Here is a 72,089-nt window from a genome sequence, read left to right as displayed (position 1 = left end):
ACGCCCATTTCTGTCACTGACCTGAAGGAGGCTGAAAGCACAAAAAATCGTAAAAATGGGGTATGTCCCAGTAAAATGCCAAATTTGTTTTGAAAAATTGGGTTTTCTGATTCAAGTCTGCCTGTTCCTGAAAGCTGGGAAGCTGGTGATTTTAGCACCACAAACCCTTTGTTGATGCCATTTTCAGGGAAAAAACACAAGCCTTCTTCTACAGCCACTTTTTCCCATTTTCTTTTGAAAAAAACGAAATTTTCACTGTTTTTTGGCTAATTTCTTGGCCTCCTTCAGGGTAACCCACAAAGTCTGGGTACCTCTAGAATCCCCAGGATGGTGGAAAAAAAGGACTCAAATTTGGCTTGGCCAGCTTATGTGGACAAAATGTTATGAGGGCCTAAGCGTGAACTGCCCCAAATAGCCAAAAAAAGGCCTGGCACAGGAGGGGGAAAAGGCCTGGCAGCGAAGGGGTTAAAGAGGCTGACACACAAGGATGTGTCTGATCTGGTACCATTGGATGACAACTGCAAACATGCATTCACAGAACTGAAAGAAAATCTCTGTCATGCCCCTGCTCTGGGAATGCCTGACTACAATAAATATTTTACTTTGTATTGCTGTGAGAGGGAGGGATGTGCTCTCTCAGTTTTGACTCAGTTGCATGGAAGTGCCAAAAGACCAGTGGCATATTTTAATGACACTCTTGATCCTGTGGCTACAGATTTATCTGGCTGTCTTAAAGCAATTGCTGCAGTGAACATTAGCACAGAATAGTGCAGAACTATTGTTATGGACCACCCTTTGAATGTTTTTGTTCCTCACTTCATTGAGATTTTGCTAACCCGCACCAAAACTCAGCATCTTACTAGTGCACGTCTTACCCACTATGAACAAGCAATCTTGGCCACTCAGAATGTCAATGCAATATTTTAAATGCAACTACTCATTTGACAGTTTCTGTGAATCATAAAGATGTAAATGATGATGGTACTGATAAAGTTGAGATGTTATTGAACTATGCACCAAGCCAAGACCTTACATTCAAGGCATTGTCCTACCTTAAAATGATTATGTAATGTTTGTTGATGGCTCCTGTTTGTTGATGGCTCCTGTTTGTTGATGGCTCCTGTTTGTTGATGGTACCATGAGAGCTGGTTATCCATTCAGGTCAGTCTCGGATGTAGTTGAAGCCTCCTGGCTTCAAGGAGCTTTTTACGCCCAAGTAACTGAATTAGTTAATCTTACAAGAGAATGCAATGTTTCTGAACAGCTGAAGGTGACTATTTTCACTGATACAATGGCTTTCATGTCGTTCATAACTTTGTGTAGTTGTGATCCCGGAGAGGCTTTATGACCTCTTCTGGCTCACCAATTCCCAATGGAGACAAGGGATATAATCTTCTGAATGCATTCCAGTTGCCTGCCCAAATTGTGATTGTAAGGTGCTCTGCACATCGCAAAGCCTCTGTGTATGCAACTCTTGGCAACAACTACACCAATGAGGTAGAAAGACCCTGTGCCTTGAATTGTACTGCCTTTAATGGAGAGTTCGCCAATGAGTCAAATTATGAGACATGACACAATCTTCTGTTAACTGCTACAGATACATGGAAGGGGTTTCAGGAAGAAGTGTCAGAGGAAGAACAGCAAGGTTGGTTTAAAGCTGGTTGTGTCAAAAGAGATGAAAAAGATGTTTGGGTTTCAAGTGATCTAAGAATTGTGATGTCTAATAGTTTGTTACCACCTATGACTAGGCATTACCATTGTCTGGCTCAGGTTGGTTGTGATGCCATGGTTAGGTCATTAAGACTGACTTGGTTTGACCCCAGATTCAGACTGATGGCAGGGGCCCTATGTCACAGATGTGTCACATGTCAGCAGATGAATGTCGGTAAATGTACAGTCACATAGGCATATCAGGAGGACCTTTCAACAGGGTGCAGCTTTAGTTTATTGAGCTTCCTTTGTACAATGGACTGAGTACTGAAATTATTATGTGCGGCATTACAAGTTGAGCAAAGACTACACTGCAGTTACAGACTTGAGGCTACTAGATTGGTGGAGCAAGTTAATAGCATTTCAAGTCCAAATTGGCGAAAGTATGTGCTTCAACCTCTCTGAAATGGCCTGATGCATTGCCTCTTGTTTTGGTGCGTTTGTGCTGTACTCCCGACAGAAAGACTGACCTGTACCCACCTGACATTATTATGAGGCATGCTATGAGATTGCCAGTTGTACCTGCATATTCGCTAGTGAACATCACAGATGACTGGGTACTGGATTATTACAAAGGACTAGCTGATGTGTTTCGTTCTGTCTCATTAGGTTGGAGATGCTACTTTCCAGCCACAGTAGGACTTCTGCCATGAGCTGTGCCCAAGTGGCTGGAAAATAGTCATAAAGCATGTGAAGAAGTGCTGTTTAGAACCATGTTGGAAGGGGTCACACCAGGTCGTACTTGTGACTACAACGACTGTGAAATGTGCTGGTCTCTCTAACTGGGTTCATGCGAGCCACACTCACAAATTTGCAGTCCCTTTGATGATACAGCACCTGTCGCTGGAGGGTCAGTTACATGAGTCGAAGGGATTAGGTTAGTCAAGCTGTTGGTGATATGCAGGTGGCTAATACAACACAAGTGTGGTCTGAGGGGGTTCTCAGTGAGTCAACAGCAGTGGTTGGTACAGAACAGGGGTGTGGAATTTAATAAAATATCAGCTTGTCCCTGGGGCAGGTTGCTTCTTAAATCTACTTGTCCTGTAAAAACTGTACTTGTCCCTTTGGTGCCATGTAGTGCGGCGACAAATTATGACAGCAATCCCATTATAAAAGCACTCTGATAATATTCTCTCTGATTATGCCAGGGCTCCTACTATAGCAGGGTTGAATACTTGCAGTTTCAATCCCTACTATAGCAATGTCCTTATTTTGCCACCTTTCTGCAGATCTACATACTAGGGCTGGAGGAAGCAGCAATAGTTCAGGGCTGGGACGCCTTTGAGTCTGCAAACCTACCAACTTGCATGTTTTAAGGATTTTCACCAGCTCTTCTATAATCTTTTCCCATAATGAGAAAGGTTGGACGTTTACTCCTGACAATGGCAGAAGTAGAGGTTCTTCTAGGGTTGGGAAAAAAAGTGGTTGGAGGGAAAGTGAACTTGTAAATGCTGAATATATTTTCACATGAGCAAATGTACACAAGCATATTTGCTTGTGCAAAAATCCAGTTAACAAATATTTTCTAGGAGTACGATTACTGGTCTACTTCTATAAGTTCTTGTGCATTCATGAACACCACTAATTCAAAGACCTATACCATGGGTGCACTTTTGTGACTTTTTTAAAGAACTGGGTCCCTAATTAGGTCTGACGTTAACAAATACATAGGCGGTCATTACAACATTGGCAGTAAAAGCCACTTACCGCCGTGCAGAAGACCGCCAACACACCGCCGCGGCCGCGGAAAACCGCCACAGCTATTATGACCCACATTTCGCAATCCGCCAAAATTCAGACACCCACACAAGTCCGCCACACCAAAAGTCAGTGATAAACTGGCGAAAATAAAACCTCCACCGTCACGCCAACAGAAATACGGCCACACTATCACGACCCACTAATCCACGCGGCGGTTTTTCAACCGCGGTATTCGATTGGCGGTACACACCGCCGCGCTCAAAATACACACACACATACAAAACACTACCACATTGGACAATTCAAAATACACAAACCTGAGACACATACACACACCACTCCTCCCACACACCCATTACAATATAAAATACACATCCACATCACCCACAAACCCCTACGACAAAAAATCCAGAAAGAAGGCCAGAGAGAGAGATACCACCAGCAAGAACAACAGCATCCACAGGCACACAATACCATCACCCACACAACTTCCACGCACCTCACACAACACACCACTACATATCAGCACACTGATCACCACACACACCACCCCACACATCACCTACACCACCCCATGGCACAGCAAATACACCCCAGGTTCTTGGAGGAGGAGCTCCGGGTCATGGTGGAGGAAATCGTCCGGGTAGAGCCACAGCTATTCGGAGCACAGTTGCAGCACACCTCAATTGCAAGGAAGATGGAGCTATGGCGAAGAATAGTGGACAGGGTCAACACAGTGGGACAGCACCCAAGAAATAGGGATGACATCAGGAAGAGGTGGAACGACCTACGGGGGAAGGTGCGTTCCGTGATCTCAAGACACCACTAGGCGGTTCAGCGGACTGGCGGCGGACCCCCACCTCCTCACCCACAACTAACAACATGGGAGGAGCAGGTCTTGGCGATTCTGCGTCCTGAGGGCCTCGCAGGAGTAGGTGGAGGAATGGACTCTGGTAAGTCTAATCTTAACTATTACATCCCCCACCCTACCTGCATGCTATCACATACCCCCACCCTCACCCCCAGCACCCCAACTCCTCACATATGTCCCAACATCACAAACCATCCATCCCAACACCAAGCCCTGCATGCAACAACAGAGCATGGGCACCCATCACTAAAGCATGCCCACTGCACATACCCATACAACCCCCTAAACCACCATCACACAAGCTCCCACACAGGAATGCAAGCACTGGGGTACACGCTCACCCACCCATTGCACACCATGACACATACAGATGTAATAACCATCCTTTTATACCCCTGCAGGACCCCTACCCAACGTCACCGGACAGGAGGGTCCACACATGTCCACACCACCAACAGAAGAGGCCCACAGTGATGACAGCACCTCTGTCCAACTGGATCTAGATGACCAGCTCGGCCCGTCGGGGACCTCTGGACAGTCGGTTCCCCTCACACTGGCACCGGCCACCACAGACCTTCCCCCCTCTGGAAACACCAGCACAGCACCCACCCAGCGGGCCCATAACTCCGTCCCCAGGACACATCAATCAGCAGTGTGTCCACCACTACAGGGAACCCAGGATAACCCACCACCCTAACAACAACAGGGACCTGGGGGCAGTGGTAGTGGGCACACGGTCCAGGGGACGGAGGCCCAGGAACACAGGGGAACTGGGAGGGCTGCTGTGTGACAGGGGGCGGACATGCCAAGGGAACCCACTCTCCACGAGGCCCTCTCCTCCATCATGGGAGCCTACCACCACTCCCAGGAGACGATGGCAACGGTACTGGCCAAGTTTCAGGAGACCCAGCGCCTGCAGGAGGAACAGTATATGGGCTTCAGGGAGGAACTCAGAACCATCAGCTCCACCCTGGGCACCATCGTAGGGGTGCTGAAGGAACTACTCAACACCAGGAGGGAAACTGTGGCACTACAAGGGGCCCCTGATACTAGCATGGACGATGAACTGCCCACCACCTCCGCCGGCGCTAGTGGACAGGACGCCCCGCTACAGGACCACCATACCAGCACCCCACCCCCTGCAGAGGGAAAACCACCCCGCAAACGGTCCCTGAGATCCAGGACAAAGACAGAGCATGATGCCAAGACCCCCGCAAAGAAATGAGACCACCCTGATTGTCATCCTACTGTCCCACTTTGTCACCCTGTCCATACTTAAACTGCCCCAGCTCCACTTCCTATGCCCATTTGGGCAATGCACCTGTGAGACTAATAGAATGGACTCTGCCATGGACATTCCTCCGCCATCACCCCTCACCATTTCACTACCCCCTCCAATATTGAGCACTTAAATAAATACACTTAAAACACAAAACAATCTGCAGTCTGTCTGTGATTTTGAAATAGTGTATTAGCAATTACAGTGACAAAATGCTCTTTCAATTGTAATGTCAACATACCTATGTCACACAGCTCAAGTCCATAAGGAATCAAAGCAGATGTCACACAGTGGGACCCACTTCTGTGAAATCGTAAGGGAAAGTGACAACTCAGTGACCATACACTGGGTGAAAACGACAGACAGTAGAGAGGTAGTAGTGTCTAAGTACGTGTAGTAGGCAGGTCTGTACTCTTACCTGTGTCTCACTGGAAATATTGCTGGATCACTGAGTCCCTGTTGTTCATGTCTTCTTCCTCTGCTTCCTCGTCTTCACTATCCACAGGCTCCACAGCTGCAACAACACCGCCATCTGGACCATCCTCCTGCAGAAAAGGCACCTGTCGTCGCAATGCCAAGTTATGAAGCATACAGCAGGCCACGATGATCTGGCACACCTTCTTTGGTGAGTAGAAGAGGGATCCACCTGTCATATGGAGGCACCGGAACCTGGCCTTCAGGAGGCCGAAGGTCCGCTCGATCACCCTCCTAAGTCCGCCCATGGGCCTCATTGTAGCGTTCCTTCGCCCTTGTCCTGGGATTCCTCACTGGGGTCAGTAGCCATGACAGGTTGGGGTAACCAGAGTCACCTGCAAATGGCGAGGGACAAGTATTAGACACACACTAACCTGTAGGGTAACCCCAGACCCAGACAACCATTCCCACTGTCTTGCTTCCAGGTGCTCACCTAATAGCTACACACGGTGCCTCTGGAGTTGACCCATCACATAAGGGAGGCTGCTATTCCGCAGGATGTAGGCGTCATGCACTGAGCCAGGGAACTTGGCATTCACATGGGAGATGTACTGGTCTGCCAAACATACCATCTGTACATTCATAGAATGATAACTCTTCCGGTTTCTGTACACCTGTTCACTCCTGCAGGGGGGGACCAAAGCCACATGGGTCCAATCAATGGCACCTATGATGTTGGGGATATGTCCCAGGGCATAGAAATCACCTTTCACTGTAGGTAAATCCTCCACCTGAGGGAAAACGATGTAGCTCCGCATGTGTTTCAGAAGGGCAGACAACACTCTGGACAATACGTTGGAAAACATAGGCTGGGACATCCCTGATGCTATGGCCACTGTTGTTTGAAACGACCCACTTGCTAGGAAATGGAGCACTGACTGCACCTGCACTTGAAGGGGGATTCTTGTGGGATGGCGGATTGCTGACATCAGGTCTGGCTCCAACTGGGTACACAGTTCCTGGATTGTGGCACGGTCAAGCCTGTATGTGATTATGACAGGTCGCTCCTCCATTGTCGACAGGTCCACCAACGGTCGGTACACCGGAGGATGCCGCCATCTCCTCATATGTCCCAGCGGACGGTGCCTATGAAGGACAACATTGAGCACAGAGTCAATCAAGTCAGAGGTACGTACCCACAGTTTACACAGAACACCAATCATACACAAAAGGTGGCCTGTATGTGTGTTGAGTCTAGGCCTAGGTATGTGTGACGCAGTTGGAAATGAAGCCATGTGGGCCCCTGAAATGACAGCTGCCTGACCTCTAAAGTGGGACAATGGGATGTGAGGTAACTGCGCTGGCGTTGTACACCGTCGCGGTAGGCGGTCGAATACTGCGGCGCAATGCTGCATTGGTTAACATTGGACCCTATGGGTCCCAGGAGCCAATGTCGATGTGCGCCGGCGGTGACGGTACGCACCGCCGCGGACGTGACCGCCATTTTCTATCTGTTCAATCACTCGATACCTGATCTTCGACAGGAGAGGACCTACACTGCAAGTGTTGCTGTGACCTTGGTCTGGAAGAGACAATGGCTCGAGTGTCTGGGGAAAGGGCCCCTGCCTTCACATCGGAGGAGTTGGAGAAGGTCGTGGATGGGGTCCTCCCCCAGTACACGCTACTCTACGGTCCTCCAGACAAACAGGTAAATACACTGTGAGCATGCTGTATGGGCTATGAGTGTGTGGAGTGGGGTGGATGAAAGATGGGGGGGGAGATTGAGGCGTGCATGAAACGACAGTGAGTGCATGTGCATCATGGCAAGGGTAGGGATGGGGGCCAATTACTTTGACGGCGCAGTTGGTAAGAACTACACTTTTTCCCCTGTAGATTTCATGTAGGTCAGCGCCCACCAGAAAATAGATATTTGACGTGCCATCGCCAAGGACGTACGGACCCTGGGGGTCTACCACAGACGGAGCACCCACTGCCGGAAAAGATGGGAGGACATTCGCTGCTGGAGCAAGAAGACAGCGGAGGCTCAGCTGGGGATGGCCTCCCAACGTGGGAGGGGTGCCCGTCGCACCATGACCCCCCTGATGTTCCGGATCCTGGCGGTGGCATACCCGGAGTTGGATGGGCGCTTGAGGGCATCACAGCAGACACAAGGGGGTGAGTACACCTTTCATTCTGCTGACTTTGCGCGCAGTGGAGGTGTCTGGGTGGGGGAGGTGGGCTGTGGGTTTCCCTAGGTCAGGGCGAGTTCAGTAGGCAAGGCCCCTCTGTAAGGCAGGCCATGTGGCACCCCAGCCCACCTCTGTAGAGTGCCAAGTACACCTAGTCATGCCCCTGTGTCATCTATGTGTGCGGATGTCATCCATAGCCTTGTAGGCCATTTCCCAGGAATTGAACAGTGGAGCCCAAGAGCGCGGCATAGTGCAGGGGGCTTCTGTGTCTGTCGTGTCCGCCAACGGTAGCGGTAATGCATGCACTCAACATGTCTCTATTCTGTCTCCCCCCCTTTGTGTGGTCTCCCTGTTCTTGTGTGCATTAGCATCATCAGTCGGAGGAGCAGTGGCACCAGAGCATGAGGGAGCTGCATCCCACATGGCCTTGGAGGGCAACACTACGGAGTCTGAATTCACCAGTGGGACGGAGGGCGAGGGGAGCTCCACAGCGGGGACAGGAGCTGAGACCAGCGACACGAACTCGTCCTCTGATGGGAGCTCCCTTGTGGTGGCGGCAACATCTGTGCCCCCCGCATCTACAGGTACAGCCGCCACACCCCCTACCAGCACCGCCCTCCCAGCAGCCCCTCAGCCTTTGCCCCGTGCCCGCTCACCCAGGAGGGTGGGCATCACCTTCGCCCCAGGCACCTCAGGCCCTGCCCCAGTCACCCCTGCTGTCCTCAGTGAGGAGGCCATTGACCTCCTCAGGTCCCTCACTGTTGGGCAGTCTACCATTTTGAATGCCATCCAGGGTGTAGAGAGGCAGTTGCAACAAACAAATGCATTCCTGGAGGGCATTCATTCTGGTCAGGCGGCCCTTCACTGAGCTTTTCAGACTCTGGCCTCAGCACTGATGGCAGCCATTGTCCCCGTCTCTAGCCTCCCCCCTTCAACTTCCTCCACCCCAACCCAATCCTCTGTACCTCAGCCTATCCCAAGCACACCTACAGACCAACATGCACACACGTCAACACCCAAGGGTAGCTCAGGCAAACATAAGCACCACACATCCCACAGGCATTCACACAAGCATCACACACATGCAGACACATCAACATCCACTGCCTCCACTGTGTCCCCCTCCTGCTCGTCTCCCTCCTCCCTCCCAGTGACGTCTACACTCACACCTGCATGCACTACCTCTACCGCCACTACGTGCCTCTCCAGCACACCCACCACCACACCCCGCTCACGTGCAGTCACCACCCCCACTACCATTCACACGTCCCCTGTGTCCTCTCCCAGTGTGTCTGTGACACCCCCTCCCAAGATACACAAACGCAGGCACACACCCACCCAACAGCCATCCACCTCACGGCAGCCTCCAGCGCATGCACCTTCACCCAAAGTCACCAAACGTACACCTCCTACAACCACCACCTCTTCCTCCACTCCCAAACCCCCTCCAGCTACACGTCCCAGTGTGTCCAAAAAACTTTTCCTTTCCACCCTTGACCTCTTTCCCACACCTCCCCTACCCCGTCCTTCTCATAGGTCCCGAACTAGCACCTCAGCTACACCATCTCCGGGACCAGTGGTGCCTGTAGTCATCGGAATCTGGAGTGCACCGGCCAACAGGGCAGCCAGTGTGGCACGGAGCCACAGCACAGACAGTCCCCCACCTGGGAAGCATCAGAAGTTGGCCAGTGCCCGGCGGGAGAGGGGGAAGACTCCAGCCACCAAAGCCGCTCCCAGGGGTCCCGGTGCGAGTGTGGAGTCAGCTGTGACACCTTCCAAGGTGGGGAAGGGCCACAAGAAACCCGGCAAGTCTGGGAAGAGCAGCATGGCGGAGAAGACCGCCATTATTCCCGCTGCCCAGGAGGCCACCGCCAGCACCAGCCCAGCTGCCCAGGAGGCCACTGCCAGCACCAGCCCAGCAGCCCAGGAGGCCAGCACCAGCCCAGCTGCCCAGGAGGCCACCGCCAGCAAAATCCCCGTTGAGCCATGAAGGACCGCCAGCAAATGCCCCGTTGGGCCATGAAGGACTGCCAGCAAAAGCCCCGTTGGGCCATGAAGGACCGCCAGCAAAAGCCCCGTTGGACCATGAAGGACCGCCAGCAAATGCCCTGTTGGGCCATGAAGGAGCGCCAGCAAAAGCCCCGTTGGGCAATGAAGGACCGCCAGCAAATGCCCCGTTGGGCCATGAAGAACCGCCAGCAAAAGCCCCGTTGGGCCATGAAGGACCGCCAGCAAATGCCCCGTTGGGCCATGAAGGACCGCCAGCAAAAGCCCCATTGGGCCATGAAGGACCACCAGTAGCTGAGGCCCTGCAGTGGAGACCGCCATCTCAAGCACCGCTGCACAGGGCACCGCCATCTCAAGCACCGCTGAACAGAGCACCGCCATCTCAGGCACCGCTGAACAGGGCACCGCCATCTCAAACACCGCTGCACAGGGCACCGCCATCTCAAGCACCGCTGGCCCATGAGTGGCAAGGGCACTGACGCAACTGAGTCCATCACGGGGTGAATGTAGCACTCTGGGCACAAAGCCCCCTCCAGAACCAGTGGAGAGATGCATCCACTCCCTCTGTCCTTAGCAGGATGAAGTACTCTGGGCACAATGCCCCCTCCAGAACCAGTGGAGAGATGCATCCACTCCCTCTGTCCTTAGCAGGATGAAGCACTCTGGGCACAAAGCCCCCTCCAGAACCAGTGGAGAAGGCATCCACTTGAGAGACTGTGGCTTTGCACTCCCCAGGATGTAACAGTGGGCAAACCACCCACTGTAGAGACTTGAGAGACTGTGGCTTTGCACTCCCCAGGATTGAACAGTGGGCAAACCACCCACTGTAGAGACTTGAGAGACTGTGGCTTTGCACTCCCCAGGATTGAACAGTGGGCAAACCACCCACTGTAGAGACTTGGGAGACTGTGGCTTTGTACTCCCCAGGATTGAACAGTGGGCAAACCACTCACTGTAGAGACTTGAGAGACTGTGGCTTTGCACTCCCCAGGATGTAACAGTGGGCAAGCCACCCACTATATAGACTTGAGAGACTGTGGCTTTGCACTCCCCAGGATGGAACAGTGGGCATGTGGCCCCCTCGTGGATTTGGTGTCGTGCACTCAAGCGGCTGAGGTGCCCCCCTTTCCCTCCCCCTGAGGTGCCTGTTTAGTTGCTGTCTGATGCCCCTGCAGTGTTCTCTCCGTCATGGTCGGGGATCTTGTGTGGGCCTCGCCCATACCGTGTGGTCCCAGTGTTCCACGGACTTTTTTTAGAACACTACCTGGACTACTATGCTTGGTATATATTATGTACATGGTGTATATATCTATTTCTGCCTACTTGCTTTTAATATATTACAATGGTTACACTCATTTTCTATTGTCTTTGCATTCTTCCGGGGGGTTTGGGGGGTGTAACTGTGATGTATTGATACGCATTAGTGTGTGTGTTGTAGTGGGTGAGGGTGTTGGTGGGGGTGTTGCGTGTGTGTGTCTCTGTTTTTTGCCTCCCCCCTCCCCTGTGTCGTAGGTGCAGTACTCACCGTGGTCTTCGCCGCCGGCGTTCCTGCTCCTGGTAGAGGAGCAAGAAGATGAGGGCTGGAAAAATGTGAAGCTCTGGTTCCATGGCGTCCTCGTTCCTCGTGGAGTGTGTAGAGGTGAGCGTTTTCCCTTTGGGATTCCTGTTTCCACCGTGTTTTTATCCGCGGTGAATCCGCCCCGGAAAAGGTGGCGGATTGGCCTATCATAATACTGTGGGGGGTACATTGTCTCCCGCCTGTCTGTTGGCGGTGACCCCCGAGCTGTTTGTTTGTACTACCGTCGGAGTGTTAATGTGGCTGTCTTTGTTGGCGGTTTCCACCACGGTCGTGATTCCAAATTTTTTACCGCCGGCCTGTTGGCGGTCTTACCGCCTCTTTAACACCGACCGCCAGGGTTGTAATGACCACCATATTGTTTTTATTAAACTTCCATTTCTCTTTCTATATATCAGCTGGCTTTATTGTGAATGATCGCATTTTGCTCTTCCACAAGGAGCATATTGGCACACAAAGTAGTTTTGTTCAGTGCCAGGAACTACTGTGGCAATCAGTGGCATAACAAAACTGGAGAGGGAACCCCATCAAAGAATATGAAGGGCCCCCCTCCAGACTCACTCAGGGTAGGTGCTTTGCTGAGGAGGCCCCCTGTAGGGGGAGCTGCAGGGCCTTTGTTACGCCATTGGTGGCAATGTGTGCTTTTTGAGAACAAAAGCTTTTTTGTTTTTGCCAGTGTTTGTTACAATGGTGAGGGCTAACAGCTCCCACAACAATAAAGTGTTACAAAAGCCATGTCAAAACAAGATATGCATTGACGAAACCAAACGACTCACAAATATGTCTGATTGGTTGGCTTTGCCAGTACTTGTTTAGTTTCATGCTTCCTATAATCTTGTCGAAAATGGTTAAACTGATGTTCCATTAGGAATATTTTGAGGAAATACTAGCATGCATCAATATATTTTACTAAATGACGCTTCAGAGAAATAGCACCTAAAATGTTATACTAGCAAAACATTATTTTTCCTACTTGCATTTTTTCTGAACATTTTATTTTGAAAGCAAAGAATCATGACTTTTGCTTACAAGCGTCTGCAAATATTTGAAGCTAATCAGAGAGCACTGTGGGAGCATTATACTAAGCGTCATATTGTTAAACTTTTCAAACGTGCGTACACTTTTTTTATTTTACTGGAACCACTGTCAGTAGTGCACTGTGACCTTAAAATGTTGATTTACAGTGCTCACCCTAATAATGAAGGATTTTCATTAATAAACCATAAATACAAGTTCGATCAGCATTAACATACGGGCATGCATTACCTCAACTGCAGACAGTTCCCTTCTGTGTAAACTGTCAGCCAAAGGGTTTGTGTTGCAGGGGGTTGGGCCTACTTGTACCAAGGACAAAATAAACATGAAAACCTGTTGCCCTTGACCCCAAACAATATGTCCTGGGCATCAGGCAATAGGAATTCCACATCCCTGCAGAAGGATCAAGACAGAAACAGTTGGCTCCACAAAGCTCAGATGCTGAGGAAGGACACAGTGCTGTAACAAAAAGAGTTGTACCCAGAGACAAATGGCTAAATGAGAAACTTGTGCCAGTAGTGCATTTGCCCCCAACAATTTCAGAAAAAACTGAAGTCTTTAATCACAGTGACAGTGATATAGGCAAACCAGTAGATCAGAGATCAAAGAGAGAGTTCCTAGTCAAACGTACGCAGCACCTAAATCAACATATTTGGCAACAAATGACTGGGAGAAGGGATTTACAACCTTTTGCTTTAACAATTCGTATCCAGTTGAACATTCTTGAATTCTTTCTTGTGGCAGAACTGAACTTTGGCATTTTGTTGCCACTTGATGAATTGAGACATTATGGGGGTCATTACAACATTGGCGGTAAAAGCCGCTTACCGCCGTGCAGAAGACTGCCAATACACCGCCGCCGCTGCGGAATTCGACACACATCTCGGAATCCGCCGAAATTCAGACACCCACACAAGTCCGCCACACCAAAGGTCAGTGTAAAACTGGCAAAAACAAAACCTCCACCTCCACGCCAACAGAAACACGCCCATGCTATTACGACCCACGAATCCAAACGGCGGTCTTTCAACCGCGGTATTCCATTGGCGGTATACACCGCCGCGCTCAAAATACACACACATCTCCAAAACACCGCCACATTGGACAATTACAAATACACACACCTGATACACATACACACACCACTCCCACATACCCAACACAACATAAAACACACACCCACATCACCCACAAACCCCTACGACCACAATTCACGACCGAAGGCCAGAGAGACAGAGAGCACAGCAACTGAGAACCCCACCACACAGAGGCACACAACACCATCACCCATACAACATTACACACACAATACACCACACAGCACTACACATCACCACACATATCAACACTGACACCACCCCACACACATCACCCACACCACCCCATGTCACGCCAAAGACACCCCCGGTTTTCCGAGGAGGAGCTCCGGGTCATGGTGGAGGAAATCCTACGGGTAGAGCCACAGCTATTTGGCTCACAGGTGCAGCACACATCCATAGCCAGGAAGATGGAGCTATGGCGCAGAATAGTCGACAGGGTCAACGCAGTGGGACAGCATCCAAGAAATCTGGAGGACATCAGGAAGAGGTGGAACGACCTACGGGGGAAGGTGCGTTCAGTAGTCTCCAGGCACAACATTGCGGTTCAGCAGACTGGCGGCGGACCCCCACCTCCTCCCCCCAACTAACAACATGGGAGGAGCAAATCTTGACCCTCATGCATCCAGTGGGCCTCGGAGGAGTCGGTGGAGGAATGGACACTGGTAAGTCAAATCTTAACTATCATATCCCCCACCCTACCTGCATGCTATCACACACCCCCACCCTCACCCCCTCCCCTATCACTCCAACTCCTCACTAATGTACTAATAACACAAACCACCCATCCCAACACCAAGCTCTGCATGACACAAATAAGCATGGTCACCCAGCACTAAAGCATGCTCACTGCACATACCCATAACACCCCCCAACCATCATCAAACCAACCCACACACAGGAATGCTTGCACTGGGGTACACACACACCCACCCATTGCATACCATTACACACACAGATGCAATAATCATGATCTTATGTCCCTGCAGGACCACTAAGGAACGTCACCACACCGGAGGGTCCAGACAACTCCACTCCACCCACAGAAGAAGCCCACAGTGACGATAGCAGCTCTGCCCTACTGGATCCTGATGACCAGCCCGGACCATTGTGGGCCTCGGGACAGTCGGTTCCCCTTGCACAGGCACAGCCCAACACTGACCTTCCACCCTCTGGTAACACCAGCACAGCACCCACCCAGCGGGCCCATACCGCCGTACACAGGACACGTCAATCAGCGGTGTGTCCACCACTACAGGGAACCCAGGATAACCCACCACCCCAAGAAAATCAGGGACCTGGGGGCAGTGGTAGTGGGCACACGGTCCAGGGGACGGAGGCACAGGAACACAGGGGAACTTGGAGGGCTGCAGTGCGACAGGGGGCGGAAAGGCCAAGGGAACCCACTCTCCACGAGGCCCTATCCTCCATCATGGGAGCATACCACTACTCCCAGGATACGATGGCGACGGTCCTGGCCAAGTTTCAGGAGACCCAGCGCCTGCAGGAGGAGCAGTATTTGGGGTTCAGGGAGGAACTTAGGACCATCAGCTCCACCCTGGGCACCATTGTAGGGGTGCTGAAGGACATACAGCAGACCATGAGGGACACCGTGGCACTCCAAGGGGCCCCTGACACTAGCCTGGACGATGAACTGCCCACCACCTCCGCCGGCGCTAGTGGACAGGATGCCCCGCCACAGGACCACCACACCAGCACCCCACCCCCTGCAGACGGACAACCACCACGCAAGCAGTCCCTGAGATCCAGGAACAGGACAGAGCAAGATGACAAGACCCCCGCCAGGAAATGAGACCACCCTGATTGTCCTCCCACTGTCCCACTTTGTTACCCTGTCCATACTTAAACTGCCCCAGCTCCACTTCCTATGCCCATATGGGCAGTGCACCTGCGTGACCAATGGACTGGACTCTGCCATGGACATTCCTCCACCGTCCCCCATCACCATATTACAACCCCCCTCCATTTTTGAGCACTTCAATAAACACCCTTGAACCACAAAAAAATCTGGAGTCAGTCTGTGATTTTGAAAATATGTATTATCAATGATCGTGTCATAATGCGTTTCCAATTGTAAAGCCAACATACCTATGTCACACCTCACAAGTCCTTGAAGGATGCAAGCAGATGACACACGTTGGTAACCACACCTGTGAAACCGTAATAGAAAGGTACAACTCAGTGACCAAATACTGCTATTAAATGACAGACAGGATAGAGGTAGACGTGTGAAAGTTAATGTAATGGTAAAAATGAATATGTTCTCACCTGTGTGTCACTGGAAATATTGCAGTATGACTGACTCCCTGTTGTCTATGTCTTCTTCCTCAGCTTCCTCCTCATCACTGTCCACAGTCTCCACAGCTGCCACAACACCGTCATCTGGACCATCCTCCTGCAGAAAAGGCACCTGGCGTCGCAAAGCAAGATTGTGAAGCATCGAGCAGGCGATGATGATCTGGCACACCTTCTTCGGTGAGTAGAATAGGGAACCACCTGTCATATGGAGGCACCTGAACCTGGCCTTCAGGAGGCCGAAGGTGCGTTCGATCACCCTCCTAGTCCGCCCATGGGCCTCATTGTAGCGTTCCTCTGCCCTGGTCCTGGGATTCCTCACTGGGGTCAGTAGTCATGACAGGTTGGGGTAACCAGAGTCCCCTAATAGCCACACCCGGTGCCTCTGGAGTTAACCCATCATATAAGGGATGCTGCTATTCCGCAGGATTTAGGCGTCATGCACTGAGCCAGGGAACATAGCATTTACCTGCGAGATGTACTGGTCTGCCAAACATACCATCTGTACATTCATCGAATGATAACTCTTCCTGTTCCTGTACACCTTTTCACTCCTGTGGGGGGGGACCAGAGCTACATGGGTCCCATCTATGGCACATATGATGTTAGGGATATGTCCCAGGGCATAGAAGTCACCCTTCACTGTAGCCAAATCCTCCACCTCAGGGAAAACGATGTATCTCCTTACGTGTTTCAGCAGGGCAGCCAGCACTCTGGACAACACGTTGGAAAACATAGGCTGGGACATCCCTGATGCCATGGCCACCAGCAAGGAAATGGAGCACTGACAGCACCTGCACGTCAGGGGGGATTCCAGTGGGATGGCGGATCGGTGACATCAGGTCTGGCTCCTACTGGGTACATAGTTCCTGGATAGTGGCACGGTCAAACCTGTAGGTGACGATTAAATGTCGCTCCTCCATTGTCAACAGGTCCGCCAGTGGTCGGTACACCGGAGGATTCCGCCATCTTCTCAAATGTCCCAGCTGACGGTGCCTAGGAAGTACAATAGCGACCACAGAGTCAACAAATTCCCAGGTATGTACCCAAAGATACACAGAACACGACACAAAACACTTCCTGTATGTGTGTTGAGTGTAGGCCTAGCTATGTGTGACGCAGTAGTAAACGAAGCCATGTGGGCCCCTGAAATGGCGGCTGCCTGACCTCTAAACTGGGACAATGGGAATGTGAGGTCACTGCGCTGGCGTTGTACCCCGTCGCAGTAGGCGGTCGTAGACCGCGGCGCAATGCTGCATTGGTTAACATTGGACCCTATGGGTCCCAGGAGCCAATGCCGAAGTGCGCCGGCGGTGATGATATGCACCGCCGCGGACGTCACCGCCGCGGACGTGACCTCCATTTTCTATCTGTTCAATCACTCGATACCTGATCTTCGACAGGAGAGGACCTACACTGCAAGTGCTGCTGTGACCTCGGTCTGGAAGAGACAATGGCTGCTGCGTCTGGGGAAAGGGCCTTCACTGCTCAGGAGTCGGAGAAGCTAGTTTACGGGGTCCTCCCCCAGTACACGCTACTCTACGGTCCTCTAGACCAACAGGTAAGTACACAGGGAGCACATTGTATGGGCTATGCCTGGGTGGAGAGGGCTGGTTGTAAGAGGGAAGGGGGCAGAGTTCAGGGAACATGAAGGACTGTGAATGCATGTGCCACATGGCAAGGGTAGGGATGGGGGCCACTCACATGGGCGGTGCAGTTGGTCTTCTTCCCTTGTGCATGTCATGTAGGTCAGCGCCCACCAGAAGAAGGACATTTGGCGTGCCAAGGACGTCCGGACCCTGGGGGTCCACCAGAGACGGGGCACCCACTGCCGGAAAAGATGGGAGGACATTCGCCACTGGAGCAAGAAGACGGCGGAGGCTCAGCTGGGGATGGCCTCCCAACGTGGGAGGGGTGCCCGTCGCCCCATGACCCCCCTGATGTTCCGGATCCTGGCGGTGGCCTACCCGGAGTTGGATGGGCGCTTGAGGGCATCACAGCAGACACAAGGGGGTGAGTACACTCTCATTCTGGGGATTTGGCGTGCAGTTGAGGGGTCTGGGTGGGGGAGGATGGCTGTGGGTGTACCTATGCCAGGCAGAAATACGTAGGCTAGGCCCCTCCATAATGCAGAGCATGTGGCACTCCACCCCACCTCAGTAGTGGGCCAAGTACAGGTATAGATGCCCCTGTGGCATCCATGTCTGCAGATGTCCACCATAGCCATGTAGGCCATATCCCAGCAATTGCATCAGTAGAGGCCAAGAGCACGGCGTAGTGCAGAGGGCTGCTGTGTCTGTATTGTCCGCCAACAGTAGCGGTAAGCCATGCACTCAACCTGTCTTTCTTCTGCCGTCCCCTCAACCTTTTTCTGCTCTCCCTGTTCTTTTGTGCATCAGCATCATTAGGCGGAGGTACAGTGGCACCGGGGCACGAGGGAGCTGCATCCCACATGGCCATGGAGGGCCACACCACGGACTCAGAATGCACCAGTGGGACGGAGGGCGAGGGGAGCTACACGTCGGTCACCGGATCACCAACCAGCGACACGGACTCGTCTGCCGACGGGAGCTCCCTTGTGGTGGCGGCACCATCTGTGCCGCCCACTTCTACAGGTACAGCCGCCCTCCCAGCAGCCCCTCAGTGTTCTCCCCGTGCCCGCTCACCCAGGAGGGATCACCTTCGCCCCAGGCACCTCAGGCCCTGACCCTGTCACCCCTGCTGCCCTCAGTGAGGAGGCCATTGACCTCCTCAGGTCATTCACTGTTGGGCAGTCTACCATTGTGAATGCCATCCAGGGTGTAGAAAGGCAGTTGCAACACACTAATGCATTCCTGGAGGGCATTCATTCTGGTCAGGCTGCCCATCATCGAACCCTGCAATCTCTGGCCTCAGCACTGATGGCAGCCATTGTCCCTGTCTCTAGCCTCCCCCTTCCAACTTCCTCCACCCAGACCCAATCCCCTGTACCCCAGCCTGTCCCAAGCACACCATCAGATAAGCATGCATACACCTCAACACCCAAAAGTAGCTCAGGCAAACATAGGCACCACACAACCCACAGGCTCACACACAAGCATCACCCACATGCATACACAACAACATCCACTGCCTCCACTGTGTCCCCCTCCTCGTGGTCTCCCTCCTCCCTCCCAGTATCGTCTACACTCTCACCTGCATGCACTACATCTACATGCACTAGGACTCGCACCAGAACACCCAGCACCACACCCCGCTCACCTGCACTCCCCACCCCCACTCCCATTTGCACGTCCCCTGTGTCCTCTCCCAGTGTGTCTGTTACGCCCCCTCCCAAAGTACACAAACGCGGGCACCCACAAACCCAAAATCCATCCACCTCACGGCAGCATCCAGTACCTGCACCTGCACCCAAAACACCTAAAGTGACACCTCCTACAACCACCTCCTCTTCCTCCACTCCCAGACCCCCTCCAGCTACCCATCCCAGTGTTCGTCAGAAACTGTCCCTCAGCAACGTTGACCTCTTTGCCCCCACCCCTCCAAGTCATCAGTCCCGTCGTAGCGCCTCAGCCAAAAAGGCTCCAGTACCAGTGGTGCATGTTACAGGTGTGTGGAGTGCACCGGCCAACAGGGCAGGCAGTGTGACACGGAGCCAAGGCACTGCCAGTCCACCCCCTGTAAAGCATCTCAAATTGGAAAGTGGCCGACGGGACCGGGTGAAGACTCCTGGAGGAAAAACTACTCACAAGGGTCCCAGGGGGATTGCAGAGTCAGCTGTGACTCCTCCAAAGGTGGGGAAGGGCCAGAAGAAGTCTGCACAGCCTGGTGTGAGCAGCACGGGAGAGAAGGGTGACATCCTTCCCGGCGGGCGGGACGCCACCGCCAGCACCGTAGTCACTGGTCAGGAGACCACCGCCGGAGTCATTGCCCTGGAGGGCACAAGTATCGTCACTGGTCAGGAGACCACCGCCACCGCCGGAGTCATTGCCCAGGATGGCACAAGTATCGTCACTGGTCAGGAGATCACCGCCGGAGTCATTGCCCAGGAGGGCACAAGTATTGTCACTGGTCAGGAGACCACCGCCACCACCGGAGTCATTGCCCAGGAGGGCACAAGTATCGTCACTGGTCAGGAGACCACCGCCGGAGTCATTGCCCAGGAGGGCACAAGTATCGTCACTGGTCAGGAGACCACCGCCGGAGTCAGTGCCCAGGAGGGCCCCGGCTGCCACAGCCCCGCTGGGCAATGAGGGACCGTCATGCCACACACCAATGCCAGGTCAGAGACCGCCATGGCAAAGCACCGCTGAACAGGGCAAGCACCGATGAACAGCCCAGAGACCGCCATGGCAAACCACCGCTGAACAGGGCAAAAACCGCTGAACAGCCCAGAGACCGCCATGGCAAACCACCGCTGAACAGGGCAAAGACCGCTGAACAGCCTAGAGACCGCCATGGCAAAGCACCGCTGAACAGGGCAGAACACCGCTGAACAGCCCAGAGACCGCCATGGCAAAGCACTGCTGAAAAGGGCAAAGACCGCCATGGCAAGCACTGCTAGCCCATGAGCGGCAGGGGCAGTGACGCAACTGGGACCGTCACGGGGAGAGTGATGCACTCTGGGCACCAGTCCCCCTCCAGAACCAGTGGAGAAAGGCATCCACTCAGTCTGTCCTTGGCAGGAAGAAGCACTCTGGGTACCAGTCCCCCTCCAGAACCAGTGGAGAAAGGCATCCACTCAGTCTGTCCTTGGCAGGATGAAGCACTCTGGGCACCAGTCCCCCTCCAGAACCAGTGGAGAAAGGCATCCACTCAGTCTGTCCTTGGCAGGATGAAGCACTCTGGGCACCAGTCCCACTCCAGAACCAGTGGAGAAAGGCTTCCACTCAGTCTGTCCTGCACAGGATGAAGCACTCTGGGCACCAGTCCCCCTCCAGAACCAGTGGAGAAAGGCATTCACTCAGTCTGTCCTGCACAGGATGAAGCACTCTGGGCACCAGTTCCCCTCCAGAACCACTGGAGACTGTTCTCCACTTGAGAGACTGTGGCTTTGCACTCCCCAGGATTGAACAGTGGGCAACCCACCCACTGTATAGACTTGAGAGACTGTGGCTTTGCACTCCCCAGGATGGAACAGTGGGCAACCCACCCACTGTATAGACTTGAGAGACTGTGGCTTTCCACTACCCAGGATTGAACAGTGGGCAACCCACCCACTGTATAGACTTGAGAGACTGTGCCTTTGTGATGTTTGGAAATGCCTTGGTGTGTGTGTTGTAATGTGCGAGGGTGGGGGTGGTGGTGTTGCGTATGTGTCCCCCTGACTTTTGCCTCCCCCCTTCCCTATGTTGTAGGTGCAGTGCTCACCGTTGTCTTCGCCGCCGCAGGCGCCGGTGTTCGTAGATGAGTAGGAAGACAAGGGCAGGTAGGATTTGTAATTCCGGCTCCATGGTGGCCTCCTTCCTCGTGGGATGTGTTAAGGTGAGCGTTTTCCCATTGCAACAGCAGTTTCCGCCGTGTTTTTATCCACGGTGAATCCGCCCCGGAAAAGGTGGCTGATTGGTGGGTTGTGATACTGTGGGCGGTACATTGTCTTCCGCCTGTCTGTTGGCGGTGACCGCCGCACTGCTTGTCTGTACCGCCGTGGCGGGCGGAGTGTTAAAGTGGCTGTCTTTGTTGGCGGTTTCCGCCACGGTCATAATTCCCTTTCTTTGTCCGCCGGCCTGTTTGCGGTATTACCGCACCTTTAACGCCGTCCGCCAGGGTTGTAATGATCCCCTATATCCTGGATGAGTTCATTGGCGATTTTTGAACTGTGTATTTATTGGAGACTTTGGAGGCATTTGATAGACTTTGTAGCTTTTTCTAATCTAACACCTGAACTGTTAAGAAATTGTTTTTTTCCGTTTTCCGTTTTATTTTTTCTTGCTATTTGCTTTGTACACAAATAAAAAAAGACCTGAAAGAGACAGTTTAGATTTTGCTGCCGCAATTTGCATTTTTGCCTTTATACATTTTGAATTTTGATTTTTGAATTTTTGGTCTCAAAGTGGAGAACTCATGGGGTAAATAGGAACAAGAGTAGTAGGCATAAGTACTTATGTGTAGGATTGTTAGTTGTGACAGTTGTAATAATTATATTTTTACTTATTGGATTATGTGTGTCTACACCTATTAATTCAGAGAAGGTTAAATCCACAAATGTACTGATTTATACAAGCCCTATAGCAAGCAAAGAGTCCTTGTTCAATGAGAAAGATGGTTCCAGAGGTGATCTGTCTACAAATCTATATTATAAGCTGTTATGTGAATATGTAATTACCATGGAAGTGAAAGACTGTTACATCTGCCCCACTTGCCTTCATCAGTTAGTGAGGGAATTACTTATCATTGTATCCCCTTAATGTATTGAATTTCCTGTAGTTTGTTGCTGAACCTTTTGTATCAGCAAGAGTATTTCCGGTATTACTATTCAAACTAGGAGTAAGGCCCTCGTTACACTCATGATGGCAGTTGGACCGCCGCAGACAGGGCGGTCCGACTTCCCTTTTATGACCGCGGCAGATGGGCCACAGTCCCATCACCGGCACCGCCAGGTTACTGCCTGTCGACAGCCTGGCGGTCTCAGCAGGCGCAATCCGCCAGGGCAGCACTGCAAGTAGCACTGCCCTGGGGATTACGAGTCCCATTTCCCCCAGCCTTTGCATGGCGGTCTCACTGCCATGCAAAGACTGGCAGAAAGGGGGCATTGGGGCCCCATGGGGCTCCTGCACTGCCCATGCACTTGACATGGGCAGTGCAGGAGCCCTCATGGACAGCCCCGTTGCACTTTTCACTGCCCGACGGGTGCAGTCACACCCAACGCACCACAGCATTGCCACCGGCTCGATTACGAGCCGGTTTCAATGTTGTGGTGAGTTTTCTGCTGGGCCGGCAGGTGGAAACGCTGTTTTTGCCCAGTGGCCCAGTGGAAAACTCCTAATAGGGCAGCCAGCATACCATCAACACTGGCTGTATGCTGGCTGCAGCGGCTCCGGCGGTCTTTAAAAAATACCACTGAAGCCGTAATGAGGGCCTTAGTTTTCGCAATTGTCCCCATCATGAAACATTTGAGCAGCATTGCCAAAGCTAAAAACATTGATACAGTGGGAGGTTTCTATGAACCTACATTAACATTTGGTATTTCTGTGTCCACAGAAGCAATCTGACCTGTATCCTCACCCCAGGAGAAAAGGAGTTTATTGGACAAGTTGAAGAAGAGAAATGAAAGCTAGGGTAGAGAAAGGAGTAGTGCTACATAGTTGGGGTAGAGAATAAAAAACTCACTCATTAGCAGGGAGTCAATGATCCCTTGCCTTAGATTGGCAGCATGTAGGGAAGCTGTGTGTATATAGACCTAAATCGAAAAATTACACAAAATTTGTAGCGACTAGTGAATGCAGACATGTGTTTTTGTTTAAGAGTGTTTGGTCAGTCATGTTAGCTGGACAAGACCTTGCCATACTAGATGTTTATTTCATCTGTGGGGAAAAATACTAACTACAAACTACCGAAAGGATGGTATGGAAGATGTTATTTAGGAGTAGTCTTTCCAAAGATTTAACATGTTGAGCATTTTACTGATCCGGTTTGGGATGAGAAGTCAAATACCAAAGTCAAAAGAGGTGCCAGTGCTTCAGAGATTGTAGGAAATATTGCTGCCATAATTCCATCTGTGGGAGTGATCCTGAATGATCACAAGATAAGGAAGTTGTCAACAATTGTAGATAAGGTATCTACAGATACAGCAGGTGCGTTGCTGTTAGTGGACAGAGAAATGGTTGCCATAAGATCAATGGCTTTACAAAATCGTCTTGCGTTAGACATCCTTCTTGCGAAAGAGGGCGGAATTTGCAAGATGTTTCAGGTTCTACAGTGCTGCACTTACATTACTGACAATAGTAAGGAACTGAGAAAGTATATTGCGAATATGACCAGCCCGAAAAATTGATTTGAAGGAGCTAGAGACAACAGGTGACTGGAAACTATAGGTAGTGGTTTTTCAGCAGCTGGAAAGTGGTTTGAAAGTTGGGGGAAGGAATTGGGGAAGGAATTGCTGGCAGTATCCAGAGACTCATAGTGATAACAGCTTTGTGTGCCTTAGATGTACATAGTCTCTACAAGTTATACAAGAAACTGAAAGAGATGAAAGAGAAAGGAAGAAATTGAGTGGGAGTCTAGAGGGAGCATATATTACAGTAACATTAAGCAGTTAGAGGAGTCCAGAAGATCTTTCCTGGATCCACCTCAAAGATTTTGATCTGTCTTATTGAAAATTAGAGACTGTGATCTGATAAGATCACCATCAGAGGGGGGACCGATGTAGCATAAATGTTATTCCTACTTTTGACGTCACAGTAATCATCCATATGTCAGAATCTATGCATTCTGTTATTTGAAAAACTAATGGATTAAGTGTAAAGTGGTGCACTGAAAGCCTAGTTTAAGGTGCATTCACTGTAGAATAGAACATTTGTGGGTTGTGGTATAGCCTTCAAACTTCATGTATGATAAATTAATTAAATTAATTAAATTCTGTGTGATTATTTGTCATGTTAATAAATAGTCTGCACTAAAATGACAATAGATTTATGAATAGAAATGTTTTAAATGTTACGTGCAAAAATAGATTGCAGTTCTGCACATAGTTAATGCAAAGTATTAACAGAGTTATTTCATATTGAATCGATTGTAACAAACACTGACAGAGCTTATGAATGATGAATTTATATTTTAAATGTTTTATTTGAATACATGAATGTTCCACTTTAATTCACTTTACTTAGCTAAAGGAGGCCTGTAAGGCCGTGTTTTATGTGTAGAAAAATGTTTCGTTATATCTTTTAACGTCTAATTCTTTTCAGGCTTCGTTCCCATGAAATGCTAGCTTGGTAATAGAAGTCCTATTGTTTTACACATAGTGAGACTGAGAACGTAATCTTGAGCCCAGTACATTGAAGAACCGTGGAATGGATTCTATACAATTGTCTCAACCCATACCGTTGAGCTAAAATGGATGCATTTCTAATGATAGACTTGGGAATCTTTCCTGATGTTGCAGTTCCAAGTCATATGAGGAACTTTCATTGGACAATTATACCTTCTGGCTCATGTGGAGTGATGGATGAGTGAATCATCTTGCACTTTGGATTTTAATATACTGTGTCCCAGTTGGACTTTGGGCAGTCTGCTTCAGTCCACTCTTTTTGCTGGATCCCCTTGGACTCTGATAGGTACAGACCTCTCCACCCTTACCCCTTCTTTACAATGCTTTACTGACACTTGGAACTTTTTTCTCCTGACCACAAGAAAACGACTCTTGACCGATCTTCTTACATGCTGACTGCTTACCTTTTTACTTACTTTTTGCTAACTTTAGCTATTCACTTTTGGCCCCATATGTTATTTTTCCAAATTCTTTTTGTCCTTTTCTTTTTTGTCCACATGTCTTTAGCCCAGCACATGTTAACTTTGTATTTGCTAATCTGTAGGGTCTTCCCTAGCAAGCTAAGCTTAGATTACATTTACGTTGTCTTAATGCTTAAAAGAACTGAACAGCACTTGCTTTCTACCAGTCAGATTCTCTTGTTGCTGTTTTGTATTTTCATTGTCAAATGTTTAGTCCTTTTGATGTTAGTTCATTTGAATCTTTTCCATCACCTTGGTCAACCCACAGTGATTCTATATCTTTATAACTTTGTTTGAGAATTATCTACATGACTTTGAGTCTGAGCTTGTATTAAAACCCCTTAACCTTATTTCAGACTGGAGTTTTCCTTGTGTGGCCACATGGATCATGGTGTCATTTTAAATTGTGTTGTTTGAAGGGATCCTGAATGAACTATTTCTCCACCTCTTCATGCTGGGTGAAAAGATTTATTGACCTTGATTTAAGCATAACCTTACGGAAGAAATGCTTTATCAGTGTTGTAGAGTGAAGTGGAGTGTTGCAGAATATTGTGGCCTTAGAGTGATGTGGCATAAAGTAGAGTATGCATGTTGTGGTAGCACACTGCCATTACAGACAACACATTTTCAATTTGATGACCATTACACTTGCACATACAGTTTTACTGACAAAACTATACAGCTCACAAACGATAATGTTTGGACTTGGCATCACCTAATGTATTGATTTCTTTTAACCGTATTTAAATATTTGTTACCCTCACACTTCAGAACTACAAAAAAACGTGTTTCATTTGTGCTTTCCTAATTCTGATATATTCTGAAATACTTGCACAGTTCATTTACAGACATTTAGGTTTTGTTGTGGCTAAAAAAAACACCTTTCCTTTACCCCCCCCCAGTACCCAGCAAGATTGACACATAAATCCTCTCACTTTGAAGTCAGAGAAAAAAATGTCAACACTAAGGCCCATATTTATGCTTTTTGACGCAAACCAGCGCCAGCGCTGGTTTGCGTCAAAAATCTTACCGCCGGCTAAAGCCATTCCTACGCACCACGCAGGGGCGCCCTATTTAAAGAATGACGTTAGCCGGCGCTGCGGACTGGTCAGAGTAAAAAAAAATGACTCAAACCAGGCAGCATTAGCGTAGGGGAAAATGGGGGTTGTGCGACAAAAAATGGTGGAAGTCAGGTTTGAGGCAAAAATCATGCCTCAAGCCGGACTTGCGCCATCTTTTGACGCACAACCCCCATTGAAATGACTCCTGTCTTAGCAAAGACAGGAGTCATGCCCCCTTGCCCAATGACCATGCCCAGGGGACTTCTGTCCCCTGGGCATGGTCATTGGGCATAGTGGCATGTAGGGGGGGGGGGCAAATTAGCCCCCCCATGCCACTTTAAAAAAAATACTTACCTCAACTTACCTGTACTTACCAGGGATGGTCCACCCATCCATGGGTGTCCTCCAGGGGTGGGCGAGGGTGCCAGGGGGTGTCCCTGGGGGCAGGGAAGGGCACCTCTGGACTCCTTCCATGGTCAGAGACCATGGAAGTAAGCCCACAGGTCCCTTAACACCTGCCCTGACCCAGACGTTAAAAAACGGCGCACATCAGGCTGTGCGCCATTTTTCAAGGGCCGTCCTCTCCTGCTCATCAAAATGACGCGAGAGTATAAATAAGGCGCACAGGCCTTAAAGTCATTTTTTGGGCGGGAACGCTTACCTTGCATGTCATTAGTGCAAGGCAGTTTCCCACATCCAAAAAATGACTCACACTGAGGAATTTTGATGTCCTCGGGCTCGTGCCTCAAAGATTAAAAATGGTCCACGGTTTGTGCCGAATGTGCGTCAAAATTTTTGACGCACATTCGGCGCAAACAGAGTATAAATATGCCCCTAAGCTCCCTCAGAAGACATAGCCTGATATTTGACATCTGTCTTTGAATGAACAGCAAATGTGACAAGATAGGAACAACATTTAAAGGCTTATTTAGAGAAAGCAAGTGCTCATGGAAGAATACAAGGAGCAAGTGAGAGAGGTGGTAAACAGGCTATATTCCACAGGAGGGACAAAGACATACTGGATTGCCTTAAACAAATAAAGGCAGCAAATAGCAAGCAAATGTGAGTTACAAGCCGCAAAGCCATTGGTAAGCAGTGGTTACATTGCATTCCCAATGAAGCTTTCAGAATGTCCCCAAGATGTCTTTTCACCACCAGAACGCTGTACTGTCTGATAGGCTTCAACATTAAAAACGCTACCACAGCCGGGGCTAATGTGCTTTTCTTTTAAAGTGCATTATCACTAGATGCATCATAGTCCTTCTTTTATTATTTTTATGGGCATGCTACACAGAAGATCTACAGCTATATCGCATGGCTACACATCATTGCCAAAATCGGCGATGCCCATGCTGTACAGGAGGAAAAAAGGCAATGGCAGAACCAATAGTCACAAATGATGAGCTATTGGCTTTACTAATGCTTGCTAGTTCTCGGCACTACACCAGTGTGAGTCCGAATACATCAGTTAAGCTCCCCATGCGTTAAAAAAATATATGCCATTTGGCAAAAACTCTGATTACATAAAGAAAGCAATTGCGTCCATGTCAGTGTCCTAGTGAGAATACATTTGGAAGCAGATAACATCTAGTGTCACAATAAAAGCAGATAACATCTATTGTCACAATAAACTTTCATTTCAAAGGCGAAGAGGGTATCTTGTTGTGCCTGTGGCACAGTAAAACATAGCTTTAAATGGCAAGAGGTTCAACAGGGACAACAGAGAATAAGAAAAAATAAAAGTAGTACCTCAGTTACGGCACAATCAGCGGAAGGACAGCAGTCAGACTGAAGCAATCAGTACTTGGTCCATGCTCCAGCCGAAAGAAGCCCGCTGATGCCTGCCAACTAGAAGGCAGCAAATAAGAGTAGCAGTAAAGCCAACAAATGTTAAGCAATGGCCAGCCTGCAAGCCCCTTTTTGTATACAATATCTCTCGCAAGTGAGAACACAGTGCGTGCGCTGTTACCGGCGGTGCCTAAAAATGGTTGACAAAATTAGCATGTGAAAAATTTGCATCCTAAATATCATTTAAAAACATCACCCTATGTTTTATTATTAACTTCAGTAGGCCTCCATTTTTGCAAACCACGTCAGGACACAATATTTTTGTCAAATCTAGTGCATGACATTCTTGCGCTCCTTCCATCGCCCCACCTTCCCCCGGTATCCTTATACCAGTGATATTCATTTTAAACCTTATGTGCAGAATACTGAACTGATTGCAGCCCTGTTATGACTTCATCTTGCTTTTCTTTACTATGGTACCTGCTATAGAAATTCATGATTTGCTTGAAGACTGACTATAACGGTTCAGGTTTCTTTCATAATTAAACATATTTTGCCAAAATAATCAAGATCTACTTTTGAGATTAAAATTTCTGAAGATGCCTCCCTTAAACCTCCAGAAAACATAGCCGATGTGCACGGACATCATTTTAGTGGAATATAATTATTTTTTTGTACGCACGTTGCAATGACCTACTTAGCACATTAGTAGCACTACTGCCCAGTGGGTCACGTGACTGGCCTATATAATCTTGGCATGTACAGCGAGGGGGTCGGCCAGACTTCTCTCCAGGAGTTTCTGCCAGTTGATTTCAAGGACTGACTTGGCTCCAGCTCACTCTGGCGAGGACAATGGGCTGGTTTCTCTGGGCAGAAAAAAAAGTGATGTGTCAGCACACTGGCAGCGTGTGCATCAAAAAGGAGGAAATTAAACACACAAAAAACGAAACATAAAAAAATCCCTGAAAGCTTGGGGAGGACCTGGCGCATATCGATGCAGGTAGGAACCGCGGGTTTGTTCCTGCCAGGAGGTCCTTTCAGGGTCATTCTGTTTAGGAGCTAGATATGCACTCTGGTTTCAGCCTCATTGTCAGCTCCCGGGCCCCGCTGGCCGCCTTCCAAGCTTGATTCCGACCCAGACTGTAGGTGCGCGCGCACTGGCGCATGCTAATGCCCCGACTGAAGCCGTGGCAGAGTGGAAACAGACAACGAAATGACTAATGAGCTGTTTTCAATCATTTTCAATTACTAGAATTACAAAATCCCCCCCCAACCCCCCCCCCCCCCCCCTTATCTCACCCGTGAGAGCGATTACAGGCCAGTGGAGTGGTGGTGGGCGACAGGGCCTTTGCCCCAGATTTCGGTTCATCCAAATGTGTTGTTAAATATGTCTAGGGGCCTGGGACATCTAGGGACGTCAGCACCTGTGTGAAAATACCGTCACTATTCGGAGGGTCTTGCGGGCCTTCCCTCTGAACATCACTTCCTGCCCCAGAGAAAGGTCATGGAATTGAGAAAGACAGAACACACTTACCTGCAGGTGCACCAAGGAGAGAGCTGTAAATAGAATATAGGTTAGGGACAGACGTTCCTCTGTATCACCTCTTCCGTACATGCAGATCATAGACGTTGGAGGCAGTGGAGTATAGCGCCGCAGTACCAGAACCGCTCGTGGAATTAATTTAAGGCTGATCAAAAAATTTGGACATATATATATATACATATATATATATGAAAGGAGTGGAATTTGACACACACACATTTGTCAAATTCCACTCCTTTCATAAAAAAAACAGTGCAGTTCAAAGTACTGCAGTCATGCATAGTGCAGTTGAATGAGTACTCATCTACACTGGTGGATTGGTTACAGCACTCCTCTGCATAGCGTGACCTCTCCCCCCACTAGCACTGATTTACGCTAAATTTCAGGGCCCGCTAGCTGCAAGCACAGTGACAACGACGGAAGGCTTTCAGTTAATATGGTGCCCAGAAGCATTGAAGCTCACAGTCTTTTCCATTTGGAAAGAATGACAAAATGTCAAGAGAGAGGACAGGCATTAAGTTTGGGTTTTATTGTTGATGGGTGCATCTCACATATGAACTGGCAACCACTGTTACCGAGTCACACTGTAATGAAACTGGGGTCAGTGGAATGATTGGTTTTGAATGTTAGAGGAGGGCTAGGATAGAGGATTCCCTCATTGGAAGAACTTATTTTTGTGCAAGCCTGACCTGAAGTGGAACAGGTGGTCAGCTTTGGTGGTTCCGCTACCAATACAAGGCAGATATAGCCTGCTCGACAATTCTGCTGATTGTCCCACAAGAAGATTCTCTCACTACTTTGTCGATACTCAAGCCTCCTTGACCTTGTTTGTCCACGAAGGTTCGAATTAGTAGTCCAGCAAAACATAACACCATCCCATCTGCTTGGAGGAACACCACTGCAGTATCCCATGACACCAGCCACTATGAGGCCTAAAAAGAAGTTAGAGGGCAACTGAAGTATTTACAGGGTTGCATGTAGTGTTGGTTGTACTCATGGTCACGGTATAGAGATTTTTCTATTTTGTATTGCATTATCGTGCTATATAGCACCTCTTAATCCCGAGAGGGTCGCAAAGTGCTTCCCTTTTGTCTCATGTTCTTAGAAGCTGTTTTGCACTGTTTGTTTAAAAATAGTGTTGGTTGTCGCTTGCCCTTTATAGAAGATAATGTGTGAGATGTGTGAAGTTTGGAGCTTAACATGGTGAAGTACTGTTGTTGTGCCTAAGTATGAAGTGTTAAAACTGTTTTCGAACTGATGTAGCTGCACAGCAGATACTAACAATCTTAGGCAGGTTTGTATCACAAAGTAAAAACCACCATTGATGCGTATCAGTAGGGCCAACAAGTGATATGTTGTAATGGAAAGAGGTCCCAGCATTGAAACCTATTTGGGAGAAGTAAATAGGGTTCCACTCTGGAGCAACATAGACCAAGCCCCTGAAAGCATGGATAAGTAACCTTAAAATATAATGTGGTGTGCACCTAGAATTGGCAGCATCCCAACCAATAAACATCATATGGAATCCATGGTGGAGTGATGGAGGACCTCCCCCTGGAAACACCAATAAATATAATTTGGACTGCATTCTTCGGAAGTGTGGACGGGTGCAACCATTACCTCCATATCCATCTTCCCTGATGCAGTTCTTATCCGTGAGATTCCATCTCTCCCTGGCAGACCTATTCCCTAGCCAACTCAAAATACTCCCCCAACATGGCTGCCCTTACCCAGGCACCACTACAAAGGGGAAGTAAACACACAACACATCCTCTAGTACCAAGTAAACCACTGCAAAAAGAACCCCATATAATCAACCCCCCCAAGGGATCAGAGGGGGGAATCACAGGACTGCATAGGGGAAGCCTTGGACCTGGAGTAATGAAGATGATGACAACTTAAAGGAATGGACATTATACAACAACTTGCAATGAATCACAAACACAAAACATAAGAAGCACATTAAACGCTTTAGTTTGGCCGTCTGCCACCTGAAGACGGCTGCATACCTTTACAGTGTAGCTGTTGGCAACTGGTCGAAGGCCACACAAGAGAAGAAAATGCTTCTGGTGATTTTATTTTTTGTTTTGCTATAATGCCAGCGCGTACATCACACTAACATCACAGTAAAACAAAGTCAACATACACTGCGCTAACGCTCGACATCACTGATCTGCTTTCTAACATAGACTGCCCCTTGCTCTTGTCTTCTGCAGCATGTGTCACCTTTCTCTCCACATTGTATGCTTCGCATCCTTGTATTTCAAACCTGCATAGGAAGGGATTGCGGATACTGCCTCATCAACTGTGCCTAGTAATCTGTAGATCCAGTGGGAATAGGGTAAGAGAGCGGTGTAGGGGAGGTTAGCTTCTCCTCAGCTGAAGTCAGGAAACTTCACTGGCTTTGACTGGCTTGAACCTCCTACTCTATAAGCAATGAAAACCCCTTGCCCAATCTTGCTTTAAAGTTGCAGCTAAATTTACAACACAATGAGTTCACTGGACTGTGCACAGGCCTGGTTGTCAATGCGGTAGTCAACATGCTGAAATGCCAACAGCTAGAATTTCGACAATTTTACAGCAATTGTTCAACTCCACAATTCCAGCAGATGTGCATCTGCTTTTGATGTTTGCTAGCCAAACCCTTCTAAACACCAACCTTGTATCAAGGACTTTAATGTAACTTTAAAATAAGTTTCTTAAAAGCTCTACATTTCCAAGTTACCACTGTTTGAGTTTGTTGAAGTCAAAGTGTTAATTTCTCTCTCCCCTTTTATGCAGAGGATTTCCAGATCACTAAGACTGCTCAAGCTGAGGAAATGCCCCCACTTCCTTTAGGGCCGGCAGGAAAGAGCTGAGGAAACCATGCTGGGATTATAGAAAAGATAAGATATTGAAACAGTCAAGAGGAATAAAAGTGATTACAATGATGTAGAATATAGGATCATTGAAATGCCAGAGATTGTAGACTTGACACTCTGTAACCTTTGGTCGCAGATTGCAACGTATGTTTGGCCTCTTCTGTTTTTAGCATCTCTGTTCATGGGACATTCCTTTGGTTGCTATGAAGCCCAAGGAAGAGTTGAAGGTGCTTGATAGTTCATAACTTGGGCAGTCGGCAAACCATCAAAGGCCGAAGTCTTGAACGGTTCCTATACATGGCCAATGGTGATCATACAAAGAAGAAACCCTTTGGGCATATAGAGTACAGGAAGGGAAAGTGCACATAAGAGAGGTTGAGCAGGGGAGGACGTGAGGAGGGGGGCATATTAATGCACATGTATTACCAATCAAAAAAGTCAAATATCTCCTCCACATAGTAAAATATAGCACTTACAACTGCTTACCATTATAATACAGACCATGTAGATTCGTTGCATGCTGAATGAGCTCTAATTGTAAGTTCCAATCATCATGTCTCTAGCACTAGGAACCAAATAGTTACATGCCAGCGGAAAGATAGAGACCTCTGCACTTCCTTAACTATTCTGATTGGAGGACATCGTACAAGGAATTCATCTGTTCTTTCAGTACTAACTGACCTCACCCTCAGAGCCTCCTCCAAGAGCTACCGTCAATCTTTATCCCTCCATTCAAATGGATGAATACATAGCCAATCCTTAATTTGTAGAAAATAAATAAATGCTGGAACCCCGTGTTATGCCCAGAAGCCGCAGCTGGCACTATTGAATGTTGTCAAGCCATATATTGAGGCTGTGTAGTATTAATTTCACCTCATGCTCTTTAATCCATCACTGCACACTCCCTACCTCCTTACCACACTCTTGCGGGTTCTTTTTCATCCCTGCTTTTTCCCTTTCTCAGTGATTTTCCGTCTTTCTTTTCCTCCTTCTTTGTCCCTTTTGTGTTTTTCTCTCTGTTGCTCTAGATGCAAGTTTGTAGGGGGAAAATAAGTGTTGGTCCCCAAAAATGAATGCCTGTTTAAGAGGATTCATAAGAGTGAAGAGTAGATGGGCGATGTACATTGAATTGATGGTGAATGGATAGGGAAGAGTGAACGGATGATGACTATTGAAGTGGCGATGAATGGTTAGGGGCTAGTTAATGGTGAATGGATGATGAATACTTTATTGTTCCTGAATTGATAGTGGGTGTATGATGAATAGATGATTAATAGTTTGTTGGAGGTGTGTAGATAAGGGATAGCTAATAGATGGTGAATGATGAGGTAGTGTCTCTGTGACCCACAATATATGAACTCAAATCCCAATGAGGCTGACATAACCTTTCATCCTTCAGCGATCAATAAGCTGAGCAGGGGCGGCTCGTGTCGGGCAAAGCGGCGGGGTGGGGGGCACAAAACAAACACAAAAGAAATAGATATAATTTTAAAAAAACGTACCTCACCCGCCGCCGCACCACTCTTCCGGCTTCACTTGCAGGCACAGGCTCCCAGCCTGCCCTGCAGGCAATTCTTACGCTGCTCTCATGCTGCTGGCAGTTTCAGAGCAACGTTAGCATTGGCCCGAGCGCCCTGGCTTGGCGTTCCCAGGCAGACTGGGAGCCTGTGCCTGCTCTCTCCAACCCGGCAACACAGTGCTAAGACTGCCAGCCAAACACACATGTGCACTGAGAAGAGTGCACATCACTCTCCCTCCGTCCCTGTCATCACAGTGGCCCCGCCCCTTCAAAAATAAAAACAATAATGAACAAGGTTTATTATCGTTTTTATTTTTCAATTTGCAGCTGCTGCTGCTGGCGGGGGCGATGCTCCGCCACAGCAGGGGAGCCGCCTCTAAAGCAGAGTATCATTAAATGAAGTATTAGCAATATCTCTTCTTTACAGTGCTTAGAAACAGCAAACACCTGTAGTATTAAGTGCTCTACAGCAGTGGTTCCTAACCTGTGGTCCATGGACCCCTGGGGGTCCGCAAAGCCTCCTCAGGGGTCTGTTATTGCTGCTTAGAAAATTAAATAATACAGATTAGGTCCCCTGCTTCCAGTAATGACTCAGTGGGGGGTCCCCGATTTCGAATTATGATTCAGTGGGGGTCCCTGGGTTCCAGTAATGATAAAGTGGGGGTCCACAGAAGTCAAAGGTTGGGAACCACTGCTCTACAGTATTCAGCAGTGTATGAAAATAGTTATTTTTCACAAATACCTGAATCTACTTGCCCCTTATCGCTCTGAATCATGCATTAGTAATAGTCACTTCATTAACCAATCATTTCCTTCTTCTAGCCACGTAAAGTGGCACCTGCTTAGTTTACTTCCACGTTGCGCTTCACATTCAACTTTTAACATGTTTATGCAAGTGTATATGCTATGACAAGATCATGTTAGAGACGCTTTCCTTGTTAGAAAATCTTCAATGTGAAAGAATGTTCTCAGGATCACATAGTCTGTGATGAACAGAAAGGACCCCCATTAAAAGTGGCCTATTAAATGTCTGGATGTACTGTAACTGCTTCTAGAAATACCAAATATACATAATTTCCCCCAGGAAATTTTGGTACATAAAAACTGCAGAAATTTATCAGCTGCAAAAATGCCTGGCAAATACTGGGACATGCAGGTTCTGGTATGGTAGGCAACCAGGGGCGAGATGTATCAAGAATCCACTTTGCCATTCTCAAGTAGCGATTTTTAAGAAATCGCTATTTCAGAGTCGCAAAATGGTATGTATCATATTTGCGGTCCTGTAATAGCGATTTCCTTAAAATCGCAAATGCTATTACCGAATCGCAAATAGCGATGCTGACCCCATTCGCACCTATGGGCCAGTATTTGCGAATTTTTTGCATTTCCCAAATTGCAAATTCCTAACTGGAATTCGCAATTTCGGAAATGCAAACCCAGGATGCTGGGGGCCTAAGGCCCCCTCTGCTGCACCCCCAAAAATGATTTTAGGACATGTAAGGCGCACACATACCAAAGGGGCATGTGTGCGTTACATGTCAATTTTTTATGCATTTTTAAAATTTGCACATGGTTACCACCAAATTGTATTTGGTGGTAATTGCGATTCCTTAATGCCCAATTCACATTAAGGAAAAGCTTGATACATGTGCTTAAGAAATCGCAAATAAGGATCCCTTATTTGCGATTTCTTATTTAGAGAATCGCATTTTGCAATTCTCTAAACGGGGTCGCAATTTTAAGGAATCGCTATTTTAGCGATTCCTTAAAATTGCATAGCGAATGCCTTTCATACATTCTGAAAGGCATTTTTGCATTCGCAAACGGCCGTTCGCACCGTTTGCTAATGCAAAAAGCTTTGATACATCTGGCCCAAGATCTCCATGTTATCTCCAAAGTTTGTAGGCAAAACATAGAACAGGTTAAAGTTACTACACCGGGTACATTCCTCAGTGTTAAATTGTGGTGGGTGCGATAGGTACTGAATCTAACAGCGGCCACTTGTAATGAGTACCAAAGTGCCTCCCCAAATAAAAACTGTTCTCCTGTAGATCCCTCGGAGCACTTTCCACTGTATTGTGGGCCTTGAAGACCTAAAATGATCTAATAAGTCACAGGACTGCTATACTTGTTTATCTTAGGCCTAGTGCTCTTGTTCATAGCCTGTTCCTCAAAGCACTTCATTTATCCTTTCACGCTCCATCTGAATCCATGTCACTAGACAACACAAGCGAGATTGACAAACATTATCGCAATTAAGTTACATTATTGTATTTCTACTAATAAAATAAGGGCTTCATGAGACATACATGCGAATGGCTGAATCCCTTATTTTTCAGAGTTCTAGAAACATATTTCTACCAGCGTGGTAATCTGTTGGTGACATGAGGAATAATAGTAAACTTCTTGCTGTAGTTGAATGGTCCTTACAAGGGCTTAATTTGTACTGGTGGTAGTAGGGGGAGGGGTTCTGCACTTTTATTTGGGAACTGGGCCTTATTTTTCATTCTCAGACTTTGTATAAGGACAAGGAAGTGAAATAACAGAAAAAGGAGAAAGAAAGAGGTAAAATGAGTCAGGAAAACAGAGACACGAGGGGAAAGCAAGGGTCAAAATTAATATGCAAGAGTAAGAAAAAGAAACAGGAAGTGTGGGAGGATAGAAGAATGAGGCATGAGGTGGAATCAAAACTAGGAAGCCTTGGTATTTCGGCATCTCTGGCTTTTGGCAGTGCTGGTAAAGGGCTCCTAAGAAACATTTCGGCCCCATTAAATCTGTTTGTTTACTTCGTTTATTACGCTGCAGGTGCATGACGCTTTTTAGAAGACGGTCTTCAGGAGGAAAAGGAATTCATGGTCTATTTCATATTTCATTTTCCTTAAATCCCATTGCATTGCCAATAGAGTGTTTGACCAATGCCCTTGTTGTAATCTGCTACCCTGGCAATTCGTGGCAAATCAGTGGCACATTTAAACACCTTGACTTTGCTGATGGAGCAGTGCTATATTGCACTTTGCCTTTAAATTGGGGAAATAGGCAGTGTTCCTTTACAAACTTTGCACATCGAGTCTACCATTCTACTGATCTTTTAAATGAAAGTCAACACAGTTCCCTATGCACAATGAACTCTGTTCTGGCCCTTGCCAATTCAGCACAGTCAACTCACAATTGAAATATTAGAAAGTGTCTTGAGGTTTTCGAAAACCAAGTAATCACCTAGTGATATTTCCTTTTGCTCTTTTCACAGCAAGCACGGAAACCATATGATGTACGTGATGTCATTGAGCAGTACTCCCAAGGACATCTGAACATGATGGTGCGGATAAAGGAGCTTCAAAGAAGGTACACAAATCACCACCTTCCTAGTTAAGTGTTTACAACTTTGGCATGTGGCGGGGTGGGAGCCCACGGGAGGATTAGTATCTATTGGGGTTGGACAAAGGGCCGTATTAGAGCCCATATCCTGCGTCCAACTCTCTGCAGCACACAGTTGAAGGCTGCAAGCAGCAGGGGTTTGGGCGCAAGACTGCGGCCAACCCCTGCTATGCATGGCTAAAAACCCACATGGAGTTTGGCCTCATGGCTTGGCCTCCCTGCCACACGTGGCCAAAGACCATGCATGGTGGAGGGTTGGACACCCACAGGGGGTTTACTGCAGGGTCTGGCAACAGGAAGGTGGCTGGACGCCCATGGGGATGGAGTGCAAGGCTGGTGAAAACCTAGGCCCTGATGCCACACCTCCCCTAGGCTTTAACTTCCAACGAGTGTTGGCAGCAGGGCCTGACCTTGCTGTCTCAGACTGCTGAAGTCCATGTGTGGTGGGGGTTGGGCACCGGCAGGAGTTAGGCTCAAGACCATGCTAGAGTCCAGGCCCTGAGGGCAACCTACCAACGTACGTGGCCAAAAGCAGTGTTCCGCAGGGGAATTGGGTTGATATACAAAAAAAAACAAAAAAAAACGAAGGTTAAATTGAAGTTATAGTTCGGTATGGTAATAAGACCTTACTTTATGGAAAAAAAGAAAAACCCTGGAAATTCACTGAAAGAAAGATTAAAGTGACATTGTAGTTTGGTGTTAATGTTTAAAAACCAAAAAAACACGGAAGCTGACCAGTTTACAGTTCACTAAACTAAATATTAAATTGTGCCCCGACATATACTACTTGTGACCTCACTTGTTAAGTCACTCATGACATGTTAAATGACAATATTGGTGACATTATTTATGACATCTCAAATATATCATTTTTGACATCAGTGGTAACATCATAGTCATATACAGCATGGTGATACTAAGTGTACATCTGCAGGTCGATAGCATGGAAATAGCTTGAGCCCTAGAGACTAGAGTAATTGTGCATTCAACATTTTTTACGGTGCCCCATTTACAAATCATTAAAGTTTGGGGTGGAAGAAGAACTCCAGTCATTTTAAACAAGTTAATGGCTGACTGCACTTGATGTGCATTAGTATGTTTGAAAGTAGGTTGTGGCTTAAAGCCAAAGACTTCTAAAAAAAAGTGTTCTAAAAACATTGTGAGAAAGTCCAAAGCTGCTGCTGACAATTTGTTAACCACCAGTGAATATCTAGGCACATGTCCATGGTAAATAGTTGTAATAAAGTGGTATAGACCTTATTCTATAAACTGTGCATGTTTATTTTCAGGACTTCATTAAAGAGTTGGAGACATTGCAAATTACTGAAAATGTAGATAGGCGTGTTACACTTAGATGTGGTTTATATCACACTGTAGCTGTAAGCATGGCTCTAAAGTTGTGTGCCATTATGCCCATCCCAGGAATATGTGTAGTGTATTTTATTAAGCTACAGAGCCTTAACCATAGGACCTCACAAAAAAGTGTCTTATCAGTGGCAAATGTATATCTGTCAACTTCTTGACTGAACTGTGGGTCATGAGAACTGTTTAACAGGGTAATGTCATTAAGTTGAATAGAAAATCGTCCATAGGTGTTGCATGTTGAATTACTTAAAGTCCACATACCCTATTTGATGGTTATCACTGATGTCATTTGAGATGTCATTAGTGAGGACAACAATTATGAAATTTAACATGAGTGATATAATATTTCAGGCTTAGTGTGCCCATAAAGTATGCAAAAAAAGAAGCAAGGAACTCTGAGTAGTTCCACAGTTTAGGTGTAGAGCACCCTACAATACCAAAGACAGTCTGTAGATGCTCACCTTAATGTCTATTTTTCTACCAAAGTTTTTAGTCGTAGGGTTAGTGCAGCACCATCCATGCTGAGCTAGAAAGTGACAAAGTATCTTGCCATTTATTCAGCAAAGTCTTTAAGCATAGGATTTGCTAGCACCATCCACTCCAAATCTGATAAATGACAAAATCATTTTACCACACCAGCCACAGTATTACAACTTTAGATTGGTAAAATACTATCCAAGACAGCATAGAAAGCAACCACTGAGATGTGCTTTGCTCTCAGTATGAGCTCTTCAGAGAGGCATAGCTTTGTCCAGGTACAAGGGAGCACCTAGTATAAGTTAAAATAATACCCTTTCAGACTTAAAGTGCTACAAAAATTATGCCAAAAAGAAGAACGGAACTTTGGGTAGTTCTCAAGTTTAGGTGGAGAGCAGCTCAAATGTAGAACACCCTACAACATCAGCAACGCTCTGAATCTGCTCAACTCAAACGAATGTTTTTCTAACAAAGTTTTTAGTCATAGGATTAGCACAGTGCCGTCCATGCTGAGCTAGAAAGTGACAAAGTCTCTTGCCATTTTTATAGCAAAGTCTTTAAGTTTAGGATTAGCTAGCGCCGGTTTCACTAGATTAGCTAGTGTTTATTCAAGGACCCAGGACTGAGTCCTGAACCATAAGATGGCTCCAGCCACACCGTTGTTGATGTGGTGGCAGCCAATCAGATATCATTTTGAGATCTATCACCTCTGAGGATCCTCTGTGAAATATGCACATTTTTGAGGCTTCATTACTAAAAAAACACTGAACAACTTTACACCCAATCACAAAAATCATGCTTTCTGGACAAAGATCTAGCTTTTGGCCAAATTTGCTATAAATCTGTTTAGCCATTTGGGCTGTAGCTGGTTCTAAATTTCCTATGGAATAATTAATATGGAAAACAAATTTTTAAACCTCACCTTTTTACTCTGCCGTGCTTGACGGATCACCCCAAAACTTTCCAATTAGATGGTGAAGTGGAAAAACAGGGAGGGATGGATGGATATATTCATCTGTTATAGTTATCTCAAGGAATTATATATAACTTGTACCCTAAAATAAGTTAATTTGTGCCCCTACCTCGCACAGTGTTTTCCTCAATGATGTAATTTCAGATGCTGCAATGATGTCAGAGAATGTCAGTAGACATGAGTCTATATGTAGACATGAGTGATTTATTAGGTGGGGTAATTAGCAGTGCATGGCGAGGGCATGAGTTATAGATCATTTAGGGCACAAGTTAGCTACTTTAGGGCACATGTATGGTTCCTTGAGAGAGCTATAACTGGTGGTTTTGTTTGTTTAAAACAGCATGGTTTAACTGACATTTTCACCTAACTATAACGTCCCTTTAGCCTTTGTTTTTTTTCAGTGAATTCCTAAGGTTTTTTTTAAATGTAAAGTTGGCTATAATAACAATTCTTAACTATGTCGTCACTCTGTTTTTCAGTGAATCTTTAGGGTTTTTGCAACATAAAGTAATATTTCATTATCAAATGTGAAGCCAATCCCACACCATGCATGGCCTTTCGCTGTGCAAGGCTTAGCATTGACCATAGGTGCTGGCCACATGCACGGCCTCCGGCCTTGTGCGGTTGGCACTGTGGCCATTACCCTGTGGGCAGCCCCCCACCACAAATGGGTGTTGGTCAAGCACAGAGTGTAGTTGGGGACTTGCCCTTAACTCCACTATGAGCGCTGAAACCCATAAACTTTTTTTTGGGGGGTCTATGGATCCACGGATCCAAAGCGATAGACAGGACAACATCCCTGGGTGTCACTCTGGATCTGTGGATCTGGAGCGACGTCCAGAGGTATCACGCTGGTTGTTGTGGTGGGTCTGCGGATCCACTGAACACAAAAATAACCCACTTTTTCAGTTTGACCGTGGTGGGACCCCCTCCCCCTTATATTTTTTTTGTTGTATTTTTTTTTAGGAATTGAACTGAGTCCCCGAGTTATAAATGGCAGCTGCAATTTTTTCTCCAAATTTCAGCCAGCCTATCCCAACGCATGATTGAGTGTGTGGATCTGCAATTTGTTTAGCCTTCATTACTCAAAAACTATTGAACAGATTTACACCAAACCACAAAGAAACACGATTTCTAAACCACGGTCTAGCTTTCTGCCACATGTGGTGTGATTCAACCGTTTCAGCAGTAGCAATACCTAAATTTCCTATGGAAAAATGAATGGGGAAAACACATTTTGCACCCTACGCCCTTTTTCTAGACTCCTGCTTGATGGATCACCCCGAAAAATTACAGGAAGGTGCTGAGGTGATTTTTTAAAAAGTATTGTTAAGATTCTTCAAATGGTGCCAAAGATATAAGCAAGCCACTTATATATATTTATAAATAAATATCCCCCACGGGAACTGGAAACAAATACCTAACTATAACACTGGGTAATATATTTCTATTAGTATATCACCCATTGTAGTGTTACTGGGATATATACATATAAATATTCAATGGAAAAAAACAAAGGTTACAGGAACGTTATAGTTAGGTTCTGAATTTACACGTACAAAACCATAGAAATTCAGCAGTTATAGTAAGAGTTATTTCTAGTAATTATAACTCGCACCCTAAGGTAACTATAACTCGCGCCCCTGCCATGCATAGTTTTTTTTCATTAATTTGATTGCTAATGTTCCTTTTTTTTTTTTAATAATGGTATAGAAGTTGTCATAAGTGCTGTAATATCTAGGGTAATTAGCAGTGCATGGCAAGTGCGTGAGTTATAGTTACCTTAGGGCGCAAATTATAGTTACTTGAAAGAATTCTAACTTTAACTGCTCAGTTTCTATGGTTTTGTATGAGAAAATTCAGAATCTAACTATAACGTCCCTGTAACCTTTGTTTTCTTTCAGTGAATTTCTATGGTTTGGCCAGTCATTGCAGCCAACCACCCAACCCCATGTTGCGCACCGCATTTGGCCATGCGCCGTGGGAGTTGACCACAGGGCCTTTCTTTCTGGGTGTGAGAATAGGTTTGAGAGGGTGTCTCTGGGTGCGAGAGTGGCTGCGAAAGTGTCTGTCTGGGTGTTAGACTGGATGTGAGCGGGTCTATATGGGTGTGAGAGTGTCTGATTGCACTCCAATAGATGAAAGATTTACCTCCACAAAGGATTTCAAATCGTTTTTCAATATGGAAATGCCAAGTAAACTCATTTGCTGTGCCTTCACCATGCCCACAAGTTAGGATTATTTGTCCTTTCCAGAAGTGGAGCTTCAACTGGGACACCTGCCTTGTTTATATTTGTAAGTGCTTCCTGTTGAGGCTTAATTTATGTGAAATAAGCATTATTGGGCAGAACAGAAGCTCACCTGTTCATTTATCCAACAATAGTCCATAGTTTTGCACAAAATGTCTACTTAATTGGAGCTCTTTCTACTGGTTAGGTAGTAAGTGCTACCTCATTCGGTTAATGTGCATAGTGGGGAGGGGAGCCGTGTGCCCCGCCTCTCCTGACTGATTTCTGCCCTGGAGACCCCATCCCTGGGGGCCCACTATAATTCCATGGGGGGGGGGAGCATGAGGCCCCACCTCCCCTGGCCGATTTCGGACCTGGGGCCCACATCCCCGAGGGCCTGGCCCTTTATAATGTATTTCTTTTTTGGGGAGCGTACAGCAGCTGACAGCAACATTTGAATAAAACGTTTTTCGAACGCCGAAGCGGACGTCGGATATTTTGTTGACATACCAAATGAAGGTGTTTGTGGTGAGAAATATGTTTTCCCAGTGCTCTAAAACTTTCAGACTGCAAAGGATCCACAGACCCGACATATCATGGTGAGGTCTGATTGGCTGCCGCCATTTCAACAAGGATGTGGCAGAGCCATTTTAGGACTTGGGACTCAGTCCAGAGTCCTGAAAAAGGTTACAGAAAGACATAAGGTAGCAAGGTAGGGATACCCTGACCTCCTAGGCTTGGTGGTGGAGTCCCAGAGGGGCCGTGCCTGGGGCCAAAATGTTTTTGTCATTTTTTAAAATTTTGCTGCAAATTTTTATTGTATCCGCAAATCTGGGCAAAGTTTATAAACTACCATTTTAAACAAACATATCTTACGATGGGAAGTGGCACATGGCCCCCTCCTCAAGTCTGTGGGAGGCTCCGGGGACCCTATTTCCCAGGACCATTATGTAAAATAAGGGGAAGGTACTCGCAGCCCTTCTCCTCAAGCCTTAATAGGCCCAAGGACCCTATCCCTTGGGGCTGAACTGAACTTTGGAGGAAGGGGGCCATGTGGCCCCCTTCCCTGAGTGTGTAAAGGCCCTCGGGACTCCTTCCTCCAGGGACTGGCTTAATTACTGTGTCCCGGGGAACTCACACCTGGGACACAGTAGCTTCCTTGTCTGCATTAGAGCAAGTGGGGAAACATATGTGTGCTCCCACCTGGTGGAAGCATTTTTAAAGCTCCCACTGGGGCCCAGACAGAGAAGGCATATCTGCTATCACTCGCAGGAGTTTAAAAAAAAAAGTTCTTGCAAACAAAAGCAGCTGTTCGCATCAGTCAGAAGGAATGCCAACTCCTGTTGCACCCAGGATGGATGCATACGGAGAGCCGGCTGGGGCCGCGGGGGCCTGGGGCTCCCCCTAGCAGCCTCTAGTGTATTGTGAGGAGGGTGCTTTGAGTGGGCACGCAGTCCCTGAGGCTTAATAAGACTCTGGGGGGGGGGGAGGGGGGCATATGCCCCACTCCCTGTACTAAAATAATTCTGCCCCAGGGGATGCAGTCTCCAAGGGCTAATATTGCTTGGCAAGTGGGCCCACGCATCTTCCTCCCCTTATTTTACATTACGACCCTGGAGGATGGGTCTCTGGGTCCTCCTACAAACTCTGGGAGGGGGTCCATGTGTGCCCTCTCCCCTAAAGGTATGTTTTGGCCCTAGGGGATAGGATGCCTGGAGCCACTATTGACTCAGAGAGGGGGCCATGTGCCCCCTCCTCTTAATAAAAAACAAATGTGGCAGGGGATGGTGGTCACCGGGGCACGTTTAAAAAACAAAAAAGGTCCTTGGGAGATGGGGTCCCCAGGGCCTGAAGTGGCTTGGGGAGAGGGACTGTGCCAAAGCCACGCATGGCCAAAGTCCATGTGCGGCAGGGGCTTGGCTGCCCACAGGGGTTGGACGCAGGGTGTGGCAGCAGGACCGGCCCTGTGGCCGATCCCACACCTTTGGCCTTGCGCAGCATGAGGTTGACTCCCTGCAGGGAGTTAGCCAAAGGATTTACGTATGGCAATAAAATATTGCTTTATGTTTAAAAAAAAAAAAACTAGAAATTCCTTCAGAAAAAAAAAAAGTCATGCCCTAAGGCAACTATAGCTCATGCCCTTGCCATGTACTGCTAATTACCCCACATATTACATCACTCATGACATCTTCTCTGACATCATTTATAATATCACTGCAACATTTGCAATTGAGTTATTGAAGAGAAAACTGTGCCTAGCAGGGGTCGAGTTATAGTTACCTTAAGGTACGAGTTATAATTACTTAAGCTAAATATAACTGCTGAATTTCTGTGGTTTTGTTCATTTTAAACAGTATGTTTTAACTGACATTGTCATCTAACAATAACATCCCTTTAATCTTTGTTTTTTTTCTGGGTATATCTATATATATATATATATATATATATATATATATATATATATATATATAGAGAGAGAGAGAGAGAGAGATAGATATAGATATATATATAGATATATATACATATCCAAACAAACAAACACCGTTCCGGTAAAATACTGAGGCGGATTCTTGAGCGGTCCGGTACGGGTCCCGGAAACCCAAATTATCTCAAATAAAGCAATTTCCTCAATATAGGAAAAGAAATCCGAACACCATGGCAATGCAGTCTTATTTTAATAAGACTACATTGCCATGGTGTTTGGATTCCTTTTTCTATATTGAGGAAATTGCTTTATTTGATATATATACATATATATATATATATATATATATATATATATATATATATATATATATATACAGCTATATCTATATTTTTATATATATATATAGTTTCATATATATATAGAATGATATATATATATATATATATATATATATGCATATATATATATATATAATACTCCAATGCTCATTCCGGGCTCAAAGACGACCCATGAGAGGTGGGGCGAAAACCGGCAAGAGCAGACCGATAATAATAATTCGATCCACGCGCACTCAGGACTTCAAAGAAATAAAGCAAGAGCTTTTAATCACAACAGATTTCGGCTGTCAACACAGCCTTGATCACGTGAATTGCAGCACCAATCAAACAACAGTTAAATGTATCAAATTCAGTTGCATAGAAATAGGACTGAATAAAAAAAGTAGAACTACAAAACAGGGCACATAAACAATTAATCGTAATAAAATCTCTTACTGATCTAACACTAAAAAGATATTCTTCAGTAATTCATCGATAGAAATTCATAAGTATAATTTATCAAGAAATATTTTTCAATTATTTGATCCAATTAGCATTCAACGGAAGTATGTAAATTGTTTTCAAATGATGTTGCATATGTTGCCCTCAACTCTGGGGGAGCGGAATAAAAATACATTCAGATAAACCAAACTCAGTATGTACGGCTTTCATATAAATATAGATAAACTATCATCATCCAAAAGCCAATAAATACTAAATACGGTAATACAAATATATATCCTACCCCATTCCAGTTTCACCAATTATTCATAAGATGTCTAAAAATATATTCATACTTTCTCCAAAATAATAACATAAACCTGTAAAGAAATACAACAAAATTGAGTTGTTATCTAGTTATTCAACCGGCCTTGAACAGAACAAAGAAACTGAAAAACTTGCTGAAATAAATATACAAAAGATCCTTATCTGCGTATCCATCACCCAAAACACCACATGAAGTTCTAAATTTGTGAAAGGAAGAGAAGGTAAATGGGATCCAATTATCATCCATCCGACCCCCAACTTCCTGTAAAAAATATTAAATAAATTGATTATACATCTTAAAAAACGTACGTATCTAACACCACATTTACAAAGAAGAGCAGACAGATATTGACTTCAAATTACAAAAAATAAAAAATATATGTATATAGTAATATGCACATAGAAATATTTGTTGCAACATCAACCAATCTTCTAATCCTCATATAGGTGAGTAATCAATTCCTTACCAGAATTCAATCCTTTAGGCATCTTAGTTTCCAAGTCCAGAATATATCTAGATTCCTTTTTGCGTAACATTTGTTCTCTATTGCCACCTCTATGGTATGATGGCACATGTTCAGTAGCAAAGTATGACAGTAGAGAGCAATCAGAGTTATGTTCTTGTTCAAAATGTCTAGCTACAGGGTAGTGTACATCTTTAGATGTAATGGCTCGCATATGTTCCAGGACACGCTTCTTTACACTATGTTTTGTACTACCCACATTCTACCTGTGACAAGGGCATTCTAGTATATAGATTGTAAATGGAGTACTATAAGTCAAAAATTGAGTAATCTCCTGCATATGTCCTGGTTTACATGTATGATATTCTTTATGCCTAGTGCTATTGTGACAATCCTTACAATGTCCACAGGGAAAGAATCCCTGTAGATTATGTTCTCTAATTTGGGGAATAGTAGTGATATCATTAGATCTTAAGATATCACGAAATCTCCGTCCTCTTCTATATGTAATCTTATGTCCTTTCTGAATTATGTTCCCAATAATAGGATCACTTCTCAAAATGTTCCAATTTTTGGAAACAATTTTATTAATCTGAGAAGTATCTTCATTATAGGTCAAAATCAGTCTAATACTATCCCTATCATCATCCTTTTTTTGGATGTATTATCAAATAGAGTCTGTATTCTTTTCACTCCTTTCATTTTTTCAGTCGCCTTCTTGATCACCCAGTTGGGATATCTTTGTTGCTTAAACCTCAAAATCATATCTTTTTGCTCCCTCTCAAAAACCTCCTCAGTGCTACCAATTCTCTTAGCCCTCAACAATTCTCCATATGGGATACTCCACTTCAAATTATCTGGATGCCCACTAGAAGCATGCAACAGGCTGTTACCCACCGTACTTTTACGGAAGAGGTCTGTATTAATTCTCTTTTCTTTGATCGCAACCAAGATATCCAGAAATTCAATCGATGATTTGCTCATATTACATGTCAATATAATATTTAAATCATTCTTATTACGTTTTTCAATTAACTTTTTAGCTTCTTCTTCAGTTCCTTTCCAAATAATGAACAGATCATCGAGATATCGAAGCCCATAACAGCCTGTTTGGTTTCCGGATAACTGACCTCATCCTTAAAAATCTCCTCTTCCCACCAGCCTAAAAAAAGACAGGCAAAGCTGGGAGCGAAGCAGGGAGCGAAGCAGGTCCCCATAGCAGTCCCAAGGATTTGTTCATATAGTGTTCCGTTAAACAAAAAAATGTTGTTGGTAAGACAGTATCTTATCATATCGATGATCATGTCAGTATATGCCAAATACTTTAATGATCTTGTATGTAAAGAAATGTCTACAAGCTTGTATGCCTTTTTCATGTTCAATGCTTGTATACAGGGAATTCACATCCAAGGTTATTAATACAAAATCATCTTCACAACCAATCCCTTCCAATTTACCCAAAAAGTCTTTAATATCACGAACATATGAGGGTAGGTTAACTACAAATTCCCTCAGAAACAAATCGACATACTTAGATACATTCTCCAATGCACAGGAAGACACAATAGGTCTGCCCAGAGGGAAATTCCTGTTCTTATGAATCTTCGGAAGAATGTATAACACAGGTAATTTGAGAAAATCCATCTTCAAAAAACAATATTCCTCCCATATTAATAAACCTTTGTCCTTCCATTCTACCAAAAGGTGCCAGATTCCTATTATACTGTTCACGTATATCTCTTTGGTAATGGTCATATAAAAATGGGTGTTATTTAACCGACGCATAACCTCATCAATGTACATCTGTCTATGCATAAGCACTATATTACTGCTTTTATCTGCCGGACATATGATAATATCCTTGTCATCAGCCAATGCTTTAATAGTGGTTCTCTGATCTAACGTCAAATTCTGATTTTGTCTAGGTTTAAACCATGTTCTATGTCAATACTGAACGAGATTTTGAACAACCATATCATGAAAAGTATCAATATTGTCATGATTCATATTGGGAAAAAATGTAGATCTAGGTTTACACCCTGAAGGTATAGCAAGATCATATGTAATACCTAAATTGTCCAAGGGTTGATATAAAGCTTTCATTTCATCCTGTATTAACTCATTATTTTCTTACTCATGAAGAGTTATAAGAGAATCACTGATGCACAACTCATCCTGGATCTCAGAACTATTAGAACATTCAAAGCTCTTCCCAATATGATTTTGATGTTTCAATTCAAACCATTTCTTCAATTTTAATTTTCAATTTTTTTTTAAAAAGTCTATCCGAGTCTCAGCATAGTTGAAAGTTCAATGGGGCTAAAGGAGAGACCCAACATAACGTTACTTTATCATTTTCTGTCAATACATGATTCGACAGGTTGACAATTGTTTTATTCACCATGCCAGTATCCATCAAGCTTGTATGTTGGAGCTTCATGTAGTTTTTCCCACTTTCCCCATGTTTGGATCTGTTTTTGTAACGATTTCAGAGTCTCTCTCGCCTCTTCTGGCTCCGCCCCGTCTTCCTCTTCGACCCATTGACCTGCCTCTGTCCGTCGATGTTACATCCTTCTGATTTCTGGAAACCTGCCTGCCTCGTCGTAGCATGCGATACTCGTCTAAAAAAGTCACTGGTTCATTCATTACTTCGGAATTGGATGTTTCACTCTCTGTAGAACTCAGAGTGTCAGTCTCCCTCACACTTTCCAGATCACTTTCAGGGATAGAAGGCTGACTTTCAGGTAGACCACAGGTAGAATATTTACAGATTTATACAGATGATCAAATTTCCTGCTAAAAGTCAAAATCCGTCCACTCTCAAATCTCCTATATCTCTATGTAATGTTTGTTGTTTCTTAACCTTAATGTCATTGTCATATTTTCTCAACCTAATATTCATTGTCTCCATAAATTTTGCAATAACCTCTTTTTCAGATCTTATTTCAAGGTCCTCCTTCATTCTTTTAATATCCTCCAATAAAGCCTCTCTATTTCGCCATGCATATTTTACTAGAATTTCCAACATATGTCTTGAACTCACAACCAAATTCTCAGCCCATTCCTTTAACATCTCGGGATTCGGCGAGTCACATATAGGTGTAATAAAAATTCTTAGGCCTCTCGGGACAATTTCTTGATCAATATAGTTCTGTAATGATGTTGCTTCCCACCATTTCGGACATTTTGAGAAGTGATCCTATTATTGGGAACTCAATTTAGAAAAGACCTAAGATTACATATAGAAGAGGACAGAGTTTTCGTGATATCTTAAGATCTAATGTTATCACTACTATTCCCCAAGTTAGAGAATATAATCTACAGGGATTTTTTCCCTGTGGACATTGTAGAGCTTGTTGCAATAGCACTATGCGTAAAGAATATCATACATGTAAACCAGGAAATATGCGGCAGATTACTCATTAATCAATTTTTTACTTGTAGTACTCCATTTACAATCTACATACTAGAATGCCCTTGTCACAGGTGGTATGTGGGTAGTACAAAACATAGTGTAAAGAAGCGTGTCCTGGAACATATGCAAGCCGTTACATCTAAAGATGTACACTACCCTGTAACTAGACATTTTGAACAAAAACATAACTCTGATTGCTCTCTACTTTCATACTTTGCTACTGAACATGTGCCATCATACCATAGAGGTGGCAATAGAGAACAAATGTTACGCAAAAAGGAATCTAGATATATTCTGGACTTGGAAACTAAGATGCCTAAAGGATTGAATTCTGGTGAGGAATTGATTACTCACCTATATGAGGATTAGAAGATTGGTTGATGTTGCAACAAATATTTCTATGTGCATATTGTTATATACATATATTTTTACATTTTTGTAATTTTAAGTCAATATCTGTCTGCTCTTCTTTGTAAATGAGGTTTTAGATACGTACGGTTTTTGAGGTGTATAATCAGTTTATTTCATATTTTTTACAAGAAGTTGGGGGTCAGATGGATGATCAATGGATCCCATTTACCTTCCCTTCCTTTCACCTATTTAGAACTTCACGTGGTGTTTTGGGTGATGGATACGCAGATACGGATCTTTTGTATATTTATTTCAGCACGCTTTTCAGTTTCTTTGTTCTGTTCAATGCCTGTTGAATAACTAGATAACTCAATTTTGTTGTATTTCTTTACAGGTTTACATTATTATTTGGAGGAAGTAGGAATACATTTTTAGACATCTTATGAAGAATTGGTGAATCTGGAATGGGTGTAGTATATATATTTGTATTACTGTGTGTTTAGTATTTATTGGCTTTTGGATGATGATAATTTATCTTTATTTATATGAAAGCCGTACATACTGAGTTTGGCTTATCTTAATGTATTTTTATTTCCCTCCCCCAGAGTTGAGGGCAACATATGCAACATCATTTGAAAACAATTTACATATTTCCTTTGAATGCTAATTGGATAAAATAATTGAAAGATATTTCTTGATAAATGATATTCATGATTTTATATCGATGAATTACTGAAGAATATCTTTTTAGTGTTAGATCAGTAAGAGATTTTATTACGATTAATTGTTTATGTGCCCTGTTTTCTAGTTCTACTTCCTTTATCCAGTCCCATTTCTATGCAACTGAATTTGATACATTTAACTGTTGTTCGATTGGTGCAGAAATTCACGTGATCACGGCTGTGTTGACAGCCGAAACGCGTGGTGATTAAAAGCTCTTGCTTTACTTCTTTGAAGTCCTGAGTGCTCGTTCTTCATTGTTTTTTGTTTGGATCGAATGTATGTATGTATATATATATATATATATATATATATATATATATATATATATATATACCTATTACCTACTGGCTGTCGCCAGTAGGTAGTGATAGTTAGGACCATGTTTCCAAAGAAATGGTGTTTTTTGACTTGCCTATATCTTTGGCACCGCTTAACGAATCTTCACAAAATGTTCCCCCTAAAAAAGTGACCTTGTGATTTTTATTGCACACAGGAAGTTTCAGGGTGGTCCTTCAAATGGGGGTAGAGAAAAAGGGGGCTCAAACAACATTTCATTTCCCATGTTAATTCCACTAAGACCTGTCAACACTTCTTCGAAAGAACTCTAACTATAACTGCTGAATTTCTGTTGTTTTGTACGAGTAAATTCAGAACCTAACTATAAGGTCCCTGTAACCTTTGGCTTTTTCGGTGATATATAACACAACAATGCTACCGGAATCCCGAGGCTCACCTCCGTGGCGGTCCGAGGGTGGACCCGGAAACCCACATATATAATACATCACATCCTTAAAATTGAAAGGAAATGCTTGGACAACGTTTCTAATTGCGTACGTTGTTTTTAGTAAAAAAAATGCCTTCTCCTTTACTAAAAACAATGAATGCAACTACAAACGTATATATATATATATGTATATTTTCTTAAAATATTCAAATCTGACTTTGTATATGTGTATTCCTATATGTGTATAGAGATTTAGACACACATTCGTACAATGTCAGATTTAATCATTTTAAGCAAACAAGAAAGGTTAATTGGACAAATTGATGTGTGCGGCAGGGTGCAATGTTTGTTTTTCCTATGTTCCCTACTAATACAACCTGCTGTGTTGCTGGGGAGCAAGGGTGGCCAGGGCAAATAGAGATGGGGCATAGACCCCATCTGATCTCTCTCTAAAAACACCAGTAAGACTACTAACCTGTCACCACATACATACTTAACCATCGACTGTTGTTTATTGTTCTGTCAAATCTGAATTCTCCCTGTATGTCTACGAAAAGTATTATTAGAAGCATAAGTGCAAAAATATAGTCCTGTGAACGATGTGGTCATCCATACTGCGTTACCTACGGACATCTAGCTAGCCACTGACCAATAGGAGTCCACATTCAACAACGTTTGTGTCAGTGGTGTAATGTAAAATGATATGGGGCCCTGCAGAATGTGAATAGGGATCCCTGAGTCTCCCATATTTCTCAGATATTCATTGGCCTGTGGCAGAATGGGGAAACCCTGAAAGGCTTGAGTGGCCCTGCAGGGTTACTCCTCCCACTCGCGTGCCCCGCAAAGGCTGCAGGCTCCTGAATTACGCCCCTGTTTTGTGGTAGGCCTTGCCTCGTTGACACTGCATAGTAAAATTATATTTGAGTTTTCAGTGTATCCACAATGCAAAAAAATGACATACCCTGAATTGGCCATCCTGAAAACCAGTTAGGATTTTACTGTCCCTTGGCTCCAAGAGCCCAGTTTTAGTTGATGATATCATACTGGGAACTGCTTGCATGAAACATCCACCGAAACAGTTCAAAAGAGTTCAAAGTGAAACGTTTTAGCGTTTGGAACCCAAACCTGACACGTTCTCTTTCTCTGAAGGACTTATTAAAATTAAACACTCCAGGCTAAGTGGCGCAGGGTTTCGCCATCCTTCTTGGCCGCTGAGTCCACTCGTGCCTTGCAGCACGCCCAGAGCATGCAGTTAAGTCTTTTATAGAGTGGCCTGGAATATCTAATTGCTTACTTATTCAAATGATATTGTACCTCCGTCATGGAAGCCTCGGGGAAAACATGACTGCATGTGCTAAATTTACAATCACAGGTCACCGACGTCCAGTTACACGGTGAGAGTGAGAAAAGGGATTAATTGAGTTCTTCGTATGTACGTTTTTGCAGCCAATCACACAATTGCATAACGAAAAACTAAATTCTAGAAACAGGCCATCCAAGCCGTTACATCATTGGGCCACATTGCGGGTGCCCCTGTAATTCTAATTGTAAGGCTAGCAGTAATTATGAGCTCCATTAACCCCTGCGTAGCCAGCCCACCCCCCAGCTGGCAGCCTTTTTTTTGGCTATTTGGGGCAGTTTGCGCTTAGGCCCACACAACTCTTTTGTCCACATAAGCTACCCACGCCAAATTTGCGTCCTTTTTTTCCCATATCCTAGGGATTCTAGAGGTACCCAGAGTTTGTGGGTTCCCCTGAAGGGGACCAAGAAATTAGCCAAAATACAGCAAACATTTTGCTTTAAAAAAAAAAATGGGAAAAAACAGCTGCAGATGAAAGCTTGTGTTTTTTCCCCTGAACACGCATCAACAAAGGGTTTGTGGTGCTAAAATCACCATCTTCCTAGCTTTCAGGTACAGGAAGACTTGATTCAGAAAACCACATTTTTCAACACAATTTTGGCATTTTACTGGGTCATACCCATGTTTACTATTTTCTGTGCTTTTAGCTTCCTTTTATTTAGTGACAGAAATGGGTGTGAAACCAATGCTGGATCCCAGACAGCTAAACATTTCTGAAAAGTAGACATCATTCTGAATTCAGCAAGGGGTCATTTGTGTAGATCCTACAAGGTTTTCCTAAAGAACATAAAGCTGAAATAAAATATAGTTAAAAAATATTGAAATTGAAGTGAAAAAAAACAGCCTACAAAGAAAAGTATGGAAAATGTGATTTTTTTTTAGCTATATTTGAGGTTTGCAGAAGAGTCTGGGTAAGAAAATGTTGGGGGAACCACACACGCCCCACCTCCCTGGACTCCTCCTGGTGTCTAGTTTTCAAAAATGTCTGGGTTTGTTAATCATTTTGATGTATCCGCATCTGTAGGAAAGTACCATCTTGCCTGGCATGTTACCCCCATATTTTCATTGTATGTATGTTGTTGTAGTCCTTGTGTCACTGGGACCCTGCCAGGCAGGGCCCCAGTGCTCATAGTATGTGCCCTGTATGTGTTCCCTGTGTGGTGCCTAACTGTATCACTGAGGCTCTGCTAACTAGAACCTCAGTGTTTATGCTCTCTCTGCTTTCCAAATTTGTCACTAACAGGCTAGTGACTAAATTTACCAATTCACATTGGCATACTGGTACAGCCATATAATTCCCTTGTATATGGTACTGAGGTACCAAGGGTATTGGGGTTCCAGGAGATCACCTATGGGCTGCAGCATCTCTTTTGCCACCCATAGGGAGCTCTGACAATTCTTACACAGGCCTGCCACTGCAGCCTGAGTGAAATAACGTCCACGTTATTTCACAGCCATTTACCACTGCACATAAGTAACTTATAAGTCACCTATATGTCTAACCTTCACTTAGTGAAGGTTGGGTGCCAAGTTACTTAGTGTGTGGGCACCCTGGCACTAGCCAAGGTGCCCCCACATCGTTCAGGGCAAATTCCCCATACTTTGTGAGTGCGGGGACACCATTACACGCGTGCACTATACATAGGTCACTACCTATGTATAGCGTCACAATGGTATCTCCGAACATGGCCATGTAACATGTCTAAGATCATGGAATTGTCCCCCCAATACCATTCTGGTATTGGGGGGACAATTCCATGATCCCCCGGGTCTCTAGGACAGAACCCGGGTACTGCCAAACTGCCTTTCCGGGGTTTCCACTGCTGCTGCTGCCAACCCCTCAGACAGGTTTCTGCCCTCCTGGGGTCCAGGCAGCCCTGGCCCAGGAAGGCAGAACAAAGGATTTACTCTGAGAAAGGGTGTTACACCCTCTCCCTTTGGAAATAGGTGTGAAGGCCTGGGGAGGAGTAGCCTCCCCCAGCCTCTGGAAATGCTTTGATGGGCACAGATGGTGCTCATCTCTGCATAAGCCAGTCTACACCGGTTCAGGGATCCCCCATCCCTGCTCTGGCGCAAAACTGGACAAAGGAAAGGGGAGTGACCACTCCCCTGACCAGTACCTCCCAGGGGAGGTGCCCAGAGCTCCTCCAGTGTGTCCCAGACCTCTGCCATCTTGGAAACAGAGGTGTTGGGGGCACACTGGACTGCTCTGAGTGGCCAGTGCCAGCAGGTAACGTCAGAGGCACCTTCTGATAGGCTCTTATCTCTCTTGGTAGCCAATCCTCCTATCTAGGTAGCCAAACCTCCTTTTCTTGCTATTTAGGGTCTCTGCTTTGGGGAATTCTTCAGATAACGAATGCAAGAGCTCACCAGAGTTCCTCTGCATCTCCCTCTTCGACTTCTACCAAGGATTGACCGCTGACTGCTCCAGGACGCCTGCAAAACCGCAACAAAGTAGCAAGACGACTACTAGCAACATTGTAGTGCCTCATCCTGCCGGCTTTCTCGACTGTTTCCAGGTGGTGCATGCTCTGGGGGTAGCCTGACTTCACCCTGCACCAGAAGCTCCGAAGAAATCTCCCGTGGGTTGACCGAATCTTCCCCCTACTAATGCAGGCACCAAAAGACTGCATCACCAGTCCTCTGGGTCCCCTCTCATCCTGACGAGCGTGGTCCCTGGAACACAGCAACTCTGTCCAAGTGACTCCCACAGTACAGTGACTCTTCAGTCCAAGTTTGGTGGAGGTAAGTTGTTGCCTTCCCACTCTAGACTGCAAACTGTTTGCTGTATGATTTGCAGCTGCTCCGGCTCCTGTGCACTTTAACAGGATTTCCTTTGTGCACAGCCTAGCCTGGGTCCCCAGCACTCTGTCCTGTAGTGCACAACCCTCTGAGTTGCCCTCCGATGTCGTGGGACCCTCTTTTGTAACTTCGCATGGACTCCGGTTCACTCTTCTTCTAAGTACCTGTTGGGGTACTTCTGCGGGTGCTGCCTGCTTCTGTGAGGGCTCTCTGAGTTGCTGAGCGCCCCCTCTGTCTCCTCCTCCAAAAGGCGATATTCTGGTCCTTCCTGGTCTTCAGTAGCACCCAAAAACCTCTACCACAACCCTTGCAGCTAGCAAGGCTTGTTTGCAGTATTTCTGCGTGGGAACACCTCTGTAAGCTTCATCGCGACATGGGACATCTGTCTTCCAAAGTAGAAGTTCCTAGTCCTCTTCTTTCTTGCAGAACTGCAAGCTTCTTCCATCCGGAGGCAGCTTCCTTGCACCTTCATCCGGAGTTTCCTTGGCTCCTGCCCCCCCTGGACACTGTCACTACTATTGGACTTGGTCCCCTTGCCTTGCAGGTCCTCAGGTCCGGAATTCCGTTGTCAGTGCACTGCTGGTGTTTGTTGTTCTTGCAGAATCCCCCTATCATGACTATTGTGCTCTTTTGGGGTAGTAGGTGTACATTACTCCTACTTTTCAGGGTCTTGGGGTGGGGTACCTTGGACACCCTGACTGTTTTCTTACAGTCCCAGCGACCCTCTACAAGCTCCCATAGGTCTGGGGTCCATTCGTGATTCGCATTCCACTTTTGGAGTGTATGGTTTGTGTTGCCCCTAGACCTATGTTCACCTATTGCAACCTATTGTAATTCTACACTGTTTGCATTACTTTTCTGACTCTTACTTACCTGTTTTGGGTCTGTGTACATATAACTTGTGTATATTACTTACTTTCTTACCGAGGGTACTCACTGAGATACTTGTGGCATATTGTCATAAAAATAAATCACCTTTATTTTTAGTAACTCTGTGGATTGTGCTTTCTTATGGTATTGTGCATATGATATAAGTGGTATAGAAGGAGCTTTGCATGTCTCCTAGTTCAGCCTAAGCTGCTTTGCCATAACTACCTTCTATCAGCCTAAGCTGCTAGAAATACCTCTATTCTACTAATAAGGGATAACTGGACCTGGCACAAGGTGTAAGTACCATTGGTACCCACTACAAGCCAGGCCAGCCTCCTACAACATCCTTCTGTGATATTCCAAACACTAAAATTGTGAAAAGAAACACACTTAGGTTATGTTAAAAAGACCCCTCTCCCACCAACCAAGTTGGTGGCATGCTTCATCATCGAGGTCCCACCTAAGACACCTAGCATGTCACAGGTGTGCTGCGAACCCTTATTACAGCAGAGCAGGTTTTGTCGTTTTTACCACACATACTGGTTGGATTTGGCACGAGGGTGACTGATGATTCAGTAGATCAAATTTATTAACAAGAGATTTGACAAAAATCAAATGCACTGTTAATAATTGAAAGGCCAAAAAACTGAACCAATGACTCACAGCTCGTGAGCTGTAAAGCCCCGTCAAGCCACCAAGCGCTTTACAGTCCATTCACACACCTTTCATACATGACATGCACAAGATCATTCAAACTGCCAGCCGCGGGCCCAGCACATTACAACACTCACATCAACAGACAATACCATTCAAGGACCCGCCACTTTCATACGCCCACATGCCTGACACAGCAATCAAATGAGCTGATGGGAGTGTGTGGACTGGCATTTGGCTGGCAGTGTGTTGCACTGGCCAACAGCAAGTCACTACTCACACTGCCAGCCAAGTGCCACTCCACGCACACCGCAAGCCAAGCTCCACTCCACGCATACTGCCAGCCAAGCGCCACTCCACGCATACCGCCAGCCAAGTGCCACTCCATGCACACCGCCATCACTTTTTTTTTTAAACAACAAAGAAACCGCTAACTAATTTTTAAATGAGTACAAAACTACAAACACAAAAGCTCTAACTGAAGACATGACAGTAATGCCAACCGTGAAACTGAACATATGAAAATATAAGACAGGCAGTTTACGCTCACTGTATTTCCCAGTAATTCTTCTGGGTGTGGTAACTCCTGAAACAGCTAGCCACACACAGCCCAGGCTTTGAAGGACAGTCCGGGCAGAACATCCGACTCTTCCTTTGGATACCTCTTCAGGCACAGACTCTACATTTCCTACTGGGCAAGTCTTTTTTGGGAGTGGGAGGAATGTAAGTAGGAAGGTGGCGATCTTTCAATCTAGCCACATCCTCCACCACTGCTACTCTAGGAACTCTTGCCTGTTCCATCACAATAAGGCTCTCTATCACCGAATTTAACAAATTTCATCCATGACTCGGGAACAATCCTTGAACACAATAAAAGCATTAAAAGTTGCTATATGAAACAAATGGATGGCCAACTTTTTAATACCACACATAAGACTTACGAAGAGCAGTGTAAGGTTCCAACCTCTGATCTACTCTATCAATACGATTGTAGTCCAAAATGCACGCAGGTTTGTGCACTTCCGCAACCTAACCCCAAACAGTCACAGGGGAAGTACTCTCATCATGGATGGTAGTTAGCATCTACACATCCCTCCTGTCTGCAGATTTCAGAGCTAGCAGCTCATTATTACCCAAGGCACTGCACTGTCCCCTCTCAAGTTTTTTACAGACAAGCTCCTTTGGATAGCCTTTCCGGTTTATCAACTCTTCCAGATTTGTGGGAATCCACTGGGTAGCTCTAGACTGAAGCCTAAGTCTGGCAGCGTTGTCCCTCAAATATTGATCAGCATACAAATTAGTCTGCTCAACAGTCTCTTCCAAAATTATATCCTCCATAAACAACTGAAAGAAATTGACTGGCAAAAAGGTTTCCGTATTCACTCTACACCCTGGGAGACCAGTAAAGGCAGGCAACTGTGTCTGCTTCATGTTTGGGGCAACCCAGGTGTCAGGTCTTACAATGGGAAACCTTTCAGCCACATGCTGCTGCTCCGCTGGCACATCAGTGTCCTCCATTAAAACAGGCCCTTCATCTGCACTGAGAGTGCCTTCCTCATCAGAAGATTCCTCTCGGACAGAAAACTCACTGCCAGAATCTCTCACTTCCTCCTCTGCCTCAAATACAGAGTCAGTCTCATAATCATGGTTAGAAGATGACTCAAAAAGCAGGGCAACAACCTGCTGAGCAGTCACTCTGCAGCTAGCCATGATCCTTTCTAAGAAGTGTAACTTGTCTAAAATAAGTAATAAACAAGGTGTGGCTTTATCATAAAGAGCTATGTACTCAAAAACTATACCACTCACTTGCCTGAAAAAGCTAGACTCACCAGCAACTACTCTGCACAGACACAGCAATCACCAATGATAACCCACTAAAAAGAAAAAAGAAAACCAAATTAGACATAAGACAACACAAATATCATTGTGCACAAATCTAAGGACAATTTAACATACAATCCTGCATTTAGTACACCACCTAAAAACATGTCATTCATGTATGGCCACAATACTCCTTTGGAGTAAATTGTTTTTACTTACCTAAAACATGCAACTACTTAAACTGCAGGGCAACCACTGCCAAAATCCCAAAGAGCCACAGCAAAGGTAGCAAAAGCTTTGAACTAGAACAAAAAGGAGAATTAACTGTTATAATCACAAATGTAAATAGTTTGCCAGTTGACAAGCACCCTGCCACCAAGCATTTAGAAATTGTCCCTGGTGTCTAAGTGGATTTATAGGCCGATCTGGCCAACAGTTCTGTGCTCCCTTTGGAGGGGGGTGCGACCCTTGTCAAAGGGCCGCCCCACCACACATACACACACACAAGATCCCTGGTGCCTAAGTGGATCCTGCCCCCCTTGGGGGCACATGGGCCTAAAAAAATAGGCCGATTAGCAAACAGTTCTGTGCTCCCTTGGGGGGACATCCCTTGCCAAACGGGCCGCTCCCCCACACAAAACACACACACACAGGATCCCCCGTGCCTAAGTGAATTCTGCCCCCATTTAGGGTAGATAGGCCTAAAAAGTAGGCTGATCTGCCCCCAAGGGGGGCATTAATGGCCAACAGTTCTGTGCCCCCTTTGGGGGGACGACCCTTGCCAAAGGGGGGGCCCCCAACACAAAAAAACAAAGGAATAAAATCCCTGGCGTCTTGGGGGCAGATGGGCCTACAAATAATAGGCCGATCTGCCCCTAAGGAGGGCAGAAATGGCCAACACTAATGTGCCCTTTTTGGGGGGGGGTGACCCTTACCCAAGGGGTTCCCCCGAGACACAAAAAACACACACACACAACACAATCCATGGGGCCTAATGGTTTTTGACCCCCGCCCCTGTCTCAACACATATAAAACAATATTGCCCCCAGGGCAGTGACCCTTGCCTAAGGGGTCGCTGCCCTAAAACATAATACACATAATCCCTGGTTCATAGTAGGTTTCGACCCCCCCGACCCCTGGGGGACAGATCGGCTGATAAAATGACGGGAACCGTGGCCGAGGACGAGATCAGCTTGTATCGGGCACATAGGGGGTTAAAATGACTAGATCCACAGATTCACTGTGGATCTGCATGCTTCGCCCAGAGTATGTCTCTGCTCCAGGCAGGTGAAACCTCTGGTAGAACTCTGTGGCAAAATTATGAATTTTAAGGCAATTGGTTTCGGAGTGAAGAATTAACCCAATAACTCCTTATTTGGACGTGTGTGGAAGGGTGTACTCAAGGTGCAGTTCATAACTTCCCAGACCCACCCCCTCCAGTGACTGATGTAGCAGACACAGTGAGGAACATCTATCCTTGAAATCAATGACATTGAACTTGGGCCTTATCCAAAATACAGATATACTGGGCTTTTGATTTTTGCCTTGAAGAATCTTCAGGGCATAAGATTAGCTTGTGTGAATCATGTGCTTGCAGTTCTGTTGTCCACAGTAAGTGTATTTATTAACTTACCACCTTCCCAGTCAGTTTCATTCCAAGAAATGTATCAATCGCTTTGAAGACTGCTAGGTCTATAAAACTATCATCTTTGAATACATGAAGGAGGCTGCGAAAAAATTCTAAGCAAGGAAAAAAACAAGCATTTGCAATGCAATGGGTCTCGCATTTGCTTGAGTTAGAGCTATTAGCGTTTTAAGCTCCTAACCGGATTTTCTTGCTACATAAACTTAAAAGTAAAACAGTTTCACATAGGCGAGCCTACGGCCACCATAAGCACAAAGCAGACACACAAAAGGAAACAGAAGTTCACTCGCAGTGAAATGTATCAGCAAAAGTACAATTATCCATGTAACTGGCAATAGAGCAATTATCCATGTAACAGGGTCGATGTAATGCAAAGCGCTCAATTACTGCCCAGCGAGATCACGCTGCATATGAAATAAAAATAAAAAGTAGTCCAAAAACCATACGGAAAACATGGAGCCTCGTGTGTTTAAAGTAGTTGGCTATTGCACTCCAGGAGGGGTATACACTGGAAAAGGCATGACGTATGCATGCCTTTCACTAATTAAATCAAGTGCATTTTAAAAGGCAACCCCATGAACCAACCAAACTAATGGGCATGGTTTAAAGCCCATAGAGAGATTAAACCAGGGACAGAGCACTTTGCACACTAATAAAAGGAAGCTGAGGATTGCGGGCACGCACAGCCACCACAGACCACTGCCTGTCATGCTTGCCACGGGTCTGTGCAGTTGCGCTCCCATCATAGGATTTCTCTTTATCAGAGCCACCTTCAGCATGGTTCTCTGCGCCCTAAAAACAATGGCACGCAATCCTGTTTTATGAATTACAGAAAAAATCATTTAAAGTTATATAATACAAATTGTATTACATTATTGAAAAAAATAGAATGAGAATGATGGGGGAGAGGCAATGAGCCCATGGGGATGGCCAATTGGCCAGTTTAGGAAAACTAGAGGAGAAAAAGGAAATGAATTGCACGAGGTGGCAGTTGTCAATATTACATGTTGGTGTGTTATGCAGAACAAGGTTTGCCTCGATTCGTCTGTATTTATTCATGTATTGTCTGATATAATGTACACTACACCATAACCTGCTATCAGAGTGCTGCAAAACTGATTGGCCTTGTGTGTGTGTATACACCCTTGTCGTAAGTACAACAACGTCCATGAAGAAGCAGCGAGCTAGGTATGTATGTAAATACGTATGAGTTTGAACAGTGACATCATACATCCACATTTAACCACGGTTAAGTGAAAAAATCGAGCTGAATTATAAAATGCAGAACACTATTGAAGATTAGTGAACAACCACCTTGGGGTTCTGTTTTTGGACTTTTTTGGAAGCTCTGTCTCAATCTCCAACCTCTACAATACACCCTTACAAACCATAAATGGGTATATGTGACCTGGGGTTCTAGTTCAAAACAATTTCCTCCGCTCTTGCCATTAAACAAATGTTCATTCGAATGTTGCTTGGCCTGTGTAGCTAATCCCAAATCAGTGGCTGGAATCTGCACTTTGTAATCGCCTCACCGTGTTTGCATAAAAAGTGTTCAATTGTGTAGTGGGTGACGTGGCGGTTTTCTGTTCCAAATCGGCAAACAATTGACTGTGTGGCGAAGAAGGTGCAAACAATCTGAAAGACCTTCTTATTTGCTTTTTCAGGCTGGATCACTCTTTGGGTAAACCGGGCCTTTTTCTTCCAGGTAAATATATCACCCTTATCAAAAGAAAAGTGAAAAAATATGTGCTATGTGGCTGCTTGCAGTGAAATATTACACAATAAGGTACTGTTGCTTTGTAACTGCATAGTCATAAGGAAAGTGGAGTTTATGACAGATGTCTGTATCAATATAAACTCAAAGTTTCTTTATGTGTCGATGGCAGCCAATCAATGGTGATTGTTGTAAAGTCAGGCAGAGCACATGACTGAAAAGTATTTCTGCTACTGGTGAATCTTTAGTAAAATGCTGCTGATTTTTACTGTTACATGTTGATGCAAAAACAATATAACCCAGTCTGTGAAACTCCTTTAAAAACTGAAGGACTTCATGTTACAGGTGTCTGGACGGTTTTGTTCTGTGTCGGTATTACATTGGTTTCACACCTTCAGGGTTCCCCAGCAGGTGTTTGTGTTTTTGCTGCAGGAATGTACTTCTGTATTTTCTAATTATAATATTTATTTGAGCCTGCAGAGATAGCAATTGCCCTAGCCCTTTGCAACCCTAGATTAATGTCGGAAAACTAAATCGGAAGAGCCTAGAAGGTTAAGAACAAGGCACAAGCAACAATCTTCACCCACAGCACATTGAATTTAGGGTTCTTGAAGTCGGTGTTCATTGAATTCCCCTTATAGTTTAGCCGACTCAGAGCTCAGGCAGCGGTCTTTGCAGTGTAGTTGTTAATATCAGCAACATCTGCTGTCAAATGTATGTTTACCCTATTTAAAGCCACAGCTGGGATTTGCTCCGGCCCAATAACGGTAGATGTAATTGACTCTGAATAGAAGGAAAAAAGAGCGGGGACTTAATACCGATCAAGCAAATATGGGCCCATTGAGGTCACATAAAGTGCCTGAACAGATAGAGAAAAGGTCCAGGAATAGTGTAACTTGTAAACCAAGGCCCATATTTATACTTTTTTAGCGCCGCATTTGCGTCATTTGTTGACGCAAAAGCGGCACAAACTTGCAAATTACAATTGTATTTTGTAAGTTAGCGCTGTTTTTGCATCAGAAAGCAGCGCAAAAAAAGTATAAATATGGGCCTAAATGTCTTAAGAAAGGTACAGGCACAAAATTTCAGGCCTCCGATGATATCTTAGAAAGGTTTCAGGTTCTGCTTTTTCAGCATGAAAAACACCAGTGCCATGTTGGTATGGGAAGCCTTGTCCCTCCTGGGGATACACCTACATTGACATAGTGAAAGTCGTCATCCAAGAGACTTTTAGTAAAATAATAGGCTGGTATGAACCCCCTACCTAAGCCGCCTTCTTCAGGGAACTCAATTAAATTGATCAGAACCAATGAAGGATAGATCTGATACCTACCTCTAGATATCAAACCTCCTCAAGAAAAAATGAGTGCGAGCATTTACTCAAAATATTTATAAAATTGTCAGAAATTATGTCCTCTGCCTCATTTCTGTTGATATGCTCTTACAATTAGCTATTTCCACAAGCGTAGAAGGGCATGCCAGAACTGCCACATACTCCTTGCACGCTCCATGCTCAACACATTATCAACTTGGTAGACTTTCAAGTAAAACTGAGTGCAGACACACTTTTCACCACCTGAAGATATGAATCGCTCTGCTGAACTACAGACTCATTTTAGCTTCATTTTGGCTTTTCTCCCCAAATCGTATTGGTCAATATCAACCTAGGAATTCCCTGTACTCATACATATATATTTTATTTTATGAAGCCGCTGTAAAAATTTGTTTCATAAATGCCACTATCATGTGTTCCTTCACTAATGCCTTCCTGTGGTGGTAATCATGTATATGTGTAATATATCTACTCTCAAATGCCTTGAATCACACTCGTCTGTGCTCAGATTCATCCCACTGTCACTAAAGTTTGAAAATTAAAAAATCACTCTCACCACAGACATAAGTGTTCAGAGCTTCCAGTTCATAGTCAGGTGGAGCAGACCTTTTATTGACCTTTGATGTCACATGAATTCAGGGTCCACCTCCCTTTCTTGATGTGACTATCACCAACCTCTCGAGGGATTCTGACTTTCTTCCAAAACTAAACCTTTAACATCAGCCCATAACCAAGTTCCTCCTCCCAGTGACATGATCCATCAAAACTCAAAAAAAATCAATGAGATGGCCAGGTGGATGCCTTGTAACTGGCTCCGCCTCAACAGCAAGGTAGCGCAGAGTGTGCTCTTTAGTCCAGGGTTCTGCAAAGTCGGTCCTGGAGAGCCAGGTCCATGCCAGATTTTTAGCATATCCACATTTAGAAAAAAGATGTTTCAGAAATCTACAGTTTTCTAAATGTGGATATGCTAAAAATCTTTCATGGACCTGGCTCTCTAGGACCGACTTTGCAGAACCCTGCTTTAGTCGACCCATTAACTCTCCCATTCTGTTGGCTCAATTCAATGGGGATTACCCTTAAGTAAGTTTAGAAGTTATATAATCTGCACCAGCTATTTCATAGTACAATTGCATTCATTATCCACATAAAACCACCTTCAGCAATGTCTTTTTCTGGAAAGGATCTCTCGGAGCTCCAAGGAAAAAGGAATCAAGGCACTACAACGCACCAGGACATCAAACCAACAATAAAAAGTGTTATATTGATTTATGGCTTGTTTGGATTTGAGCCTATGGCTTGCTGGTTCCAAATATATGTTAGCAGCGAAAACTGATCTCATAGAACTGTAATATTTGTTGTTTTTATGTATTGCAATGCTTAATTTATAAAAAACGTAAGTGCCAGGGCCCCCGCCAGGAGGCCACCACAGCCACTGCCACATATTGTCACTGTCAGCGCTGCCAATGTCTGTACCTACACAACTCCTAATCATTACACAAGTGTGACAATCTATACTGTTCGAGTACCCCAAAGCTATCAGAATGGCTTGGGTGGCTGGTATTATTTGTATATTGAATTAGTAGACAACTATTGTTCTGCTCATCTTTAAATTACAAGAAACAGCGCCACCATGTGGCAACTGTCAAGTGCCGGTGTTGGCAATTAAGTGCTGGTGCTGAGTACTGGAAACCACCGGCTGTAATTAAGCACAGATGTGTTGCTGTACTCCAAATAAGAAGTCACTATGTTACAGACCACAAAACATGCAGAGTAAAACCAGCCAAATAGATAACAATCATCTATCTTATCAGAATCGAAAAATTCAGCTAGGACTGTGTGAAAACATTGAGTGGTTAACACCAGAACTGCAACAAAAAAATACTTCTGCTCTACCAATTTGTGCTTTTTGATTTTTCGCTGATTTCATTGTTTCTTCAGTGACAACACACACTCCTTCCTGTCGTATACCTCCAGCCTTTTAGGAGACATTGAAGTTAGCACGAGGAATACCATGTTTTATTTCTTCTTTCTATTAGTACTGTTGTGTTTGGAAAAATCTCTAAAACTGACTTGCCATTAGATGTTTGCCCTATATTTTAATTTTCAATATTTTTGATCTAGTAATGGTGTTCTTCAATTCAGATTCAATTGTACAAAAAAATCAAAGATGAGCACAAAAGTACTCTTAGGGGGTTCGGGCTTTTACAGGTGGTGAAACCAACCTCTAGCCTTGTTGAAATGTCTGGCACCCAACAATACCAGAAAAGGCTGTAGCTAACTGAGTTCCCATGAAGAAAACATTTGTTTGCTCATTTTAGACAGATTTACATATTTCAACTATGATTTACAACATCAGTCACCCCCAAATCATCCCTGTACTACTACAAATGCTGAGAAGTGTATCTAAAATGCTGACGCCCTCAGCTGCTTTCTAAAGAGGTTGTGCATATATGGTTCAATGCCGGTGTCTTGATGTTTGTACTGTTGTTGGCTTTGCGCCTTTGTGAAATAGTATCCTTTGGAAGCATTGAGTCATGAGGCATCGTCTGGAATTATCGAGTAAGCCAAGAGTACCACAGTGTTTCTCAGTGTCCTGTGCGTGGGTCAGACCACGTGATTTACAACAGTTTGGCTCTGCGTCCTGAGGGGGAGAGGAATAGCGCACCAGGCTTGAAGGACTGAGTGAGGATCATTAGAAGTACATGAACTATGTTGGTGAGTGCTGGGCAAGTAGCAGCGGGATCTACTTGGTCTTTATGATTTGATCACATTTCTTGAAAGCACACAATTGCTGCCTCTGTGCAATTGCAGGGCACTCAACAAGAAAGAATGAACGACCAATCTCAGATCAGCAACATGAAATGCATAATCAGACAAATAAATATATGGTTGGTGCACAGCTGTCACCACAAACTACAATGCAAACAGTTCTGGCGACAACGGCGGTATGGCTGGAGTGTTTGGTGGTACGGATGAGACCATTGGGCACCTAGAAGCTGGATGCTGCATTCTTCCAAAACAACAATACTACTGAAATGACTACTACTATTTCTATGATAGGCCTGGGTGCTGTGGTACACTACAATGCTTGCTGTTTACCGACCAATGGTGCCTTGACTTTCAAATAATAATATTATTTTTATTGATAGTTAAGTAAAACCATAGAAAAAGTGTTCATTCAATAAGAGCAAAGGCCGCCCCCAAAGGGGGCATAGAGGGCCGGCGCCGTAACAGCCGCCTTGGACCCGGAATGGACCGGTTAAACTGTTTTGGAGGTAGGTGCGCCAACTTTGCAGCGGCACCCCCCTCCACCCCTGGAACTCCAAGCTGGTGGGGGGATAAGCACAAAACGAAGTCGGCCAATGGGGGGAGTTTGAATCATTCAAACCCCCCAATGGTTTAGCAAGAAGGTGCAAGTGAGGGGACAAGAGGGGACATATAAGGAGCACATTGTCCTCAAGGTGGCCAGTTTGAGGACCAGGACAACGCGCTTGCACGACTAAGGAGAACAGAAGACCCCCGACAACCTCACGGAAGACACCGAAGACCTCAACGACTCCCACCAGCTAGTTCGCTCCAGCTTCCTCCTTCGGTCCTAAACGGGGGTCCGCCCAACCGGTCGACGCGACCCCGCGGCGACTTCTTTTTGCCGCCCTGTTTTTCAATCCCTGGGGTTGGCCCTCACCGCCCAGCCAGACGACACGACCCTGCAGTAAAGTGAGGAGTGCTTCTATCGGGGGCCGCTCTACCCTACTAATCCCAGCTCCTGACGGCTCTAAATCAGGGACCGCTCAGCCGGGCGACGTGACCCATTTGCTGCCGCAACGGACTGCCTGACGGTGAGTGCTGCTCTCTCCAGGGGCCTCCCGGCCTTTTACCGCCGGACGCCTGGACCCAGGGAGGACTCACCTGCTTGGGGTACCGCCCGGCCGGGCGATGCGACCCCGCAGGTGCACGCAACAGACCGCCTGACAGTGAGTGCTGCTCTCTCCAGGGGCCCCCCTGCCTTCACCGAAGCAGCCTCCTGCCGCCGGACCCATCTCCCCACGCCTCGCTATTTCCCGAGCGGCGAGTTCTAGCACGCTGCCTCCTGCGCTGTGGCTAATCTCCACAGAGGAATCACCTGCTTGGGGGACCGCCCGGCAAGGCGACCCCGCAGGTGCACGCCCACCTAATCGTGCAATTTTGACCTGCCCCACATGCAGAGACACGCCCTTGGGGCAGCCGCTACATCAAGCAGCAAAGATTACATCTCCAGCATTCTGAAGCAAGCGTGCATGTGACCTTTGATCGTGGGACCGCCTCCTGGCGACGCGACCACTTTCCGGGAAGTTTTGCCTTTGAACTCCGGTCGGCGAGCCCAGGGCTCCGGCCCTCAGGAACGAGGGCTCCATTTTCTCACGCAAGGACCTGCAGGGGCACAAGCGAGGGACACTCTTTTTCAATCACTGGGAGTCCTCCCTGCTCCAGCTGACTTTGTTGATCACGGAGATAGTGGGACCGCCTATGCAGGCGTCGCGACCATGCGCATGGTAAAGTGAGAACCAAGCTCTCCCCCACTCCTGCAGCGAGCACAGCAAACTCACCAGGGGCCAGGGGTTATGGACATTGCTAGTTTAAAGGGCACACTTTTTATGTTAATAGAAACCCACAGCTGCCTGTGCACAACGGGCGATTGCTAGGCGCAGCAAGAGAGCACTTAATCTGCAGGCTTCAATATGGAAGATCAGGTAGTGGAACAACAAGACGACCTAAAGAGAGTGCTTGCGCAAATGAGGGCAGAAGCACTGAAGCGTGGCAAAGACTGGCTGCGCGCAAAAATGGAGGAGAAAGGTGAGGATAAGCAAACTCCGGACTTATCAGCCCCATTCGGCTTGCCCTTGGCAGAGGACACAGGTGCTGCTGCGGCTATCACACCTTCCCCACAGAAGTCAAGCAAGCGTCAGAGAATGGAAGGAAAGCCAGCGAAGAAAACAGCCAAGAAACCGAGAGGTACAGACCGGTCCACCAGGGCGACATCAACTCGGGAACCGCCGGAGTCCAGCATTCCACGCATACCAGCAGAGGGTGAGCATATAAGCACGAAAATCACAGAATGCTTGAAATCGTTTGCCCCATTGCTATTGAGGTGGAGTGGCGCAGGGCCAAGCGTAGCATGCGCAGGAAAGGGGGAGCTCCAAGGGCAGGCTAGCAAAGGCGAACAGTCAGGCACACATGCAGGTAGCAAAGAGCGACTAACCCCAGGGGACTCCTTGACAGCCTGGGGTGTAGTGGTAACGGTTACAGATCTGCCTATGTCTTCCGGGAACCCACCTGAGTTATATGCGAGACCATCTCTAGGACCCCCAGCTATGACGACAAGAGCCGCTGGCCTGGCAACGGCCATCCTGCTAGCAGTGAAAGAGAGAATATGGAGAAGGGAATTCATAGACATTTTCTCCCTGCTAGAAATCCAGCTAGAAGGGCTAGATCTCACTATATGCGATAAAAAGGAGGAAGACAGGAGGGAAAGAAGGAAAGCTAGGAAGGAGAGGAATTTTGAGAACTGGTTGGACGCTTTCAGAATAATGGCCTGCGTGATAGTAGAGCAATTCCCGCGCTGTGCAGCGGATAGCTGGTTGTACAAATCCAAAATACATGAGGTGCACTGCCAATTCCCAGGGGAGGCCTTGTTAGAATATGACAAGAGTTTCAGACTAAAAATGCAGACCCACCCAGAAATGGAATGGAATGAGGAAGATGTCTCCATGTCTCCAGCTATATACATAAAATGATGGTGGCCAAGGAGGTTAGCCCCTGGGCCGGGAGGGGGGATCATTCCTTTCGGAACACGCATCACAAAGGGAGTCATGATAAATACAAAGCACCCCATAGGTACAAACCCTGGCACAGCGGTAAAGGGCAAGGCAATAAAGGATTCCAGGCAGTCTGCTGGAGACAGACGAGTGCACTTGGGGGCAGAACTGCAAGTTCAGACACAGCTGCTCATCCTGCGGGGGGGAGCACCCAGCATCAGCGTGCAAGAAAAGAAGACACAAGTCAGACAAAAAAGAGAAGAAGAGAAAACACTAAGGTCAATCCACAGCAACTCATGAGGCTAACCCGAGAAAGTGGAAACTAACTAGGTCTCCCATCAATACCCAACTCTTGAGAAAATTAGCCAACGAGTACTATAATAAAAAAGATGCAGAAACACAAGTGAAAGGTTTCACTATCCCAGTGAAAGGACAAATAGTGGGAGGCAATGGCAAGAACCTGAAATCAGCCACAGAACACCCGCAGGTCATTCAGCAAAAAATTGAAAAAGGATTGAGGCTAGGGCGCATTGAGGGCCCCCTGACCGCCCCCTTCCCCAAAGACCTAATCATCTCACCCCTGGGCATGGTACCCAAGAAGGAGGCAAGCCAGTTCAGACTCATACACCATGTATCGTTCCCAGAGGGAACATCAGTGAACGATAACATACCAGAGGAATCTTGCTCAGTAGGTTATGCCACAGTAGACGATGCAATTGATATGATCAAAGCAGCGGGCAGAGGGGCATTATTGGCAAAAGCGGACATTGAGTCAGCATTCAGGTTATTACCAGTACACCCACACAGTTATCACCTATTAGGTTTCCAACACAACGGGCAAGTGTATGTGGACAAAGCCATGCCCATGGGTTGCTCCATCGCATGCGCATATTTTGAACAATTTAGTACATTCCTTGAATGGGCTTTGCATAAGAAACATCCAACAGGGGGGGAAAAGGAATTACTTGGATGATTTCTTATTTGTGGGGAGGCTGACACTAGAGTATGGGCCAGCTTACTGACTGCCTTCCAAACTCTATCAGAAGAAATGGGTGTCCCCTTAGCAGCAGAAAAGACGGTAGGCCTGACAACGTCACTAGTCTTCCTGGGCATTGAACTAGATTCAGTTGCGGGAACATCCAGGATAACGGAGGAGAAAGTGGCAGATCTGAGGGAAGAAATCAAGTACCTGCTGGGAAAACAGAGGCTGTCTGGCAAACTTAACTTAGCGACCAAGGTGATCCCAGCTGGCCGGGTCTTCGCGAGGCGACTAAGCAGTCTGACATAAGGCCTGCGCAAGAAGCATCACCTCGTGAGACTGGGAGCAGGGGTAAAAACCGACCTCACCATTTGGGATTCCTTTCTGAAGGAATTCAACGGCCGACTCATCTGGAGAGAAGGCTGGATATCGGCTACGGAGATTTCACTATTCACAGACACCGCAGGCGGTTGTGGCTTTGGGGCCACACTGGGCAGGGAGTGGTGCGCAGGCAAATGGCCAGACAGGTGGTACAATATGGATATCACCAAGAACATCACGTTTCTGGAACTATTCCTCATAGTGGTAGCCATGACAGTCTGGGAAAATCAGTTGCAGAACATGAAGATAGCGTTGTGGTCCGACAACCTAGGTGTGGTCATAGCAATAAACAAGGGGTTCGCATCCTGCCCCAACACGCTGAGGCTGTTGAGGCATCTGGTGAGCATTCAGCTCAAAGGCAACCTGGATTTCAGGGCGAGACATGTCCAGGGCATAAAAAACTCATGAGCGGACGCTCTCTCTTGTTCCCAGATGGACAGATTCAGGAAGCTAGCCCCGGAAGCCAGCCGTGTGATGACACCTTTTCCAGGAGACCTGTGGGAGCTGGCGGAGCAGACTTGTCTATATTAGTGCAGAACGCATTCAAACCAGAGACACACAAAAGGTACGCCAAATACGCCAAGGTCCTCATGGAAATAGGGGTCCTCGAATCGCTTAGAGACCCTGTGGCAACCAGAGCAGCAACAGAACATATCATCAAGTGGGCTTTCCAACAGGGAAAAATAAAGTCCTGGGCTCAGGCGCACTTGGCAGTAGTGGCTCACTAC

The sequence above is a fragment of the Pleurodeles waltl genome, chromosome 4_1 (assembly GCF_031143425.1).
Source record: "Pleurodeles waltl isolate 20211129_DDA chromosome 4_1, aPleWal1.hap1.20221129, whole genome shotgun sequence".
Lineage (NCBI taxonomy): Eukaryota > Metazoa > Chordata > Amphibia > Caudata > Salamandridae > Pleurodeles > Pleurodeles waltl.
This window is presented reverse-complemented; position numbering follows the sequence as displayed.